At 39.5% G+C, this 72,089-nt stretch overlaps 2 protein-coding genes across 2 annotated transcripts; one reads left to right on the top strand and one right to left on the bottom strand.

Moving 5' to 3' along the window:
• Window positions 1-38,713: 38,713 nt before the first annotated feature.
• LOC111901928 (uncharacterized) lies at window positions 38,714-41,591 on the bottom strand. Its single transcript, XM_052764501.1, has 3 exons — window positions 40,110-41,591; window positions 39,570-40,039; window positions 38,714-39,491 (listed from the first exon to the last, which is right to left on the bottom strand). Exons 1-3 carry the CDS (start codon window positions 41,556-41,558, stop codon window positions 38,897-38,899), a joined length of 2,514 nt encoding a protein of 837 aa, XP_052620461.1. The 5' UTR covers window positions 41,559-41,591; the 3' UTR covers window positions 38,714-38,896.
• Window positions 41,592-43,517: 1,926 nt separating this feature from the next.
• On the top strand, window positions 43,518-44,528 carry LOC111901974 (uncharacterized). Its single transcript, XM_023897844.1, has one exon. The coding sequence runs from the start codon at window positions 43,518-43,520 to the stop codon at window positions 44,526-44,528; it is 1,011 nt and encodes a 336-aa protein (XP_023753612.1).
• The last annotated feature ends 27,561 nt before the right edge of the window (window positions 44,529-72,089 follow it).

The following is a 72,089-nucleotide window of genomic DNA, read 5'->3' as shown; positions in this document are numbered from 1 at the left end:
GTCATTCGATTCAGGAAGCGAGGCAAGTTAGGTCCGAGGTTCATCGGACCATTCAAGGTCGTAGCCCGGGTGGGCAAGGTGGCGTATAGACTGGATTTGCCAGCCGAGCTCAGCCAGATCCATAGCACTTTCCATGTTTCCCAGTTGCGGAAGTGCTTAGTGGACGATTCAGCAGTAGTGCCTTTGGAGGATATTCAGGTTGATGACAGCCTGAATTACATTGAGCGCCCAGTCGCAATCCTCGACAGGAAGTCGAAGGATTTGAGGAACAAGAGGGTGGAATTAGTGAAGGTGCAATGGCAGCACCGCAAGGGTTCGGAATGGACTTGGGAGCCGGTGGACGAGATGATGGAGCATTATCCCGAGCTATTTCGGGATCGAGCAGCAGACTTCGAGGATGAAGTCTAAAATAAGTGGGGGAGATTTGTAGCACCCGGTTCCTGGTACGTAAATCTTATTTGAGTATTTCCTTTCTTTTAGCCTTGGACTCGGCGAGTCATAGGTCCGACTCGCCGAGTGGATGCGGGACCCGGGACACGTTTAAGTTGGCGACTCGGTGAGTCACAGCTGTTGGATGAAACCCTAAGTTTCAGGGGTTTGCACCCTATTTAAACAAATTATCCGCCCCAACCTCGCCCCCATTCACCCTCAGAGCCCTGTATCTCTCTCTAGCCTTGCTTCCTTGTGAGTTTGAAGTGTTTTGTGGTGTTCTTGAAGTTTCCTTGAAGGAAAAGAAGAGGGAATCAAGAAGAGGAGAAGGAGGCCAAGCATCTCTGTGTCATTCCAACGTTTCCCCTAAGGTATAGCTTGTTTCCCCTCTGTTTTTAAGCTTATTGTCCCTTATAGCTCCATTAAAGTCCTTTTTGAGCTATTTCCAACATTGTGCATGCTTGAGGGTTTGCAATAAGTCGATTGGCCTCTAGATCTAGGCAAGATTGAGCTCCAGGAGCTCAGATCTGTTAGCTTTATGGCCCCATGTTGCTTGTCCACCCTAGATCTACCCTTTTGAGGCATTTTGAGCCCTAAAATCCATATTGGTGAATATCTACACGTAAAGTTGGAAACTTTACGTGTGATTCGTGTCCTAGAAGTCCAGATCTGTGAATGGCATGGACTGGAATCGAGCAAATCCGTGTATTTAGTGGGTGCATGGCAACGACTCGGCGAGTCTGTTCGCGAGTCTCCGAGTTTGTCCCCTTTTCGTAGTGTCGAGTGAGCAGTGAGTCATGGGGTGTGACTCAGTGAATCGGAAGCTGAACTCATCTTTGGAGGTACTCGGCGAGTCAATGCCCTGACTCGGCGAGTTCAAGGCAATCTCCTTAGACCAAGAACAGACTCGGCGAGTTGTTCATACAACTCGGCGAGTCTTAGCATAAGTGTTCATCGGATGAAGATGAACTCGACGAGTTGTTCATACAACTCGGCGAGTAGGATGAAGGACTTGAATATCAGTTTAGAAGGAGAACTCGTCGAGTCGTCGCCTAACTCGACGAGTAGAAACGGGATCCAGGACAATCGTTTGGGTAGGGACTCGGCGAGTTGGAAAGCCAACTCGGCGAGTCGGGTCAACTGAAAGTTGACTCTGTCTGTGACTTAGGGCATGACCGGGGGTAAAATGGTCATTTTACCCAAAGGACAGTTAGCAGTGTTTGATTGGGTACGTTGTGGGAATTGCAGCCGGAGGATTTCCGGAGCAGCAGCAACAGCAGTAGACAGTCAGTTCCCGATCAGATCAGCAGCTACTTCGAGGTAAGTTACCTTCCAGTAGCGGTGGGTCTACGGCCACAATGTCAGCCCACCGGTAGGAGTTGTGTGTTAGATGATTGTCTTTGTGATATCATCTAGGTTTGCTACTACCTGATATGTTATATGCTGGCATGATATGTATATGTGATAGTTGTAGAGTTTGGTTGTTAGGACCGAAGGGTAGGTCAGACACCCTGGATATGTCTGACAGTACGTGATGATATGTTTGCATGCTGGCTTGTTATGTTATATGTGATAAAGGTAGTAAGAGGGGACTAGTCCCCGAGGATCGGTTGTTAGGACCGATGGGTAGTCAGCACCCCAGAATGGCTTGACACAGGTAGGACGACACCCTAGAATGGCCGTACCGAGTAGTCAGGCACCCCAGAATGGCCTGGCAGTATGTATGTTATGTGTTTGTATGGTATGTGGTACGATGGGGGAACGCACTAAGCTTTGTGCTTATGGTTTTCAGTTTTGGTTTCAGGTACCTCCTCAGCTAGGGGAAAGGAGCCGATGTGGTAGCAGCATGTCACACACACACTCTTTGGTTTCCACATTTACGAGCTTCACTGGGATTTGTACTCTGATATTTTGATTGGTTGTATGATTTGGCTTTTAGACATGGTTCACGTTGTGTTATGGTTTGATCAACAATGTTTTTAGTTATTAATATTTTCTAAAGTAATGTTTTAAAACAAAATTTTTGGTCGTGAAAATTGGGTCGTTACACCCCGTCCCTACTCTGCTAATAATGAGATAAGGAACCCTGTCCACACTCAGCTAGTGATGCGATACAGGCCCCCGCATTGGACCGTAATCCGGAAGCATATAAACTGCATCGAGCTAACCTCAGCATCAGATCTAAATCCGGTATACACTAACATACATAAACGAGCCGGCATTGGTGCCTTAGACCCATTCCTACAGGAGAGAACTCACCTCATAAGCTGACTGGAGAATCTCGTGAATAAACCTCTCACTGCTAGCTGGCAGATCCCCGAACTGCTGATGTCTCGACTCCCCGAGCTATCAGTACCAACATAATACTTAGTCAAAAACTGATAATCCTTCTTAGGGTAAAATGACCATTTTATCCCCGGTGAAAGTCAACATTCTAGTTGAAGTCAACACTTGGTCAAAGTTAAAGTCAACCCTGAGTTGACCCAACTCGTCGAGTCACTCCCTTGACTCGCCGAGTTCCCACGTCACTCACTGACGAGACATGACGAGTCAACTTGTCGATTCCTTCTACAGACTCGCCGTGTCCTGTCCTTCACATAATCAGGACAAACCAAACCGACTCGTCGAGTTCCCCCATGAACTCAATGAGTTCCTTTGTCTGTGGCCTCATCTCAACGGATTAACCCCTAACCTTCAAATCTAAGCTCCATACTTCACTTGTACCCTGAAAACGTCCTTTTAAGGGTAAAGTTTCCAACTTTACCTGTTAGTACCCTCAAATAATGGTTGTGGCTCAAACCCTAACTCCTTAGGACCTAGATCTTGGTCCACAAGCTACCAATACTTCAAACTAAGGCACATTCATTGAGATCTATACTCTAAGCACTTCTATAACACATAAAGCTTCTGCCTTTTTCCTTCCATGCATGGCCTTTTAGGCTTAAAAGGCCAAGATAACATCTTAGAGCTTGCATGGGGGCTCCTATGGCATAAAGTTTGCACCTTTATGCCATAATAGCCCTTCAAAGTCCAAGATCTAGAGAATACCCACTTAGGTCGTCCATTCTCCACATGCTAACATACTTGGACCAAAAACCCTCAGAAAAACGAAAAGAAGAGATCTAAGAAACCATTGAGCAAGGTTGGGACTTGCTTACCCTAAAATGTAGCAAATGATGTATAGTTTCTAGATCTACTCTCTCCCTCTTGAGCCCTCTAGCTTCCTATTCTTCCACAAGCTTCAAAAGTACACAAGGATAACTCAAAATGGCTCACAGCCTCAAACAAAGCACTAGGATTTCCTGGATTAGGGTTTGGAACTTGGAGGCTGTAAATGAGGCTGAGGGGTGGGGATTAAGATGCTTAAATAGGGTGCAAAACACCGAATCTAGGATTTACCAAACCCAGGAACTCGTCATCCTAGAAGTATCACTATCATCCTGCGCAATCAATGGCCTTCTCAAGGCAGCTGAACCCAACCATCAGAACCCTCCAAACCAAATGAAATATCATCTTTACTGTCATACAGAGGACTACTTTTGTCTTTCCGAGATCTGAAATCTACATAGGTCTGTCTCCCCAACAGATGAATCATGCTGAAATATCACCATGTCGGAACCTCATCGAATAATTGTCCTACCGTAAAAATTCCTATGCTGATTATCTTGATGCTACAATCAAGAACAAAATCCTTGTCCATAACCAGTTGTAGAATACTTAAACTCGACATGTCACACCCCAAAACCGGTAATGGCGGAATACGTTTTGGGGTGGAGGACGTCATGTACAATACCATAACAATTGTATAATAGTAAAAACAAGCGACAAAAACCATTGCATATATATAGTAAATTTAATTACAAACGTGTTCTGTATAGTTTCATAGACACCAAAAGTTTAGCAAAATAAAAGATGGGTCTTGTATGTGCTCCATCTTCTCCAAAAGCTGCACCTGCACCTGTCTATCTTTGACCTGAGGATACAAGTTATTTTGAAAACGAGTATCAGCATAAAGCTGGTGAGTTCATAAGAATTTTAGTGACTTTGTTGTATAAAAGTGTTTTCAAACTTATAGAATGAAAACTGAAATTTATGTTTATAAGTAGTAGAAATCCCTAGAAAATCCTATATTTTCTAGAAAAGTACTTTGTAAGTTAAATCCTTTGAGTTGTATGTAAGCATTATCATTGAAAACCTTCGGTTGTAAAAGTATAGTAATAAATCTCATGTGAGTAATATAGGTGAAGAAAAGTTATGCCTGTTATCAGTAGTAGTGGTGCAAAATTCCATTAGTAATAGATATTTACTTACTTCGGGATGTTAGCTTAGGCTTAAGTCTTAGTGTATTATGTTGGATAAAGGTGTAACCCCTTAGGTGACCAAACTGAATTGATAATAGAGAACCGGATGACCTTCCCGGTCATGCGTAGTCTAGTGATGTAGTGCCACCCCTGAGCCTAGTCGGCTCGGACTGTAGCTAGCAGTCGGGATGTAATAATGTCTGTCCCGTATAGATCTATACATGTAGTGTTGCCTTCCAACCGGAAAGGCCTGGTCACATGGTGTAAGCGCAGTAGAGTGTCTTATAGAGGGTTAGTGTGTTATACTCTGGATTCGTGTATTCTTGGGTATTATAGTATAATAGTCTTTTGTATAGTTCTTAGAGTGTTCTTTTATACGTGTATTAACTTGTAGTAATAGCCGTTATAGTGAGTATAGAAGTAGTAGAGATAATGAGTAGTAGTATTAGTTATACCTATTATAGCTAACTAGAGTGTATGATTTCCTGCCTTTGAATAACAAAGGTACTGAGTGAGATGAAGACTTTCATATCTAACACAAATATATATGATATATAACTAAGAAATCAACGATAGTCGGACGGATAACCGATACCCTAAGACCACATCAAACAAGAACAGGAAATAAGGCGAGCTATCGGTCCTAAGTCCTTCAAGCCTTACTTATATAAATATATTAGTGTAGATATATTTTAAAAATAAAAGTAATTTAAACACAGTTTTGAAAGCAATTTAATAACAATTTAATCTTAATAATGCATTTGTTAATCAATTAAAACAGTTTTATTGGAAAACAGCTAAAAGTGTAGGAAAAATCCCTTTTTATTGATAATTTGCGAATCACATATGATTTAATGATAAAAAAACTTGTAGAATTTATACTTGTATCCCCCCCTAAAACATGTAAAAACATTTAAAAGGTTCATTAAGGGGTATGAACTCACCTGAAATGAGTAGATCGGGTGGAAGTGTCGGATGTGCGTTTGGTGTCAAGTAGAGACTTGTACACCCTTTATGACCCTAGAAACATATGAAGACATATGTTTACAAGTAATGAGTGATTTAGACTCTAATTATACACATATAGTCATCCTAATGTGATTAAAGGTCTTATGGTTGAGTGCTAGAAGGCTAAAGGGTTGCAAGGAAAGAGTATAAGACCTCACCATGGAGTTTACTCTTCTAAAACTCACCTTAAGTGAGTTTACGGTTAGGGGACCTCATCCCCCATGAGTTTACGGCCGTAAATGATGGGTTTCATACAAAAAATCCTATGTGTACATGCAACCCTAGCATTGGATCTAAGTTTTCACTATTAGATACACAACGTTATGAACACATAAAGAAACCCTAATGTGGCCAACAATATTCGAAATTCATGTAGAAGGTTAGATTACATACCTCTTGTTGTTATATTGTAATAACAACTTAAATCTTCAAACCCTAAGTCTTGAAAGCAAGCACCACAAGTGTAATGCCTCTAATGGCTCACAAACACCACAAGCAATTGGAGAAGATATAGAGAGAGAAGAGAGAGGTGGAATTCATCCTTAGATGCTCTAGGGATCAAGTGTCCGAAATTCTAAGGCCTTAGGGGTCTTTATATAGGGTTGGGATTAGGGTTTCAGTCCTTATCCTTATCCAGTTACTTGCCCACCAAGCAACCACAAGATAAGCCTTGAAAACCCTTATCTCTTGGACCTTGGACGATTTCAAGGATATCCTTATCCTTGAATTCGTTCATCATTTAACAAGGATAACCATTGCCCTATTTTGCAACTATCACATAATTACAATTCAGCCCCTCTAGTTTAATTAATTACATTTGATCACAAAATTAATTCTTAATTATTGACCAATATTAATTAAACAAATATGATTTCTCCTTTAATATATTATTCTTATAACATATTAATAAATCATAATAACCTCTTTCTCTATTATTTCTCCAGTCAAGTTGCTTTGGTCAAGGCAACCCAAAAGGACCATGCACCATCGGGTCAAGTACATACCAAAATAGTTATGGACTTAGACATTAATCCAACAGTCTCCCACTTGGATAAGTCTAGTAACTACATATTGTAAGTACACCTCGATTAGCAATCATAGCTCTCAAAGACGCTGTCAAACTCTGATCTTATCAGTAACCTGTCCTTCAGATAAGGGATCATATATTCCTCCATTCTAGATATCATATGAGATATGATTTCAAATCATTCTCTTTGTACTATATCTCGATTCCCGATTTATGACGACTGACTAATTGAACAAATCAAATTAGCCCTAGCCCGGCCGAGCATTTACGTTTGTCATCACTAAACCATCGAGGGGCCCAAAGATATCGCTTTTATCCTACTTTGGATAAAAGGAACGGATAAACTTTGATACAATGCTTGCTTGCACTCACTCACCGAATCACACACAATAATATGTTTTATAACACCAAGTTACTAGTGCGTTTACATATTATCAATGTGCAACCGATTCGCAAGATACAACTCACACATCTCGGTTTCAAGAATATAAGATGTTATCGTCTCACCAATCACTCGTGATACAATCCATGGAGTGATCCAAGTGAGCGTGGGTTTAATCCAATGCTCAAATCATATTCATAAGCACTCATGAACGTTGCAGCAAACATTTGCTTATGTCTAATACTCTTTCATACAATCCACACACCAATTCACAACAGTCTTCATTCATATCTACTTCCAACATATGAACGACTGTGGCCCGTTCGAATAATTCGATTATTCTTAATAAATTCAATTATTCTGGAAGTCAAAACATGCAAATGTGAAACACAAGAATATTACTAATCCCATATGGCCTCAAACCTTTGAGTATAAACAAAACACCTTTTATTTATCACCATATCGATTACTCATTACTTGTTGTTTCGGTTAATCAACTTCTTACTTGAATTATTACACTTGTCCCATGTTCTTAGCATGCACACAATGTTTACCTATGGTTCTTACCTTTTTGAAATAGATCAAATTGAACACATTTCCAATCATTCTCATTTCACAACTCCAAATCCTTTTTCATAAGTGAAAGAATATCAAATTCTTGCTACTTATAGAATATGCTAGATTCTAACATTCTATGCAACGATCCTTTCGTAATGTCACTACACCAAAGTCACAAAGACTATTGCCAATGATATTACAAAGTCCTCTATCGGACATTGTTACAAGACAATTCCTTAGATGTGATGTCTCTCACTCAAAGTACATTCCTTTGAACATCCTTTTGCATAAAAGTTTCTAATCTAGACATAAATTTTCAATATTCAATTCCCAATACAGACACGCTTCCATAATTTCCATATGACAACTCATTCTTAATAGAATCTTATCTATTCGTAATGATGTCGATATGGTCCATCCAATATGGAAACATTTCCATAATTTCCATATGACAATTCATTCTTAATAGAATCTTTTCTATGCATAATAATGTCGATATGGTCCATCCAATACCATGCTTCCAACTACTCACGAGCGACCAATCCTCGTCAAACTTTGGATTGTCCTTTGATAGTTGTTTAATTATTTTAGTCAAAACCAATTCTAGTCCCTTTTCCCTCTAAATGCGCTCAACATTTGGAAAATTTTAGAATGGTCAAACATTAAAGCATTTGCAATCGATCCTATACCCGAAGCGTATGGGACACGGCGCATAATGTTTTATTTGCTATGTTCTCAAAATTCGAATTGTGAAGAGGAATGTCGTAATCATAATCGAAATTTTAAGAACACGCTATGTACCCTTTACTAAATTTATTAACATTTCTCAACCTAAGCCTTTAGATTTGAAATGAAGCATAATATTCTCTCCCTTAATTATAGCAAAACAACTTTACAACCCTTACGACTTTGCAAGGTATAACTCTTGTTTTCTATAATTAATATTGCCAACTTGCAATACGTACCTTAATAATCATACAATCATAACATTTATGCTCCCACTATCATGATGATTATTATAAAACATAACACTTATGCTCCCACTAGCTTCGACATGTATTCATAAACATCTTAACTTCCAGAAAGACAATACCTATTGAATTTCTTAAGTCTATGTTTCTAATACTTAGTGCTTTGATAATCTTTTATCAAGGCTTCTTGAACTTATACACCTTTGCCTTAGATAGTTCATATGTGTGTCTAATCAATTAAGACTAATTGCCAAACCTCACAATTCAAATCATGGAAAGGGATACCGTAACCATAATCGAATTTGAGAATGCAATTTTACAATCACTATCTTCTTAAAATCTTTCTTAGTGAAAGCATTTCCTCACAATCATTTTCATGAAGGAGGAAATCTTATGACACTTAGATTTAAATGGTGTATTTGTTCCTATCCATGTGAATTTGTCAAAAACAAAGTTTACGACAATTTCAAACTCCTGTGGATCGAACTTTCTTAATCTCGATTTCTTGCCTCATGGTAGCACAGCTGCCCACCATGTCTTCCAAGTAGTTAAGCAGCTCACCTTTTCCTATCAATGTACTCTCCATTGATCAAGGTCCTTGCCTTTTATGCATTCAAATGAGAACTCATAGAACTCACATGCATAATTAACTCGATTGGAACAGCATAGAAACATAATAATGTCAACACGATAGGTTGTAAACCTCAACTCGTGCGCTAGTGGTGATTGATAAGGTTTATTTGATTTGTTCTAGAAACCTTTCAAGACCATTAAGACTCCCACTAACTCCTTGACATATAAGATTCTCTTGTCAACACATTTCTTGACAAACAAATATTCAAGAGTTAGTGTAGCTTTTATCAAAACTCTTCATAAATTGGTCCTAGTTGGTCTTTGTCTTATTCAATACATCATAACTTTCCACATTTGATGAATGTTACAAACCTTTCACTCAATGTCACAATCTTAACTTTAAGACTTGTTATTGGAACGAAGTATGATTGACTTCTTGATTTAACCATTTCTTCAATCCTTGATTCCTCTTCTTAAACATACAATTGTACTAAGACTCACTTAGAGGATCAATTGAGATATGGTTCTTAATCATTAAGACCTATCATAAAGCATAAAAGCTACTCTCCTTTCTTCTTAGAATGGAGAAACTTTTATCTTTCTGCCTACTTGATTCTTCTTATTCGTTTTGCTATTGATTTAAACCTTTTTAATCAATTCTGAATTATACTTAATCTTATAAGTATAATCATATTTACTAAACCTTTAGTAAATCATGACGAATATCTTGTTACTCTTATGGTGGACTTTGATCAACACACAACTTTGTGTACTCGATCTCCTAGTCCTTCACTTGACACTTTGTCAATGAATTAGTCTAATTTCCAAATACGAAATTTCTCATTCATCGTGCATCCACGTTGCATGATTCCAAGTTTCTGTCCAGTTGAAACTTGGGCGATGATAAACTCTCCCTATTTGGTAAATTCTCGACTTTTCCATAAACACCATAAATAAGAATCATATCCATTTGTTCTATAAATATGCAAACACCAATTTTCATAACGATTTCATTGCAAGGAAATAAACAAATAATTAAATAAGTCAAACAAAATTTATTTTATTTATAAAAGCAGCGGAAAACATTTGTCCTTACAATGCAAAATCCATTGAAAACTATGTATTTCAAAAGAAAAAATTCCTGACAACTCTATCATAACTATCTAAGCTCAAAATCTAATCTTCAAGTCCATGCAATCAAGCTCCATTCCTTGTGATTAGATTCATCTTGCTCTTTCACCAAGCTTCCTTTCTTTTCACCGATCCTGTAAAACATTCAAATGCAATCTTATCACATTATGTATTAAGAATTAATGAATAGGAACTTAATGGAGTTAGATAGTGGATTTTACTTGAAGCGCAGCCATACTCTTTGACTCTCCCATCTTCTGGACTCTTCAGGCTCTTTGGGCAGACTTGTATCCAACACACTTTCTGTTGGCAGCAAACGCAGTTCGGTTCTCCTAGAACGTCCTCGGAAGCATGGTCGGTTGACTTTCCCAACAAATATGCTCCATTGCTTCGCCAAATCATTTCTGATTCAGCAGCAATGAGCATGTAAGTTAGGTCAATGAGGTTGTCGTCATAATCCATCATATAATACTTTCTTTTGAACTCATTATATGATTCAGGAAGTGACTGCAAAACCCAATTCACAGCCAACTCATCTGGGAATGACACACCCAATATTATCAACCTATCAATGTGTGATTTCATTCCTAGAACGTGGGCACACACGGGTTTACCATCTTTATGTTTCATTTCCAATAGGGCTTTAGTGATATTGAACCTTTCAATTCTTCGATCTTGTGGGTTAGGGAGAACAATAGGAGGAGGAGGAGGAAGTGAAGCATGATTTCTCGTTCCTCGATTGAATCGTGGAATATCATCTTCATGTGGAATGCTTGTTCCACGGGATTTGGGAAGACCATAGTTTTCGAACTTTGACATCTACAAAACGGGAGAAAACGAATTCAAGTTAGTCGATTGAATGAGTCCTTAGCAAATCACCCAAATGAGATACTAAGGCTAGGACCCAACACAATATTCTACAGCTCGGGAGAGGGATGACGTAACCCTAATTGCAGAATATTTGAAGGTAAGTGAATGACGATTCACTAATTTCCACCACGAAAAACGAAAAATAAATTTAAGTTATAAATCTATGAAAACTCCTAGATCCTTTGAGATTCATTGAACTTTCAATGGCATGTTTAAATCTCGATATGCCCCTCTTGTTTGTGACTGGGATGCCGAGGATCACAAAGCGGGTGTGAATAACCATGCAAACTTACATGGTGCCCTCATATGTTACAGTCACCTATTCGATGTGCCGGTAAACCACACACGCTCCACCAAACTATGACAAATATTGAGTCACCCTTTGCTACCTTTGCTTAGAACCATTTAGTGTGCCGGTAAACCACACACGCTCCACTAACGTCTTCGCAAGGGCACAAAGTGTAATTTCATGGAATTGCATCAATTCACTTTTGCCTAAGTAACTAAGATTGGGAATTTGATGAAAACATTTAGTTACTTTTATACTTCATTATACTTATAATGGAAGGTTTTGTCCCATCCTACCCGTTCGGCTAACGACCCTCCACTAGTCAAGAGTGCGGTGGGTAAGAGTGGATACCCATTCAATCGCCATTTTATAGGCAATTTCCTTAAACACCCCTTATAGACCAGCTTCGTGAATGAGGCCTACTAACGGTAAGACTAGCATTTAGTTATACATATATAATATTAAACTTTCAATGTTATACATAGTATAAGGGTGTATTTTATACTTTTAATCTACTAGGTGGTCAAATATAACAATTATACTTTTAATTGTAAACCAAAACTTTTATGGATTTATTAAACTTCTTTTAATTATACACCTTAATTAATTAATAAAACCATAAGGGTGTGATTTGAACTTTTCAAAACAATACTAGTATTTTAGAATTTAACATTCCTAAATTAAACTTTTAATCAACTTTTAAATTCCAAAACTTGTGGGCAAGTTTTGAAACATTTCAAAACATTTGGTTTTAGAATTTAAATATGCATCAAAATTAAACTTTTAATCAAAATTTAAATTCCAAAACTTGAGGGCAAGTTTTGAAACTTTTCAAAACAATTTAGCTTTAATTTCTCTTAAAATTTTCGAACTTATGACATAAATTAAAATTTTAAATATTAAAAACCTTGATTTAATAATTATCTTGAATTAGACTATTAATTTAATTATTAAATCATAATGGATTATCTAAATCATGAGGATAATTACCATTTATACATTTAAGATATCCTAATCCCTTAATTATCTCCCTAGATCTCGAAAATAAGGATAGGATAATGCAAAATCTATAATTACCATATATAACAATTAGAGGATAATTACAAGACATGGGATAATCCAAATCCCTAAAATTTAGGATCTTATCTTGGGGAGGAGGCCAAATTTCGAAAATCAAGGGATTAAAACAAACCCTATATTTCGAAATTTAAGGGTTTAAGGAAAGGATTTGAAGATCTTATTCAAACTCTTGCAAATTAGGGTTTGCAAACCCTAATCTCGAAAAACCCTAGCCTCCTAGGGTTTATTGGCAATAAACCCTAACGTGTCAAGTTCATACAATTGAATAAACTAATTGAAAACAAGTTAACCAAAGGCTCTGATACCACTGATGGGTTTCATACAAACAATCCTATGTGTACATGCAACCCTAGCATTGGATCTAAGTTTTCACTATTAGATACACAACGTTATGAACACATAAAGAAACCCTAATGTGGCCTACAATATTCGAAATTCATGTAGAAGGTTAGATTACATACCTCTTGTTGTTATGTTGTAATAACAACTTAAATCTTCAAACCCTAAGTCTTGAAAGCAAGCACCACAAGTGTAATGCCTCTAATGGCTCACAAACACCACAAGCAATTGGAGAAGATATAGAGAGAGAAGAGAGAGGTGGAATTCATCCTTAGATGCTCTAGGGATCAAGTGTCTGAAATTCTAAGGCCTTAGGGGTCTTTATATAGGGTTGGGATTAGGGTTTCGGTCCTTATCCTTATCCAGTTACTTGCCCACCAAGCAACCACAAGATAAGCCTTGAAAACCCTTATCTCTTGGACCTTAGATGATTTCAAGGATATCCTTATCCTTGAATTCGTTCATCCTTTAACAAGGATAACCATTGCCCTATTTTGCAACTATCACATAATTACAATTCAGCCCCTCTAGTTTAATTAATTACATTTGATCACAAAATTAATTCTTAATTATTGACCAATATTAATTAAACAAATATGATTTCTCCTTTAATATATTATTCTTATAACATATTAATAAATCATAATAACCTCTTTCTTTATTATTTCTCCAGTCAAGTTGCTTTTGTGAAGGCAACCCAAAAGGACCATGCACCATCGGGTCAAGTACATACCAAAATAGTTATGGACTTAGACACTAATCCAACAGTAAACTCATGGGAGGAGTGTAAGTGAGTGGTTTCAAGCTTTTGGTGGTTCTAGAAGTGGTTCTAAGGTATTATACAAGGTTATAGGGGTGTTTAAGGTCAAAGGAGGGTACTTCCTTGGAGTTTACGGTCCAAGGACCACTCCTTGGGAGTTTACGGCCATAAACCCCATGGTTTATGGTAGTAAACTCTTGTACACCTCCAATCTTTGATTCCAAGGCTCTTGGCTCAATCCTAACGTGTTTTAGTGAGGGTATAAGGCTCTTTAGGGGACTTAAACTCTTATTTGGCATGTTTTAGGGGAGTTTATGGTCTAAGCATATGCTTGGGCCGTAAACTCTAGTTTACCCCTCAAATGTTGATGTTTAGATGTTCCTAGTCCGAAATAGCAAGTCCCTAAGCCATATCTTAAGCCTAAATGTGATTTGGAAGTGTTTTGGGCTTGGTTTGCAAGACTAGAGGGTGTTTATGGTCTAAGGATGTGCTTGGACCATAAACCCTCTTTCAAGCCCTAAAAATTGATGATTCAAGGTCCAAACACTTCTAGGTTAAGTCCAAGGCTAGTTTCTAGGCTTAAGGGGAAGAAATTTGGCACTTTTGGCAACATTTTAGGTGTTTACGGCCTAAGAATGTTCTTAGGCTGTAAACTCCTCCTTTACAGCCTTCTAACATGATTTTCAAGCTAAAACACAAATCAAAGGTGCCTAGAACAAGTTAGGGTAAGAGAACTTACGTTTTGGAGGCGAAAACTTGCGGTTTTTGGATGAAATCGGGCTTGAGGAGAGAGTAGAGGGAGAAGGTGAGTCTAGTGTGGTAAAAGGTTTCTATGGAGTGTTCACTCTCCTTTATATAAGGCTTGGGTGTTGTACCCGGTATGCGACTACCCGATACTTATGTTTAACGAGGTTTAAGCTTTTTACCCGGTTAAATAGTCATAATAAAAATAACCTTTTCCGATTAAATGGAAATGATATTTTACGAGTTTTATTTATTTTGTTACGACAATATTAACATAAAATACAAATAAATAAAATATTTATTTATTTGTCGACCCTAAATTAACGGAACTTTTAATAAATAGAATATTCTATTTAACGGAAACGGGTTATAATGACGGAAATAATTTTGGATTGTCACACGACAGAAGGCTCATATAATCCTTCGAGTAGAGGATTCATCCCTGAAACGGTTAGACTCATACGAAAGTTGTGGAACATGGTCAAATCAATTACTCTGAGATTATTCAATCCAACTGTAAATGTCTTCGCTCTTCTGATCTGCAAGCTGCCCTATGCACTAGAACCCACATAAACATTACTCCTGTCCGAACATCACATTGCCTATTATCTACCTTCCAAAGGAACCAGGACCTTCCAGGTCCAACTTATCAGTCTACTATCTGGAATAGCAGATTCCACCCTGTTACTAAACCAATGATCACCCTCTCATTCGCTATCAGCGACTTCCAAAGAAAACTTCGGCTATCGAAACTGTTCTATCCACATTGCCACCCTTAGCTCCACAAATCCTGGAATCTTCGATCATATATCTCGACCCCACGGTCTCTGCCAGGTCCCACTTGCCTTGCTATGGTCGTACGGGCCTAGCCCACGGGTCCCACCCAAACCGTACTACCAAGTGACCTTGCTCCCAAGTCTCACCTATCTAGGGCTACGCAGGTACAACTTCACCTTGTTTCCTATCTACCTATCCTTTCCTGATTCTGATCACGCTGAGTAAGAAATACGGGCCTCGCCCACACTCCGCTGTCTAGGAGATACGGGCCCCCGCCCATACTCCGCTAACTAGGAGATACGGGGCCCCTCCCACACTCCGATAACTAGGAGATATGGGGCCCCTCCCACACTCCGATAACTAGGAGATACGAGCCCCCACCCACACTTTGCTATCTGGCTGCTAATGAACGTTGTGCCTAACCCACAGTCTTACAACATTTTCCATGTTGATCATGCAAACGACCTAACATTCTGGCTGAACTTGAGTCCCGACGGGTATTTCCTCAACCTGGTCCCCAAGGCCAACTATCAACACCAAAAGATGCGAACCCCATGTTGGGATGTTTCTCAAACTCCCAACTTACCTACTCCTCAATCCAACCAGCCACGTGGGCTGCCTTCCTTCCTGTTGAGAATACAAACTCATCCTAAATTCACGCTTCCTTCTGTTCCTGCACCCCTGGAGAATTCTCCCCCACTTTGACTCAACCAACATCTTACAACACCTCAGGCTGGAAGGATTAAAGGGTAACTTTTGGATTTATGTTGAAAATAATTTAGTGGGGAGGGACCAAAAGTGTATGTTTGGCAATATAGTTTGAATTGGATACAAGATTAAACCCTTGCCTTCCCCTCGTCGCATCACGAAGCCCTAAACCTAGGAGACTTTTCAACCGCCGCCATGCATGACTCCTCAGCCGACATCTCCCTCTTTCGTTTGTTTTCCGATCAGATAAGTCTGAGTTGAATGCCACTTTCTTACCTGTTACGTCATTCAGCCCCACCACAGCTTTGTTGTTGGATATCATGGGCAACCGGAGAACCACCAAGGACCATGGAACTTGCTGTGGGCGTCGATGTGTGGGTCACGAGCAACCGGAAACTCTCAGTAAGGTATCTGCGACCATTCTCTCTTTCCTTTTTCTTTTTCATTTCGACGAGTGTGACGTGGGTACGCCCTAGCTGCCGCTGCTGGCCTCAACCGTTGTTTCCATTAGCTTCATCGTTTCCATTCGTTAAGTTAGCGGCTGAGGGCCGTAGATTCTTGTCGTATTTTACGTTTAATGTTGTTGGTACTCATGAAGATTATTGGTCGGAGGTTAGGCGCACCACCATGGTGGCTGCCGTTTCTGTTATATCTCGCCGCCACGGTGCCACCAGCCACTGTGGGAGGTGGTTGTGGGTGTGTGTTCGAGTGTATTTGTTGCTTTCGGTATTATAATGTAGAACCTGGTTTCTGGTACGTAAAATTTATCTTAGTGTTCTTCATTTTTAGCCTTGGACTCGGCGAGTTGCAGGTCTGACTCGCCGAGTAGGGACGGGATCCGGAACACGTTTAAGTTGGCGACTCGGCGAATCACAACTGTCTGATGAAACCCTAAATTTCAAGGGTTTGCACCCTATTTAAACCCTCATTTCCGCCCCAAGCTCGCCCCTATTCACCCTCAGAGCTCCCAACATCGTTTTTCCCTCATTCCTTGTGAGATTAAAGTGTTTTTGTGTGTTCTTGAAGTTTTTGGAGGAGGAAGAATCAAGAGGAGGAGAAGGAGGCCAAGCATCTTTGTGACATCTCAACGTTTTCCTTGAAGTATAGCTCGTTTCCCCTCTGTTTTCAAGCTTGTAGTCTCTATTAGCTACATGAAAGTCCCTCTTGAGCCATTCCCCAAGCTTGTTTGTGCATTGTGGGTTGTATTAAGTCGTTAGCCTTTAGATCTAGGCACTATTTAGTCCCTGGAGCTTGGATCTACTGCCTTTATGGAATCATATTGCATGAAAGTCCTAGATCTACCCTTTTTGGTGCACTTTGAGCCCTAAAACCTTTGTTGGTGATGATTTACACGTAAAGTTGGAAACTTTACGTGTTATTCATGCCCTAGAAACCCAGATCTATGAATGACATGAGCTGGATTCAAGCAGAATCACGTGTATAGTTTTTGCATGTGGCCGACTCGGCGAGTCGTTCATCTGACTCGGCCAGTCGAGTCACGAGTCCCCGAGTTTCCCCCTTGTTGCATTTGCGGGTTGGGAGTGATAAGTCATTGGGTGTGACTCAGTGGGTCGGAGGCTAGACTCACTCATGAAGTCACTCGGCGAGTCAATGCCAAGACTCGGCGAGTTCAAGACAATCTTCTTGTCTCAAGAACAACTCGGCGAGTCACAGTTTAGAGTGGTCTTCGGATGAAGATGAACTCGGCGAGTTGTTCATACGACTCAGCGAGTAGGATGAAGGACCATTGGCCTTGGGTATAGAAGGAAAACTCGTCGATATAACGCTTAACTCGACGAGTAGAGACGGGTCTATGGTCAGACTAAGGGAAAGGGACTCGGCGAGTTGGAAAGCCAACTCGGCGAGTCTGGTCAACTGGCAGTTGACTGTGACTTGACTTGTTAAGGGTAAATGGTCAATTCACCTTGAAGGAGGTTAGCAGTATTGGACTGAGTATTTTGTGGGAATTATAGCCGGAGGAGTTCCGGAGCGGCAGCAGCAACAAGCAGTCAATTCCCACACCGATCAGCAGCTACTTTGAGGTGAGTTTCCTTCCAGTAGGAACTTGTCTAAGGCACCAAGGCTGACCCGTATAGACGAGATGTTAGTACTAGAGTGTGGGCCGAGCCCGTATCTCTTGGTTGAGTTGATTATGATATGTACCACTATGATAGAGTTGTCTATACTTGTTGTCTGTGTGATACTTGTATATTATGGGTTAGCGGCTAAGTGTGGGCAAGGCCCGTATCTCTCCGAGAGTGGAGTGTGGGCGAGGCTCGTACCTCCCAGATAGTGGAGTGTGGGTGAGGCCCGTATCTCTCGGCTAGCGCAGTGTGGGCAAGGCCCGTATCTTCATGAGTGTGGGCAAGGCCCGTATCTCCTAGCTGTATGTTGTATGCTTGCATGGTATGAGGTATTATGGGGGAACTCACTAAGCTTCGTGCTTATAGTTTTCAGTTTTGGTTTCAGGTACCTCTTCGTCGAAGGGGAAGGAGCTGGCGCGGTAGCAGTACATCACACACACACCTGCTTATATTCTGCATTATGACATCTACCTGGGAGATTGTACTCTGACATTTTGTGATTATGACAATGTTTTCTGAGATGCAACACCTTTTGTGGAATGAAATGGTTGTTGAATTTCTAAATTTTTTGCTAAGTACATGTTCAAAAACGAAATTTTTGGCTCGTGTTTTTTGGGACGTTACAAGTTGGTATCAGAGCCCTGGTTTGAGGGATTTGAACACACCTTCGGGGGTGTTTGAACTCAAATCAAGGGATCAAAATATTTTGGAAAAAGAAAATGTTTTCTAAAAGATAGTAAAGGGTTCTAAGAAAGAACGAAGTGTGTGATGTGCGTGACCGGCCAAGCTCAAGTAAGTAATCCCCAAAGTACCCATACAAGTTTATGTTATGCTTATCAGTTTCAGTAGAACAGCATGCTAGAATAGGACTAAGGATCTAGGAGTGATGTCTTATGTGCCTGCTTCATGTGCTTCAGTGTGTGAAAAGTTGCATGCTAGAATTGAGTAGACAGCAGTAGGATGGCTTGTATACGTTATGCCTGACAGTGCGAGTTTAGCATTGCATGCTAGTACAGTTTTTCCCTACGAGGATAGAGTTGCTTGAGATTGTTTTCTTTATGTCCAAATGTTGTTTGCTTTGTGCTATGTGGGCTTTGAAGTGGTGGGGGTTAGCTGTTAGGTGAATACGTTAAAGTCACATGTGATCAGGGTTGAATAAACTCAGAGTGTTGGATTTGACCCTATTGCGTAGCTCTTGTTTGAGTCCTAACCGTGGTAGGGATGAGTCCCTTACTCGAAGGATTATCCGAGCCTTGTCACATGTGATTGTATTAAGGTAATAGCTAACTGGAACCACCAAGAGGCCTTCAGCAACTGAGGACTGGGTTGGGTGGAGTCAGAGGTTTCCTAGGGTAAGCCTAGGATAGGAATAAAAGAGATCAGTGGTAGTGAAAGGGACCTGGTGGAGTCAAGGCAGTCCTTGGAGAAGTTGTCATTCCTTTTGTATTTCAGAATGGTGGTACTACGTTCGAGGCCAGCAGTTGGCAGTGCAGGTTCGAGATCAGGTTTCGAGCCAGTGGATGAGGGGATACGCGAGTTCATCGTGTCTGAGATCACCAGAGGCATCCTTGAGTCGACCCTCATCATCTTCGGGTCGAACAAGGAAGGGATATTGGAGTTGATGGAGGATCACCTCCGGGCATTCAGGAGCGACATGGCATCTGGCCAGTCAGGATCTTGCATGCTGTCCTTCAAGGACTTTCGGGGCAGTGGTGCGCCGGATTTTCACGGGGCGAAGGACCCCATAGCTGCCAGATGATGGATTGCCGACATTGAGTCTACACAGATGATTAGCTTCTGCCCTGAGAGGTCGCAGGTGAGGTTCGCAGCAGGGTGTTTACGAGATCGAGCTAGGGATTGGTGGGAGTCTGTGGGGGACTCACTGGGAGCCTCGGCTGTCGAGGCTATGACTTGGTCGGACTTTGTGACCAGGTCCAGGGCGGAGTTCGCGCCAGCTGTCGAGCTTCAGCAGCTGGCCAGGGAGTTCTTGGACATGAGGCAGACGACGGAGACTGTGGTGGAGATCACCGCCAAGTTCCAGGAGTGGGCACTGTTGGTGCCCCAATATGCGGGTGATGAGGATATGAGGAGGACCCGTTATCATGACATACTACGGGCTGACATCCGGGAGCTGTTGGATAAGGTGTCTAAGTCCATAACTATTTCGGGCTTGTACTTGACCCGACCCGGCATGGTCCATTTGGGTTGCATGGCACCATGCAATTGGATAGACTAAATGAGAGAAATAACACTTGGAGATTATTAATATATTATAAGTTCTAATATATTAATAATATTATTTGATTAGTTGATCAAAGAATTAATTTGGAATTAATTAGGTGATCAAAGGATAACTAATTAAATATATGGGTTAATTATGTAAATCATCCATATCTTGTATAGTGGGCTAAGAGGCTCTATGGATTATCAAGTTGGGCTCTACCCATAGGATACTCCATGGATGCTCCATGGGAGTTACAAACCCATGGGTCATGGAAATGAAGAGTCATGACACATTAGGGTTTACATGGTGTAACCCTAGATGTGTCAACACTATATAAGAAGCATATTCTCCACCAAAATCGGCACTACTAAGAAACTAGAGGGCTTGGCCGATTTTGAGAAGTGTGTGTTATCTCAAGAGTCTTTCCAAGAGCATTTGGTGTTGTGTGAAGCATTTGAGGCATCACACTTGGGGTGCTAGGCTCACAAGGTTTCAAGGAACACAAGCAACAACAAGGTAAGTTATTCTATCTATGATTCAAGTTAAAATTGTTCCCCATGTATGCTAGATAGGAATATAACCTTGGAATTCAACTTTGCATGATAATTAGACAAACATAGATCCAAGGTTATTAGGGTTGCATGTACACTTAGGAAGTGTTAGAATGCTCAAAACCCATCAGTGGTATCAGAGCCTAGGTTTGTTTGTTTGATACTTGATGCAAAATAGTTGGAAAAGTCGAAAATAATTATAAAAAAAAAAAAAAAAAAAAAAAAAAAAAAACGGAATTTCGACTTTCGTTGCTGGAAATGGATTGGAAACATTATTCTAAACTGTTTTGGTACTTGAAAACTTGTTTTAGATGGAGTAATGTTTTTGCTAATTCATTTACAACAACTAGTTATCAAAATTACAAAGTTTTATGTGATTTTGATTCTTGAAAGTGTTCATATTCATATTCTTGTTCTTATGATGTTTAGATGATCATAGGAATTATTTGTAACCTATGTGGTAATTTAATTCTTGATCATAATGTGTTTTAATGGAGTCCATAACTTGTCCTCAAGTTATGGAAAACCAAAAGTCTCTTGGATTAAAAACCATTAAAAGAACATAAGAGTTAGAAAAATGAAGAGTCTTCATTTTATTACTCTATTAAACTCATAAGTTACAAGAAATGAAAAGTTTTGAAAGTTTACAAAACTTGCCCTCAAGTTTTGGAACAAGTAAAGTCAAGTTAAAACTTTAGTTCCAACCCTTAGAATTTTAAAAGTTAAAATTCAACCCTTATACTTATATTATTATGATTTAATAATTATATATATATATATATATATATATATATATATATATATATGTATGTATAAGAACAAAGTCGTCTTACCGCTAGTACGCCTCATTCACGAAGCCGGTCTATAAGGTGGGTATAAGGTTGTTGCCTATAAAATGGTGACTTAATGGGTGTCCACTCTCACCCACCGCTTGCTTGATCGGTGGAGGGTCGTTAGCCGAACGGGTAAGACAAGGACTTATTAATTCTCATTCAAAGTATGATGAATATTATAAAGTAACTAAATGTTTTATTAAATTCCCAATCTTAGTTACTTTAGGAAAAATGTGAATAAGGTGCTATTCCATGAAATTACACTTTACACTTTGACTAAGTCGTTGGTGGAGCGTGTGTGGTTAACCGGCACACTAACTTGGACTTAACAAGGTAGGTAAAGGGCGACTTAGGGTTTATTATAGTATCGATGGAGCGTGTGTGGTTAACCGGCACATCGATTGAGTGATAAACCTTAAGGGTACCAAGTGATTTGCATGGTTACTTCACACCTCGTTTTGTGATCCTCGGCATCCCAGTCACAAAACTTGGAGGGCACACTCGAGATTGAAACATGCCTTTGAAAAGTTCATTGAATCTCAAAAGAATCTAGGAATTTCTAAGAACCAATTAAAAACCTAATTTTTTAATCATTTCGGTTTTCGTGGTGGAAATTGGTGAATCGTCATTCACCTACCTTTCAAATATGGTATAGCTTAGATTACGGCATACCTCTTCTAAGTTATATTATATTGTGATTGGATCCTAGCCTTAATATTACATTTGGGTGTTTTATTAAGGACTCTCTTATATCTAAACTAATCTTGTTCTCTTCTCTTCAGATGTCTTCCAACAATGCTTCTGGCTCTAATCCTAATGGCTCCTTTACCCTTATGAACTTGTGTGGGAAAGTCACCTTTGATGGATCCAACTTCAATGAGTGGATCAGAAACATCAGGATGATTACCCGCTACGAGGACAAAGAATATGTCCTTGACAAGGAGCTTAAGGAGATTGATGAGTCCACTGCAACCCCTCAGGAGATCGCTGAATTTCGGGCACATGAAAGGGATGCTACGAAAGTGGCTTGCATCATGATGGCCACGATGACAGCGGAACTCCAAAAGTCTTATGAGGATTTCTACCCTTATGAAATGCACCAAGATTTGATGGAAAGATACCATCAAAGTGCAAGACAAGAGAGGTATGAAATCATCTGCTCCATGATAACAACCATGATGAAGGACGGGGAATCCGTCACGAGCCACATGCAGAAAATGCAAAGGTATGTGGATCGTTTGCTGAAGCTTAATGTGAACTTCCCGGAGGATCTTGCAATAGATATTATTTTGCATTCCTTACCATCGTGCTATGATCAATTCCGCATGACATATCACATGAACAAGGAAGAAGTCACCCTCAGCAAACTTCAGGGACTTCTCAAGACCGCAGAAACAGGTCTTAAGGGGAAGTCGGTTGCTATCACTCCTACTCAAAACTCTACTCCGGTTTTGGCAATCGGGAAAAGTCGAGGGAGGAAGAGAAAGAGCCCTTCTAAGGGTACCAAGGTTCGGACCCTTGATGGCTCTTCTTCAAGTGGAACCAAGAAAGGTTTCATTACTCCTTCTTCTGACCCAAAAGAGGCTGAATGCTTCTATTGCCATGAAAAAGCTCATTGGAAGCGGAACTGCCCAAAATACCAGCAAGATGTGAAGGATGGGAAAGTTAAACCCAACCATGCAGGTATTTACACTATCATTTCTAATAACTCACCCCATTCTAATTCTTGGGTCCTTGATACCGGGTGTGGTATTCACATTTGTTGTGACTTGCAGGGACTAAGAAGAAGTGAGGATGTGGAGCAAGGAAGAATAAACTTGATCATGGGGAATAGGAAAGCTATACCTGTTACCAAGATTGGAGTTTATACTTTATCGCTAAGTAGTGGGTTTAGTTTAGATTTGAATAAGTGTTGTTATTCGCCAGGAATGGCAAGAAATATTATTTCCTTTCATGCTTTGTACAAACAAGGGTTTACCTTTTCATTTAATAATGAAGTTGGTTCTATAGATGTTTTCTATAATAATGTCTTTTATTTTAAAGCATTACCTTGTGATGGTGTGTATGAAGCTGTATCTGTTGTAGATAACTTGGGAAATAATGTTTTGTGTATTGATTCTACTAATAATAACTTGGATAAAGCATCTTTATGGCATTGTCGTCTTGGACATATAAGCAAGAAACGCATAGGCCAACTCCAAAAGGATGGAGTCTTGGAGTCGTTTGACCTAAAGTCAGATGATAGTTGCGAATCATGCTTACTTGGAAAAATGACAAAGTCACCCTTCACAGGTTCATGTGAGAGGGGTGAAGGTTTGTTGGACCTTATACACACGGATGTGTGTGGACCATTCAAACATGCCACAAGGGATGCTAGTCGTTATTATTTGACTTTTACTGATGATTATAGTAGATATGGATATGTCTACTTGATCAAGCATAAGTCAGAGACTTTCGAGAGGTTTAAGGAATTTAAACAGGAAGTCGAGAATCAATTGGGCAGGAATATTAAGATGCTTCGATCCGATCGTGGTGGTGAGTATCTTAGTACAGAGTTCCTCGACTATCTAAGGGAATATGGGATAGTCTCACAATTGACATCTCCCAGGACACCACAGTTGAATGGTGTGGTTGAGAGGCGTAATCGAACCTTGTTGGATATGGTTCGTTCCATGATGAGTCGAGCTTCGCTACCAATCTCATTCTGGGGGTATGCCTTAGAGACTGCCGCCCATATTCTTAATCTAGTCCCTACAAAGAAAGTTGCCAAAACTCCTCACGAGATGTGGACTGGTAAAGTACCTAAACTAGACCACATCAAGATTTGGGGTTGCGAGGCTTTCGTGAGACGCGAGACTCATGATAAGCTCGAACCTCGAAGCGAGAGGTGTATTTTCATCGGTTACCCACAACGATCCTTTGGTTACCTCTTCTACAGACCTAGTGACAATGTGGTCTTTATAGCAAGAAGAGGAGTCTTTCGAGAAAGAGAGTTTATAAGCCAAGGAGACAGTGGGAGACAAATTGATCTTGAAGAAATTCAAGAATCAAGCGGTGAAGGAACTTCAAACTCTAGCCCTCAACTTGAGGAGGAAACTCCTGTTGAGCCAATTGACAAATCTGTACCTCTGAGACGTTCCACGAGAGTTAGGAGTGCACCTGAGCATTACTATGGATTCCATATTACTGCAGAAGGTGAGACACTTATTAGTGATGAAACACTAGTAAGTCAAGATGACCCTAACAGCTACGAGGAAGCCATGGCAGGCCCCGAGTCTGCTAAATGGAAAGAGGCTATGGATAGCGAGATACAATCCATGTATGACAATCAAGTTTGGAACTTGGTTGAAAATGTACCAGGTCGTAAGACAGTAGGGTGCAAATGGGTCTTCAAGAAGAAGACTGACATGGATGGTAAAGTACACACTTATAAGGCTAGACTGGTTGCAAAGGGCTTCTCTCAAATTCCTGGAGTGGATTATGATGAGACCTTTTCTCCGGTAGCCAAGATTAAGTCTATTCGGGTTCTGTTAGCCATAGCTGCATTTCATGACTATGAAATATGGCAGATGGATGTCAAAACCGCTTTCCTTAATGGAAAGTTGGCTGAAGATGTTTACATGAGTCAGCCAGAGGGTTTTGTCAGCAACGAGTACCCTAATAGAGTGTGTAAGCTTGAGAAATCCATTTATGGATTGAAGCAAGCACCTCGCAGATGGAATCTTTGCTTTGATGAAAAGGTCAAGGAATTTGGCTTTTCTAGGAGTGAAGATGAATCTTGTGTGTATGTCAAGGCTAGTGGGAGTATAGTTAGCTTTTTGGTATTGTATGTGGATGACATACTACTCATAGGAAACGACATCCCAACTCTGCAGGAAGTAAAGTCCTGGCTTGGGAAGTGTTTCGCTATGAAGGACCTTGGTGAAGTTGCCTATATTTTAGGGATAAGGATCTTGAGAGATCGGAGTAAAAGACTAATTGGACTTAGTCAGAGTACCTACTTGGATAAAGTGCTGAAGCGATTCAGCATGCAGGATTCCAAGAAAGGAGAGTTACCCATCCAGAGTAACACCAGACTGAGTAAGACACAAAGCCCTAGCACTGAGGCTGAGATAGCAGAAATGAGTCGAACACCTTACGCTTCGGCTGTAGGATCGATCATGTATGCTATGACGTGTACTCGACCCGATGTAGCTTTTGCCTTGAGCATGGTTAGCAGGTATCAGGCGAACCCTGGCAAGGCACACTGGACTGCGGTAAAGAATATCCTCAAGTACCTACGGAGGACTAAGGACTGGGTTCTTACCCTCGGTGGGAGTGATAACTTGAGAGCTGTAGGGTATAGTGATGCTAGCTTCCAGACTGATAGGGATAATTTCCGCTCTCAGTCGGGCTGGGTCTTTACCCTAAACGGAGTAGCAATTTCTTGGAAGAGTTCCAAGCAAGAGACAGTGGCAGATTCTACTTGTGAATCAGAGTATATTGCAGCTAGCGAAGCAGCAAAGGAAGCGATATGGCTGAAGAACTTCATTGGAGACCTTGGAGTTGTACCAGCTATTAAAGAGCCAATGGAAATTTTCTGTGATAGTGAAAGTGCTGTTGCCTTAGCTAAGGAACCAAGGGATCACGGGAGATCCAGACACATCGACAGAAAATACCATTTCATCAGACATCAGATCGAAGAAGGACTCCTCGTGGCAAAGAGGGTATCATCGGATGAGAACCCAGCAGATCCCCTCACGAAGGGACTGAGTAGGGTTAAGCATCTTCAGCATGCTCGGAGCATAGGGCTGAAGGATGATATAAGTTTTAGTAGTTAGATAACCCAGAAATTTGTAAAGTGTAATTGACATTTGATGATGAATAAAAGGAGTTTTATTTATGAGTAAAGTGTTGCTATCTCTTGTCGATCGTTTACTATATTTCTTTTGCATGTTTTGACTTCCAGAATAATTTTGTTTGGTATAACATATTATTCAAACCTCCACAGTCGGTCATATGTTGGAAGTAGATATGAATCAAGACTGTCATGTTTGGTTGTAGAGGTCTTGGACAAGGCTACAACAATCATGAGTGCTCATAAGTTCTGAGCATTGGACTCAACCCACGCTCACTGGAATCACTTCATGGAATTCTATCTCGAGTGATCGTGAGACGGTAATATCATATAAGTCTTCAAACCTAGAGATATGATTTGTTACTTACGAGTTGGTTATGCATTGACTGTACGAAACCGCATTGGTAACTCGATGTTATAAAACGTACTTTTGTGTGTAATTCAATGAGTGGTAGAACAAACATATGAGTCGAAGTTTATCTGTTCCTTCTTGGATTAGAAGCTGATATCTGGGCCCCTCGATGATTTTGTTTTGACCCATGTACCGGGCCCGGTCAGAACTAAGTTGATGTGTTCAATTAAGTTCTATGTCAAACAAATCGGAAATCGGGAAACAAATGCTGGACAATAAGCAAGACTATGTTCCATGTATTTGTTCGGCTGATATCAAGAACGGAGGATTATATGATCACTTATCTTAAATGGCGTACTATCATCTTCTCAGTTCCGAGAAACCTTGAAAGAGCTACGATTGCCGGTCGGTTCCTGAAGTACTAGAGATATAGTTATTAGACTTATCCAAGTGGGAGACTGTTGGATAAGGTGTCTAAGTCCATAACTATTTCGGGCTTGTACTTGACCCGACCCGGCATGGTCCATTTGGGTTGCATGGCACCATGCAATTGGATAGACTAAATGAGAGAAATAACACTTGGAGATTATTAATATATTATAAGTTCTAATATATTAATAATATTATTTGATTAGTTGATCAAAGAATTAATTTGGAATTAATTAAGTGATCAAAGGATAACTAATTAAATATATGGGTTGATTATGTAAATCATCCATATCTTGTATAGTGGGCTAAGAGGCTCCATGGATTATCAAGTTGGGCTCTACCCATAGGATACTCCATGGATGCTCCATGGGAGTTACAAACCCATGGGTCATGGAAATGAAGAGTCATGACACATTAGGGTTTACATGGTGTAACCCTAGATGTGTCAACACTATATAAGAAGCATATTCTCCACCAAAATCGGCACTACTAAGAAACTAGAGGGCTTGGCCGATTTTGAGAAGTGTGTGTTATCTCAAGAGTCTTTCCAAGAGCATTTGGTGTTGTGTGAAGCATTTGAGGCATCACACTTGGGGTGCTAGGCTCACAAGGTTTCAAGGAACACAAGCAACAACAAGGTAAGTTATTCTATCTATGATTCAAGTTAAAATTGTTCCCCATGTATGCTAGATAGGAATATAACCTTGGAATTCAACTTTGCATGATAATTAGACAAACATAGATCCAAGGTTATTAGGGTTGCATGTACACTTAGGAAGTGTTAGAATGCTCAAAACCCATCAGGAGCATGTTAGCTTTTTAGCTTGCCCTACCCTGGATTCCATGATTGCCAGGGCGAGGGAAAGGGAGATTGATTTGGAGCACATTCGGAAGAGGAAAGCAAAGGCGGGGTAGGTGGTTGGGGCTTCGAGGAAGAAGCCCAGGGGAACAGATGGGAGGCCGAAAGGCCAAGGAGGGCCGGGCCGCTGCGGGAAATGCGACAGGACGCATGAGGGATCATGTAGGATGGGATCAGAAGGCTGCTACAAGTACGGCAAGGCAGGGCACTTTAGCAGGGACTGTACTACTCCTGCTTCGGCTATTCAGACATCGGAGTTGCTGTGTTTTCACTGCAACCAGAGGGGCCACAAGAAGGCCAATTGCCCCCAGTTGACAGCATCAGTGCCGGCTCCAGCTACCCTGCGGATTACAGATGGCCGGCAGGGCAAGGCAGAGGCTCCAGTGGTGAGGAGCCAGACATTCCAGCTGACAGCAGAGGAGGCACGCGCAGCACCCGATGTGGTGACGGGTATGATTCTTTCCCTCTAACTTTTTCTTATGATGATATGTTATTGATATGTGCTCTGTGTATACGTATTAGGATCGTTCCATGTGAACAGTATTCCTATCCAGGTGTTGTTTGACTCGGGTGCCACTTGATCATTTGTTTCCCTTGCGCTTAGCAAGAGGTTTACTGAGCCTTCAGGCATAATGGATTGCCCTTTAGAGGTAGAGATCGCCAACGATCGATCGGTGCGAGCGTCATCAGTATTCAGGGATTGTGTCCTGAGGCTTTTCGAGGAGCGCTATTTGGTGGATTTAGTTCCCATCCCGTTGCGGGGGAACAAGGTAATTATAGGCATGGACTGGCTGAGCCCTAATGGGGTGATGATAGATTGCGCGCAGCAGCTGGTGCGGATCAGGACCCCGAGTGGGGGAGAGTTGGTGATCCATGGCGAGAGGCCACAGCGTGGACCTATAATGTGTTCAACAGCGAGAGCTAGGCGCTACCTTCAGCAGGGATGCGTGGGGTATGTCGCGTATGTTATGGATACCCGGGAGACGGGTAAGGCGACGATGAGCAAGGATCCAGTCGTGCGAGACTACGCTGATGTGTTCCCGGAGGAGCTTCCTGGAATACCTACGGAGCGTCAGGTAGAGTTCAGGATTGACCTAGTTCCTGGTGCGGCTCCGATAGCCAAGGCACCCTATCGGTTGGTTCCTCCCGAGATGCAGGAGTTGTCTACGCAGCTGCAGGAGCTGCTAGACAAAGGATTTATTCGTCCGAGCAGTTCACCCTGGGGAGCCCCGATCCTGTTTGTGAGGAAGAAGGATGGGTCGCACCAGATGTGTATAGATTACCGGGAGCTGAATAAGGTAACGGTGAAGAACCGTTACCCACTCCCGAGGATTGATGATCTCTTTGATCAGTTGCAGGGAGCATCTTGGTTCTCCAAGATCGATTTGCATTCAGGCTATCATCAGATGAGGGTTAGGGAGGTGGATATACAGAAGACCGCGTTTCGGACGCGTTATGGCCATTATGAGTTTGTGGTGATGCCGTTTGGGCTCAGTAATGCCCCTGCCGCGTTCATGGACCTCATGAACCGCGTGTGTAGACCGATGTTGGATCGGTCTGTGATAGTTTTCATTGATGACATCTTGGTTTATTCCAAGACGCAGGAGGAGCATGAGGAGCACCTGAGAGAGGTATTGGAGACCCCGAGGAGGGAGATCTTGTACGCCAAGTTCTCCAAATGTGAGTTTTGGTTGCACGAGGTGCAGTTTCTTGGGCACCTCGTCAACCAGAATGGTATTTCAGTAGACCCGGCCAAGGTGGAGGCCGTGATGACGTGGGAGGTTCCGAAGTCTCCATCCGAGATTTGGAGTTTCCTAGGATTGGCAGGCTACTATCGTAGAATCATTCGGGATTTCTCCAAGATAGTCGTACCCCTGACACGGTTGACTAGGAAAGCCGTGGTCTTTCGATGGGGGCCTGAGCAGCAGGCAGCGTTCGAGATTATGAGGCAGAGATTGTGCGAGGCGCCGATCTTAGCCCTGCCCGAGGGCGTAGAGGATTTTGTAGTGTATTGCGATGCGTTGATCTCAAGATTAGGTGTGGTAGTGATGCAGAGGGGGCATGTCATTGCTTATGCCTCGAGGCAGCTGAAGCCTCACGAGGCGAACTACTCGATGCATGACTTGGAGTTGGGGACTATGGTTTTCGCACTCAAGATTTGGCGACATTACCTCTACGGGGTCCGATGTACCATTTACACGGACCACAAGAGTTTGAGGTACCTCATGGATCAGCCGAATCTGAACATGAGGCTGCGTCGGTGGTTGGACGTGGTGAAGGATTATGATTGCGAGATCCTTTACCACCCAGGGAAGGCCAATGTAGTAACCGATGCGCTTAGCCGCAAGGCGGCGCCGATTAGGGATATTTGTATGAGGATGACTGTGGTGACTCCCCTGTTGGAGCAGATCCGGGAGGCTCAACAGGAGGCTATGAAGGAAGAGCTTCGGAAGAGTGAGCGAATAATGGGTCAAGTCACCTCTTTCGATTATGATAGCCGGGGGTTATTGACACTACATCGTAGGGTGTGGGTGCCGTATCATGGAGGCGTGTGCCAGATCTTGATGGAGGAGGCGCACAAATCCCGATTCTCTATTCATCCAGGGGCGACGAAGATGTATCGGGATATTCGCCTACAATATTGGTGGCCCTGCATGAAGTGGGATGTGGCGTGGTACGTCGAGCGGTGTTTGACCTGCAGGAAGGTCAAGGCCGAGCATCAGAGACCGCACGGCAAGATGCAGCCGTTGGACATCCCGTTATGGAAATGGGAGGATATTACGATGGATTTTATCACCAAGCTTCCCCGGACGGCGCAAGGAGTAGATTCGATTTGGGTCATCGTGGATCTGTTGACCAAGAGCGCCCACTTTATTCCGATTCAGGAGAGTATCTCGGCGTAAAAGTTGGCCAATATCTACATCAGGGAGATAGTGGCGCGGCACGGGGTGCCAGTGTCAATGATATCAGATCGAGATGTGCGGTTCACTTCCAGGTTTTGGAAGAGGTTTCATGATGAGTTGGGCACTCGTCTGCATTTTAGCACCGCCTTTCACCCACAGACGGATGGTCAGAGTGAGCGGACCATCCAGACTTTGGAGGATATGTTGCGGGCATACGTGTTAGATTTCAGCGGTAGCTGGGATACCTATCTTCCCTTGGCTGAGTTCTCGTACAACAACAGCTACCACGTGAGTATTGACCGTCCCCCATTCGAGATGTTGTACGGTCGGAGGTGCAGGACCCCGATATCTTGGGGTGAAGTTGGCCAGAGGATCATGGGGAGCACCGAGGTCATGCTCAAGACGACCGAGAGAATCCAGCAGGTTCGGAGCAGGCTTCAGACTGCGCAGAGTCGGCAGAAAAGTTACGCCAACAAGTGTCGATCCGACCTGGAGTTCTAGGTCGGGGATATGGTTCTCCTGAAGGTGTCGCCTTGGAAAGGCGTCATTCGATTTAGGAAGCGGGGCAAGTTGGGACCGAGATTCATCGGACCGTTCAGGGTTGTAGCCCGGGTGGGCAAGGTGGCATATCGGTTGGATCTGCCAGCCGAGCTCAGCCAGATCCACAACACCTTCCATGTCTCCCAGTTGCGGAAGTGTCTCGTGGATGATTCAGCGGTGGTGCCATTAGAGGATATCCAAGTTGATGACAGCCTGAATTACATTGAGCGCCCAGTCGCAATCCTCGACCGAAAGTCGAAGGATCTAAGGAACAAGAGGGTGGAGTTAGTGAAAGTGCAGTGGCAGCACCGAAAGGGGTCCGAGTGGACTTGGGAGTCGGTGGAAGAAATGATGGAGCATTACCCCGAGCTGTTTCAGGATCGAGCAGCAGACTTCGAGGACGAAGTCTAAAATAAGTGGGGGAGATTTGTAGCACCTGGTTTCTGGTACGTAAAATTTATCTTAGTGTTCTTCATTTTTAGCCTTGGACTCGGCGAGTTGCAGGTCTGACTCGCCGAGTAGGGACGGGATCCGAACACGTTTAAGTTGGCGACTCGGCGAGTCCATATTCTGGACTCGGCGAGTCACAGGTGTCTGATGAAACCTTAAATTTCAAGGGTTTGCACCCTATTTAAACCCTCATTTCCGCCCCAAGCTCGCCCCCATTCACCCTCAGAGCTCCCAACATCGTTTTGCCCTCATTCCTTGTGAGATTAAAGTGTTTTTGTGTGTTCTTGAAGTTTTTGGAGGAGGAAGAAGTGTAGATCAAGAAGAGGAGAAGGAGGCCAAGCATCTTTGTGACATCTCAACGTTTTCCTTGAGGTATAGCTCGTTTCCCCTCTATTTTCAAGCATGTAGTCTCTATTAGCTTCATGAAAGTCCCTCTTGAGCCATTCCCCAAGCTTGTTTGTGCATTATGGGTTGTATTAAGTCGTTAGCCTTTAGATCTAGGCACTATTTAGTCCCTGGAGCTTGGATCTACTGCCTTTATGGAGTCATATTGCATGAGAGTCCTAGATCTACCCCTTTTGGTGCACTTTGAGCCCTAAAACCTTTGTTGGTGATGATTTACACGTAAAGTTGGAAACTTTACGTGTTATTCATGCCCTAGAAACCCAGATCTATGAATGACATGAGTTGGATTCAAGCAGAATCGCGTGTATAGTTTTTGCATGTGGCCGACTCAGCGAGTCGTTCATCTGACTCGGCGAGTCGAGTTGCGAGTCCCCGAGTTTCCCCCTTGTTGCATTTGCGGGTTGGGAGTGATGAGTCATTGGGTGTGACTCACTGGGTCGGAGGCTAGACTCACTCATGAAGTCACTCGGCGAGTTCAAGGCAATCTTCTTGTCTCAAGAACAACTCGGCGAGTCACGGTTTAGAGTGTTCTTCGGATGAAGATGAACTCGGCGAGTTGTTCATACGACTCGGCGAGTAGGATGAAGGACCATTAGCCTTGGGTATAGAAGGAAAACTCGTCGAGTCAACGCTTAACTCGACGAGTAGAGACGGATCTATGGTCAGACTAAGGGAAAGGGACTCGGCGAGTTGGCAAGCCAACTCGGCGAGTCTGGTCAACTGGCAGTTGACTGTGACTTGACTTGTTAAGGGTAAATGGTCAATTTACCCTGAAGGCAGTTAGCAGTATTTGATTGAGTATTTTGTGGGAATTATAGCCGGAGGAGTTCCGGAGCGGCAGCAGCAGCAGGCAGTCAATTCCCACACCAATCAGCAGCTACTTTGAGGTGAGCTTCCTTCCAGTAGGAATGGGTCTAAGGCACCAAAGCCGGCCCGTATAGATGAGATGTTAGTACTAGATTGTGGGCCAAGCCCGTATCTCTTGGTTGAGTTGATTATGATATGTGCCAGTATGATAGAGTTGTCTATACTTGTTGTCTGTGTGATACTTGTATATTATGGGTTAGCGGCTGAGTGTGGGCAAGGCCCGTATCTCTCCGAGAGTGGAGTGTGGGTGAGGCCCGTACCTCCCAGATAGTGGAGTGTGGGCGAGGCCCGTATCTCTCGGCTAGCGGAGTGTAGGCAAGGCCCGTATCTTCATGAGTGTGGGCAAGGCCCGTATCTCCTAGCTGTATGTTGTATGCTTGCATGGTATGAGGTATTATGGGGGAACTCACTAAGCTTCGTGCTTACAGTTTTCAGTTTTGGTTTCAGGTACCTCTTCGTTGAAGGGGAAGGAGCTGGCGCGGTAGCGGTACATCACACACACACCTGCTTATATTCTGCATTATGACATCTACCTGAGAGATTGTACTCTGACATTTTGTGATTATGACAATGTTTTTTTGACATGCAACACCTTTTATGAAATGAAATGGTTGTTGAATTTCTAAATGTTTTGCTAAGTACATGTTTAAAAACGAAATTTTTGGCTCGTGTTTTTGGGACGTTACATATGAAGTTGTATGCGTGTTTGTATGGTCGAAAAACCTACCATCACCACCGTGAGGTGGTGGCTGCCACCGTTTTGCAGCCACTAGCCACCATCTCTGGTGGCTGTGTGTTTATGGATGTGTGTGGACTGGTGCTTGGGGTACTTTTGTCTTTATTTTGGCCTATAATCATAACCACCACCCCGTGAGTTGGTGGTCGCCGCCATGAGCCGCCACTGACCACCACTACCAGTGGTGGTAGTGGGTGGTACCCAGCCTAGTGGAACCCTAATCGGCCCAATAGCTGAGTCTTGGACTTAATTGAATTGTGATTGGGTTGGAAACCCTAATTAGGGTTTAGAGAACCCTAATTCTGGGAATGTTAGTTTGGGAATTGTCGGGACCCTCATTTGGACTGTTGGACTATAAATTTTAAATTATGTCCGACTACATTGTATGAATGGCCTAGTGAAGTGATGGACTTAGTGGATTAATTCCTTAATGGGTTAAGTAAGAACACTTAACCCTAATCGTCATTTTATGTGAAAACCCTAATTGTGTTGGGTTTAGAGTTGGGCCTTTATGTTGGTCCTGGATGGTTGGACTCTTGATAGGCTAATTATTAGCAAGTAAATGGACTAGAACAATTGGATTGGGCTTAAGGATAAGGCCCATTGGAAAGGTTTGGGCCCAATTTGGAAAACTGGGCCATAGATGGGCCATAACTAAGCCTTGAGGATTATGAGATATTAGACCATCTGAATGCCAAGTGTTGGACCAAGAATAAATGGTTGTGCCTTAAGGCAAGACCATCGTAGATTTTTGGGCCCAATTTGGAAAATTGGGCCATAGTTGGGCCTTGGTTGACTATTTGACTTTTTGGGCTTTCGGGGTATGAGTTTGGGCGTTAATCTTGGACCAAACTAGGTTAGGGGTAAAATGGTCCTTTTACCCTAAGTGGGAATTTTCAGAGTTATGCATTGGAAGCCCAAATGGTTAATTGGGTTTCGTTTTGATGATTGAAAGTTCGAGGATCTGTCAGCAAACACCCATAGAATTATCCACGAGACTTCATAGTGCGAGATGAGTTTCCTTAAGTAGGAACAGGTTGAAGGCACCAATGCCAGCTCGTGTAGAGTATGTATGATGATTAGTAGCTAAGTGTGGGTTGGGCCCGTATCTTAGAATTATTTATGATTAGTAGCTAAGTGTGGATTAGGCCCGTATCTTAGAATTGTTTATGATTAGTAGCTAAGTGTGGGTAGCGCCCATATCTTAGCATTATCTGAGTATATGTTTGCTTATGTATGTGAGTGTGTGTGGGGCCCGTATCTCATAGAGTGTAGGCGAGGCCCGTATCTCATTATCAGCTGAGAGTGGGCGGGGCCTGTATCTCATAGCATTATTTGAGTATGTATATAGGGCTGATTGATAGAATTGATTATACTTGTTGTCTGTGTGATACTTGTATGTATGCTTAGTAGTTGAGTGTGGGCGGGGCCCGTATCTCCTAGTTAGCCGAGTATGCGCGAGGCCCGTATCTCGTAGTCAACGGAGTGTGGGCGGGGCCTATATCTCCTAGTTAGCCGAGTGTGGGCGAGGCTTGTATCTCATAGTCAACGAAGTGTGGGCAGGGCCTGTATCTCCTAGTTAGCCGAGTGTGGGTGAGGCCCGTATCTCGTAGTCAGGAGAGTGTGGGTGGGGCCCGTATCTCCTAGCTAGCAGAGTGTGGGCGGGGCCCGTATCTCCTTGACTGTGGGCGGGGCCCGTATCTCCTAGTAGCATGATTATTTGTATGGTATATGGTAGTTTGGAGAGACTCACTAAGCTTCGTGCTTATAGTTTTCAATTTTGGTTTCAGGTACTTCCTTTAAACAAAGGAAAGAGCTCAGGACGATTGCAGTGCACACACCATTTGTTTAGCCTGAGATGTTTATACTCTGATATATTTTGACAGATGTTATGATATTTTGAGATACACTATTTATGATTGTTATACGATGTTTGATGACTATGTTTTTCTTAATAATTAAAAAAAGAAATTTTTGGACTGTATCTATGGGATGTTACAGCGTACTCCAAGAGGTGTATTGGGCCAATTTTGGGGCTTTGGGCCAAGTTGGGTGGGTTTAGCCTTAGAAGGGATAAAATGATCTTTTACCCTTAATGGAAGAGAATAAGAAACAAACTTTTGATGATGGGCTATCACCCTAATTATTGATTAGGATTGGTTTTGATATGTTCAGGTGTGTGAGGAGCCTTTGTAGCAGCAGCGCGTGTGTGATTCGATTACCGTCAGATTGAGGCGAGTCTCCTCATTATACTCGTGAGTCAAAGACACCAATGTCGACCCACTAGAATGTGTTATCTAGGATGTTAGTTGTCTTTGTGACTCTCGCATTGTATGTTGGGTTGGGCCCATTGACCTGCATGTAAGGCTAGGCTCATTTGCATGAGTAGGATGAGCCCATCGTATGTTAGGCTAGACCCATTGTATGTCGGGCTAGACTCATTTGTATGTTGGGTTGTGCCCATTGATTTGGAAGGGTTAGGCCTATTATTATGGGTTGGGCCTAATGTACGGACTAGGCCCAATGATACGTATGGCGGCCCAATGATACGTATGTCATGTGGTATTTTGGAGAGAACTCACTAAGCTTTGTGGTTACGGTTATGTATTTATGGTTTCAGGTACTTCCGATTGCAAAGGGAAGGATTCGGCCTGACTGCACAACATCCTCTAGCGTTTTCACATTGGCTATTAATGACTTTTACTCTGATGTTAAAATAATTTAATTACTATAACTGGGTTTGGAACAACTCAATTGTATCGTTAAGTATTTTTAAAATGAAAATTTTATTCTAAATTTTTGGAACGTTATAAGATCCATATAATATAAAATGATTCTGAAATGGTTCATTCCGAAAAAAAATAATTATTTTCCAAAAAAATGTAAAAGCATATTATTTTTCAAAAAAACACCAAAAATGGTTAAATTAGGGCAAATGACCTTTGAGGGTAATAAAGTATTCGTCTTGTATTCATTAGGTCCCTTATCTTTTTTTTGTCTTTATTATACCATTGAACTTATAATCCCTGTTCACCAAAACCCTTGATACCGGTTGTTGTAGGTTACTACTTATGTGGATATTACGTGGCATTATGTGCCATAAACTGGGCTTATTAATTGCAAAGTTACAGTACTGCATCGTTCTTGCCCGTTCTTGCCCTAGATCGACATGTCTTCTTCTTCTTCTTCTATTTCTTCCAAACGAAATTTTGAATTTCAACCTGAAAACCCTTGTTACTGTGGGTTGCCATCTCGTGTACGAACTTCACGAACTAAAGACAATCCAGGAAAAAAATTCAGATTGTGCCCAAACTCCATGGTAAAGCAATTGTTTTTTACTTTTCGTTTAATCTTCTTTCTTTAACCAATTTGTTACTTTTTTCAAGAATGAAGGACCAAAATGCAAGTTCTGGGAATGGTTGGAGCCTGAAACCCCTGAAAATGAAGTCAATTCTGGGAAGGACAAAAAAGAACCGTGTAATTTAACCCTCAAAGTTTCTATATTGGAAAACGAGATCAGCATATGTAAGATGAAGATGGAACAAGAAAATTTGGTTGTTAGACAAGAGTTTGAAAAACTCAAATGGAAGCTATTTACTCATAAAGTTGTGATGATTGTGTTGTTTCTGTTGTTTGTGTTTAAGAAGTAGTTTAGCCCTTAATTTAACCCTTAGTTTAGCTGTATTCAAAGACTAAATGTAATCCTTAATGTTGTAATTTGTTTGATGTATTATGACTAAATCTTTTTGATTAATGATAGTTTGATGTTTTGAGTGCTTTCCAAGAAGTATTAATTTGTTTAAAAGGTTAATGAATTGGACATGATGCATGGGTAAAATGGTCCAGATTAAATTTGGCAGTGAATTGTTATTGTGTTGATGTGATGCATGGGTAAAATGGTCCAGATTAAATTTGGCAGTGAATTGTTATTGTGTTGATGTGATCCAAGGGTAAAATGGTCCAGATTAAATTTGGTAGTCAATTGTTATTGTGTTGATGTGATCCAAGGGTAAAATGGTCCAGATTAACCACATTGGATACATCAAACATTTCTTAATGTATTAAGACCAAATCTTGGCATTAATCAATTGTTAATGTCTTGATGTGATCCAAGGGTAAAATGGTCCATATTAAATTTGGCAGTAATCAATTGTCAATGTGTTGATGTGATCCAAGGGTAATATGGTCCAGATTAACAACAACAACAACACCAAACTTTGCTTAATGTAGTAATACTAAATTTACTTGATTTATGATAGATAATATAAGATTAAACAATCTATATGCAAATAACCGTACACCAAAGCATATAGATAAAAGACAAAGTTGTAATATTCCATCAGCATGTGCACTATTACAAAAGCTGTGCCCACAGTTGTCCTAATATGTCAAAAGATGTGCCATGTGCCATGATTCTTAAATTTTTCCCAATTACATATTTATAAGACTAAAAGTTTGTCTTTCCAAATAAAATCATTCCAACACCATTGGGTTGTGTCCAGTGCTTCCTTCTTTCTTCAAAACCTTCCTTCTCAACCCTATCTTGGTAATTCTTTCTGAGTATTTTCGTATCCTCTGTCTAGTTGCAACTGGTTGAGCAGGGACATCAACATCTGGATGTGGATCATCTACTTGAACTGGATCCACTGGAGGAGTTGGTACATCAACTGGATCCATTGGATCTGCTTGAACTGGTTCAACATGTGGAGCTGGTACTTGAAGTGGATCCACTGGATCTTCTTGAACTGGTTCAACATGTGGAGCTGGTACTTGAATTGGATCTACCGGATCTGCTTGAACTGGATCAACCTGTGGAGCTGGTACTTGAACTGGATCCACTGGATTTGCTTGAACTGGATCCACTTGAACTGGTTCCACTTTACCTGCTATACAAATATGTAGCTAATGAGTTGGATGTTCCATTTAAATTATATTGTTTTAATAGCATACCTTTCTCTTTTTTACATTTTTTAGGTTTCTTGTTTTTTGGCCTTGAAGTGGATGCTACATCTGCTGGTCTAGTAGGACATGTTGATCTATTGTGGCCCCTTTCTCTACAAATAGTGCATCTATTAACTGAACCTGCTTTTGAGATAGTATGCCTTGTTTTCCCCTTGCTTTCCATCTCAGATTGATCTTTTTTCCTTTTAAGGGTTGGCCTTCCTGGTAACCTTCTTTTTTGAGGAGGCAATGGCTTCATGTAGGGAGCTTCAGGCCACATGGAACTACCATTAAGTGGGTTAATGGTATGGTTGTAACAAGTCAAGAACATGGATGTATGGAACCATGGTGCAACATAATCCTCTGCATTCCTGTTAAGGTATGAAATGGCTGCCACTGCATGCACACATGGGATACCTGATACTTGCCAAGATCTACATCCACATGTGTTGTTGTTAAGGTCCACAGCATATCCATCATTTCCAATCCTAACTTCATATTGTTGTATCCCAGATGGTATAACACCCCAAAATCTGCCCAAAAAAATAAGAAGTTCTATTAATCTTATATATGAGACATATAATATTAATATAATAGAAGTTATATCATACCTTTGCTGTTTCTTTAGCTTTGATATCTTCAACCTTATAGATGGACATATTTTTAAATTCCCCCAACTTTGTCCCTCTTGCAACATTTTATACATCCTCTCCATTGCATAAATCCTTATCTCTTCCAACATGGTGATGAGTGGTCTTTTCCTAGCAAGATCAATAATGGAGTTGAAACTTTCTGATATGCCATTCTCATAAGCATCACAAGCCCTGTCCACTTCAAAGAATGCCCTGCACCAACTTTTAGGGTCCCTTTCCATGAGGTGTTCATAAGCCAAAGGGTCAATTTTTTTTATGGAATTCATTTCTGCCTCAAATTTTGGTTGAGTAGTACTAGCAGCTGCTGCCCAAAACAACTTCCTATATTGTTCACCTTTGAATCTTTTCTTGAAGTTAGCATATATGTGCCTAGCACATTGTCTATGCTCTGCTGCTGGAACCCTTTCTTTGACAGCCTCTATTAATCCCTGAAAGAAAGCATGAAATAGATGACATAACAAAAACATTCAACTTAAACAAAACAAAACAGAAATATACCTTGTGTTGGTCTGATATGAGGGTCAATCCATGACCAATTCCCATTTCAATGTCATCCAGAAGGAGGTCAAGAAACCACTTCCATGTTTCCTTATTTTCAACTTCCACCACAGCCCATGCAATAGGGAAGATGTGGTTGTTTGCATCCCTACCCATAGCTGCTAACAGTTGGCCTCTACATATACCCTTTAAAAAACAACCATCTACCCCTATTACCCTCCTACATGCTGCAATCCAACCATCCTTCACACCCTTAAAACAAACATACATTTTAGAAAAGTAGGTTGTGGAATCAGGCATGACATTCACATCTATCTTTACTGTTGAACCAGGATTTGTCCTCATTATTTCTTCTCCATAACTCCATACTTTACCATAATGTTCCATCAAACTACCCTCTATCTCATCCAAAGCATATCTCTTAGCATTTCTACATTGAGTGACACTAACAATCAAGTTAAACTTTGTACTCACTTTGGCCTTCATTTTCCTTATGCTCATTTTAGGGTTCTTCACAAGTTGATTCTTAAAATGCATTCCAATCCATTTATATGTTACAATGGAACCAAGTTTGAAGACTCTTGAACAGTTATGTTCATCAACTAATGACTTAATTTGGAAAGACCTTTCACTGCTCATCCAGGAAGCCCACAGTCTAAAAGGACAAGAGGGGTTCTTGTTCTCTTTACAACATCTCACTAATAACCTCTGACTATCATTTTTCTCAAAATAAAGGTTGTACCCATTCTTCACTGCATAGTTAGTCAAACAATTTTTCAATTCCATGGGGTTAGAGAATCTCATACCTAGAATTGGCACCATTTTGTCCCATTTCTGGTTCTCATTATGGATAGGGTACACTGGTTTGTCATCTCCATTCTTGGTTTCAACCTCATCAGTTTCAGCCTCATCATCTATATCCTTACACATACCTGACACCCGATGTAAGAATTCATCACCAATAGTCTTGTCAAGAGAAGGAATGTAATCATCTGCTTCATGCTCATATGGAACATCATCAGAAAGTTGTGAATCTATATCATCATCCAGGTCTTCCTCAGAATAATGCCCTTCATCATCTTCCATTACTTCCATATCAGCCCAATCAAGTACAGGTTCATTTTCGTGGTCTATATACACATTCATTCTTAGACCGGCTTCATCACTATAACCCGTTTCAATAAACTCAAAGTAGTCAGCATCACTCCTAATGCTCCTAATACCCTCTGCCAATGGTTCATTTCTAGTGCAATAATATACATTATCACAACTGCCTTCAATCAACTTTGCAATGAACAAGTTAAAGTCTTTGAAATCCATTGCACCAAAATCGACATCACGGATTGAAACAACAACAGCGTTCAAGTACACTAATGGTTTTCGTGCGAATAAACCATTATAATGTATATAAACTGTTAAATACTTACTTTGTTTGGAATCGGAGGCCATCTTCTTCACTATAACACTCGCATTCACCAGTTCTCTTCAATTTCCTAACCGTATGCTTCGATTGAACTTTTTCTTCCCTCAATTAAAACGAACCCTAACTGTAGGGTGAAAAAGAAACGGTAATTAAATGTGTTCTAATTCCACGTAATAAGACATGTCATCTCTAATTAAATGTGGTAACCGGTAAAACAGGTGATAACCGGTATCAAGGGTTTTGGTGAACAGGGATTATAAGTTCAATGGTATAATAAAGACAAAAAAAAGATAAGGGACCTAATGAATACATGACGAATACTTTATTATCCTCAAAGGTCATTTTCCCGTTAAATTACTTAATTTCACTAAGAAAATGTTTTATTAGCGGACAACTACTAAAAACAAAAGCTTTTAAATTAAATCCTACCTTGAAATATGCAACATAAAGAATTTCATAAAAAAAAATAATAAATAAAAATAAAAATACCAGACGTTTTTTTGTTTTAAACAGGCTTATGTCCCCTCCATTTTACTATTTTAGAGACTGGTTTTGATATCACGGGGTATACAGATCTTTTTATAGTGGTGGAATGTGCCTACTTTCCACTCAAACTGTCACAATTCTGCAATTGGTTTGATCGATTTGTTTTTATATTTAAGTTTGCCCACTTCACATGTTTCTTTCTAAATTCAATCCCAAAATGTTAAATTCATAAATTAAACGGTTTGAATAAATTAGGTTATAGTTTATTAGTTATTTGCAGTTGAAATAAGCAATAAACAAAGAGGAAATTATTATTAAAATTAGTTTATTTAGTTTATCCCTATCATAATAAGCTGATTTTTAAGGATTTTATCGAAACACTTAAGGATTGTTTAGCTTAGTTTTTTAGAAGCCAAAAGTTTTTTTTTGAAAAAGTTGCAAAAAATCATATTTTCTTGAGTTTTCCAAAAATTTGATTTTCTTCTATCCAAAATTCAAAAGTCGTTTTTAAAAGTTTATCAAACATCTTTTACCTTTGATCTTTTCCTAAAATGACTTTTGATCTCTCAAAAACTAAGTCAAACACCCCCATAAACTTATTGTATTGTGATAGAAATAACCAATAAATAATAAACATCTTTTTTTTTCTCTATACAAAAGCCCTCTAAGTATTCAAATTCATCTCAATCATTTACATAATGTAATAATATTTCAAAAATAAATAAATTTAAAATATGGTTATTACTTAATGATATATTTTTAGTTATTTATTAGTAAGACCATCTACAACTTATAGTTTTTTTGAATATTAAATTAATAGATGTGTAGAAAATTTAAGTAAATGCTCCATCTTAAATGGTCTCATTTCGGAACTCGATATTTGAAAAACTATTTGATAATCTAATTTAAATTGTATTTCTTTTTTTTTTTTTAAATGTCTAATCTAAATTGTACTTATGTCCAATAAATATTGTCAAAAATAAAATTTATACATGGCATAAGATTAAAATGAAACAGCTAAAAAAATCCGAAATTCAATTTGGTGGTGATCGTCATTAATCGCAAACCTAATAGCATATCTCATATTACATCTCATCACCTCATAAACATTACATTAACTTGGTAAAACATTATATGACATAAATAAAATAAATAGAAACAAACATAGAAAGTAAAGATAAAAGCAAAAAATTGTTACCTGTTTGTCTTTCGTCTGTTGAATTTTTTAAAACAGAATTACATATTACATATGCTAAATAAAAAACACTCATTTCATACTACAACAAATCAAACAATGAATCACATTCAGACAACAGATGCCAACTTTGGGTTTCTGAAATAATGAGAAAGGTAAATGGGATTATGGGACCATATAAAGATAGGCATCACTCTGGTCGTGTAGCATAAACAGGAAATTTCAAGGAAACAAAAACCCAATCAATCCACTACCCACCACCTACACCATCTTCTTCACCTGGAACAATCCAACAGAAACCACCATGGATCGAAGCGAAGAAGATATGAAATTCGTTGGCTTCTTCGGCATCTTCAAACAATCATTCAAAACCATCTTCTCATCGAACAAAATCTTTGCACAAATCACTCTCACCTTAATCCTACCTCTCACAATCGTGTTTTTAGCTCACATGGAAATCTCCCGTCATTTATTCTGGAAAATCGAGAGCAATTCGTTGGTGTCCGAGAGTGATTCCTACTATCGAGCCCGAGCAACCGCCGCCGATTGGCTGTACTACTGGCTATTCAAAGTCGCATACATAACCTTATTCGCCGTCTTCTCCCTCCTCTCCACCGCCGCCGTCGTCTTCACCATCGCCTCCATCTACACCGACCGAGAAGTCGTTTTCCGAAAAGTTATGACAGTCGTTCCGAAGGTCTGGAAACGACTCTTTGTCACATTCGTGTTCATATACATCGCGTTCTTCATCTATAACGTAATTGGAGGTGTTGTTTTGGTTATAATCAGATCTATTTTTGGGTATTCAGGCATCGGTATAATCCTTTGGTTTATCATCGTCATCTTATACATCATTGGTTTCTTATATCTGAGCGTTGTTTGGCAATTGGCTAGCGTCGTTACTGTTCTGGAAAACACCTACGGATTCAAAGCTATGAGGAAAGGTAAGGATCTGGCGTATGGGAAGAAGAAAGTGGGAATGGGAATTGCATTCGTGTTGTACGCATTTTTGTTAGGATTACTTATTGTGTATGAGTTGTTCGTGGAATACGGTGGAGAAATTTTCGATTTGGCGATGATTTGGAGGGTGATGATCGGAATATTATGCGGGGTTCTGATTTTGAAATTGTTCTTGCTGTTCTTCGTCACCCAAACGATGCTTTATCTAGTCTGCAAATCGCATCACCGGGAAGTGATTGATAAGCTTAGTTTGTCGACGTTTTTAGGAGCTTATATGGGGGAGACGGTGGTGTATCCCGCCGCCGGCGAGGAAATCCAGCTTGGGAGACCTCAATCGCAATCTCAACAGGTTTGATAGTAGCAATCGAGTTGTAAAAATCTACGCTATGTGCTCAAAGCTAAAAGTTAACCTTAAAAGGTGTTTAATGAATCTTATATTTGGCTTTGAACTTGGAAGTTGTGCATTGAATGTTGGATTTTAATTAAAGCTGCAAACATCTGAATGTATGTTTAAATATTGAAACATATTTATTTTAGGTCGATGTTTAAAATGGCAAGAATAGTTTATATTTGGATAATTTGTCTTTCAGTTCCATACAAAGGTCATTTGATTTATTTATTTTTTTAGTTTTCATTACATTGTTATATGATAGACTTCAACTAGTTAAATTAATATTGAATCCTATATAGTGTCAGCTGTTCCATTTAATGACAACTTTTTTCATTTAAGTATGTATTTAATGATGCAATAAAAACATAAAAAAAAAAAAAAATTAATTACATTGAATATACTTCAAATGTAAGTGACCTAAAAACAAATTGTATATTATTCGTTATTCTTTTTGACATTAAACCTCACTTGGGCATATTATTGGTTATTATTTGTAACATTAAACCTCACTGAGGCACCCCAATGATGTTTTTTTTTTCCTTTTTGCTTCTGGTCTTAAAGTCATTTACATAAAAGTAAGTTGATAGACATTGGTGTGGACTTTAGTGAAGCGAAAAATTTAATGTGTCTAAGGAATTCTCAATCTCAAAGGGGGTCAGGCAGGGGGACCTGCTTTTACCGTTCCTCTTCATCGTAGCTATAGAGGGTTTAAGTGCAACCATGAAGGCTGCATGCGAGATTGGCGTCTTCCAAGGTCTAGCACTACCAAACGGTGCACCAACGATTTCTCACTTGCTATACGCTGATGATACGCTGTTTGTAAGTGAATGGTCAAAAAGAAACATAAAAAACCTTGCCAAGGTCATCCATTGTTTCTACGCTTCTTCCGGTCTCAAAGTAAATTTCGATAAATTCAAGGTTTTCAGTATTCACGCTGATATGCAGGAAGTCTCAAGATGGACCACAACTCCTAGTTGCAAACTATCCTCTCTCCCATTCACTTATCTCGGGGTTCCAGTCTTGGCGAACATGAACTTAACTAAAAATTGGAAACCAGTGATTGAGAGATTTCATAAAAAACTGTCCATATGGAAATCCAAAACCTTGTCGTTTGGTGGCAGGTTAACACTTGTACAATCGGTCCTGGGTTATCTACCAACTTATTATCTCTCAATATTTGTGGCTCTGGAAGGGATAATTGAGACGTTGGAACGAATTCGTATGAAGTTTCTATGGGGAGGAACAGTTGGAAAAAGAACTATACATTGGGTCTCTTGGGACAAAGTCATCGCCTCTAAAGACGTTGGTAGGCTTAGTGTTGGTACGATTAAATCCCTAAACAGTTCCCTTATTATGAAGTGGTGGTGGAGACTACCATCCGAATCAATATCTCTTTGGGCCAAAGCCATATAAGGCATGCATAATCCAAACAACAAACCTAACAACCGTTATGCAAGCAAATATATATCAGGTGTGTGGAAAAAAAAATTGTATACTTAAAATGATTTTTTAATATATAAATACCTTTCAAATTGTATTTCTTTTTTAAAAATACAGAAAATACATATTTGTATTAATAATACAAAAAAAGCCTATATTTATATTGAAAATAGAAAAAAAAAATCCACATTAACATCAAATATATAACTTTACGTTTTTGGAAGTTTAAAAGATATGTATCTATATATTATATACTTTCAAAATTGTAAACATATATTTATATATTGAAAAATATGAATACGTTTTAAAAAATGTATGTTTTTAAGTCTATAAATACGATTGCAATGTAAAAATATGTTTTTAAAGGTCTACATACTCTTTCCAAAATATATTAACCTTTAAATATGTTTTTTAATCTTTAAAAACATATTTTATATCTTTATAAATATAATTATACCTTTGAAAATGTAACTAAAAATAATATACACTTATAAAAAAAGAAAATAGTGATAATAATAATAATAATAATAATAATAATAATAATAATAATAATAATAATAATAATAATAATAATAATAATAATAATAATAATAATAATTTCTATTATTATTATTATTATTATTATTATTGCATTTAAATTATTTCATTAATATCCTCCATAATAAATGAAAATATTTTTGTCACATGTCACACTTTCATTGATTTGGCCACATGTTACTTTTTGGTTATTTTCAATTAATTTTTTTCCATATGACATTTTGTGGTTTTTTTCATTTTATTAATTTCCACATAATATTTAAATGTAATAATTAATTAAATGCATATCAATTTTATTAATTGACTTCCTTCTAATTTCAAAATTTTTAAATTAATGTTTTATTAATTTCCTTTATTTGATTTTAATAATTCAATATTTTTCTATTTTTTCTTATAAATTCAAAAATTTCAAATATTTAGAATTTAATCTGTTTTTTTAAATGAACTCATGTATTACATGGGTGTTAAACCTAGTACTATATATATATATATATATATATATATATATATATATATATATATATATATATATATATATATATATATATATATATATATATATATTAATTTTTCGAAATATGGAACATAAAAGATATGCAACTTAGTTGTATGATCCTTGCTTTATGAGTTGGAGGTGGTGGGTTCGAAAACCCCTTACCTTATTGTGCTTGTAAGTTTTATAAAGGAGTAAAGCAATAGCCAGCCACGTCATCGAGTCTGCCCACGTGGCATGCACGTCAGCAATACCGTCCACCTAGCACATGAGTGGCGTGCCACATGTGCGGGTGACTGACTAAAAGGGTAAAACCGAAAAAAAAAATTGCAAGTTTGCGGCATTAACGAACCAAAATTCTTTCAAAGGATAAAACCGTAAATTTTTGAAAAGCTTAAATGTTTTTATGACATTATCCTTGGTTTAAATTATCTAAATTTGCAAATACCAAATTTCATTGATTTAGGTTTTCCACTTTTGAAAATTTTGTATGTATATTTTTGTTTTTTAGTTCCGTAATTGTTTTGTAGCTTTTAATTATTTCGATGTTTGTAGAATCAAATGAAACAGTGTGTATATATTATACACAATTAATATTGGTTCTTTGTACATGACGTTGAAGTATAAAATAAATACGTTGATTTAAAATAGTTGGTTATGTAAATTCAAATAAAGAGATATGTATTGGGAGTAATTAGATTATTGGTTCTTAATAGCAATGTTTTAAAAACCGGTTTTTGAGATGAATCGGTATGGTGACCGGTTTACGGTTTAACCGGTTCGACCGTCGGATGAACCAGTTTCTATAGTTTTCATGTTTTTTTTTCTATTTTCCTACATATATATACATATATAAATTATGAATTTGATACTTACTATTTCAAACATTAAAAATACACATATAAATATGTTGATAAATTCAAATACATTAAAATAACACATAACCATAAGTTTTAGTGTTTATATCAATTCATATACTTCAAAAAGAAAAAAAAAATAAAGTATAATACCGAAACGAAATATAGTTTTAAATGAAACAAACACATCAAAAAACTTTATAACATTTACCATATATTTTTATTTAGAGAAAACTAAATAGAATTGAAAAAAATCACCAAAGTTTATTATATAAATTATTTTTTTTTTCATATGTTTTTATTCGGTTTAACCGGTTTATTTTGACCGGGTCAACCGGGTTTTTCTTAAAACCGGCCGATTCAATCCGGTTCAGAAATCAATATAAAACCGGTGATAGTTGAACCGCTTCTTCTCCCGGTTCCCCATCCAACCGGTTCGACCGACCGGTTCATACCGGTTTTTAAAACATTGCTTAATAGTCATCGATGGCTCGACTTTGATTAATGGTTCTCCCACATGAATTTCAAATGAAAATGGATTTTTGTCAAGTCAATCCACTATCTCCTTTTCTTACTTTATTTTGGTCAGTGAGGGATTGTATATTTGTATATTTTCGTCAAATAGCCTATAAAGAAAAATATTTTTCATGGTGCTTAGCTAGTCAGTTTGAGTTTGATGCCGGAGGTAAGTAGATCTCACATTCTTTATCCATGTTGATGATATAATTGTTCTTAGGGTTTAATCAATGGAAAATGTTAGGAAAATTGTGAGAACCTTGCATAGTTTTTCTTGTCTCAGGTCTTAAAGTTATTTTTACATAAAAATAAGTTGTTAGGCATTGATGTGGACTTTAATAAAATTTGCTCGACTATAAGGTTGTCATTCATGCATCTTGGTCTTCCGAACGACTTTAATATGGACACAATTGAAAGTTGAAAAGAAGTGGTCAACAAATGCCCAGATAAATAGTCAAATTGGAAAGTAACTATGCTTTATATCGGAGGTCGTCTTATGTTAATTAATTAAATTCTTGATAGTGTTGCTACTTATTTCATGAATATGTTTCATGCACCCCAAAAACTCATCGCCCGTTAGGAATTGATTTGTAATCAACTTTTTGTTAGCGTATATTTAGGATAAATTAAGCCTACTTGGGTCAAGTGGAAGAAGGTTACGCCAAGTACAATAGAAGGAGTGTTAGGAGTGGAACCTTGTATGCTTATAATACAACTCTTTTTGTAACACCCGTTTTCCCAGGAGTATTATCTAAGGACGTATTAAGATCAAAGTTAGGGTTTTTGAAACAAAAAAACCTTATGCCACGACGTGGTGCAAGGATGCCCACGACGTGGCATGGTTGTTATAGTACGTGTATCTCTGACGGGCTCTACAACGTGGCACAACGAGGGCCACGACGTGGCGGTCACTTGAGACCAAGCCCATGATTTTAGGGTTTACTCCCTATTTAAGCACCTTAACTTTAATTTAGGGCATCCTCTTTAGCCTCCAACCTCACCATTTCGAAAATCTTAGCCCCCTTTGAGTGTTCTTGGTGTTCTTAGCCCTTTGAAGGCTCATTTCTCATATTTTTGTGTTGAGCTTGAAGACCATGTTTCTTGAAAAGTGTTTTGGTAAAGATCTCAAGTGTATATCTAGCAAATGGACTTCATTTTTGGACCATTGTGAGTAAAAAGCTTCACTCTTGATCTTTAGTTTGCTAGATCTTGTAGTTTGATAATATTTGTCTCTTTTGGCCCTTGTACTTTGGAGTTGGGTAGACTCCAGAACCTCTTGAACTTGTTTTATCATCTCATAATCCTATTGGGCTGGGAAAGTTTGTATCTTGATTTCATTCTTGAAGCCATACATGTTTTGGGAAGGTTTTGTACTATTTCGGACTTAGGGTTTAGGATCTTGTCTTGTGGTGAGGTCCCAATGGATAAAGTTAGAAACTTTACCCATTAAGTTATTATGAAAGATTAGATCTCAACTTTTGAGCCTTGATTTGTACGGATTAAGATCTTAATGAAAATTTGAAGGAAACACCCAGTTAACATGACGTGGCCAAGGGATGACCACAACGTGGTGAAATCCAGATCCATGGCCATTTTGTCTTTGGCGTTTCCACGACGTGGCCAAGGAGGGCCCATGACGTGGCGTTGAATTTGAATTTTGTTGACCATTGAGTTTTTGACCAAGTTTGACTTTAGGTTTTGGGGGTGTAGTTTGAGATTTGGTCCCTAATTGTTGTATAGGTTACATGTAGTATTAGTTATTGGATCCGTGAGTAGTGTTGTTGTTCGCTAGACTACAAAGTGAGTTTTCTCACTATACTTTGTATTTTAGCATGTATCCTTATGTGTAGAATATTGGTATGCAGTAGTAATTTGTTAGATTGGTAGATATGTAATGATTACATGTGTTTGTTGGTTAATGTTTATCTGTTTGCATATATCAACATATTGCGTATGGTTGGGTAAAGGCAGTCTTGCTTTGTGTTGTAGGCTAAGATACCCAGGCGGTCTAGTTTAATGTAGGCCTTACAAGGTGGTCCATCCATACTATAGGCCCAAGGGAGCGGTCCAACTACCATAGGCCTTACGAAGCGGGCCAGTAGACTGTAGGCTCAGTAGAGCGGTCCAGGTATCCTGTAAACTTTGCGAGGTAGTCCAACATCCTGTAGGCCTTGCAAGGCGGTCCAAGCATAATGTAGGTTGATGTGTGCATATATTTTATATCTATTGTTGTGTAGGGTGTTTTGAGGGAACTCGCTAAGCTTTGGCTTATAGTTGTGGATTAAATATTTTGCAGGTACTTATCAGATGGCGAAGGTGGGACTGTACAAATGCGAATCAGCAGTTTTATAATCGAGATTCCGCGTTGTTTTCCCTTATAACTCTAATTTGGAAATATTTACTTTAAATAAATGGTTTTAACTTGGATATATTTACAAAAATGCTTGTTTATTTTATTTGAAAATCCAAATTTGGAAATATAGGATGTTACAAGTTGGTATCAGAGCCCTGGTTTGAGGGATTTGTATGAACACTCGTGAGATTCCAAACTCAAACTAAGGATCTGAGAAATTTTTATAAACTTTTTTAAAAATAATGGACCTAAAAGAAGAAATGAAGATGCATTGTGTACATGTAACACCATGGTTTCCAGGTATTTACTCTTTTAACCTTGTTATAAAGATTTTTGGCAATTTGGTCCAAACGTTAGACATTTGGCATAGATTGCCAAGCGTTCTATGAGAGACACCAGGCGTTTACATGCAGAGACCAAACCTTTATTTTTAGGGTTTACACCCTATTTAAGCATCCTTATGGTCCACAAACCCTTTTTCTCATCAACCTCCATCCTCATTTCGAAAACCCTAAGTGTGTATGAGAGTTTGAAGCCTTGGCTCATCTTTTTTGTATCATTCAGTGTTCTTAATATGAAAAGGAAGATCATTGCAGTGTTAGTGTTGCTCTCAAGCTTGTGGATCTGGACTCTTGTCCTCTTGGAGCATCATTTTGTGGTATAAAGTTCTGAACTTGATCATCATATCTCTAGATCTTGTTTATGTTAGAAGGTTATGCTTATTAGCCCCATTTTATTGGTCTTTTTGGGTAGGAGCTACCTTAGACCAAAGGAGTTGTCCTTTTGGACATTTTAGGGCAAATTAAGTGATAAAAGTGTGATCGTGGACCTTCTTTTCACTCCATGCAAGTTTTGAGGTGTCTTAATGGGTTAAGGAGCTGGAGTTTTAGCTTTTGGGCTCATTGTAACCATGCATGGCCATAAATTTTGCAACTTTATGGCTTTAGATGTTCTATTAGTTGTGGATCTGAAGTTTGGACTTGATATCTTAAGCCATTAAGTCATTGGTTTGGAAGTTGGTGAACAACGAGCAAATGCCTGGTGTTTGCATGTGAACACTCAGCGTTCAGATGCCAGGCATCGTAGGGAGGAATACCAGGTGTTCTATGCAGAAGCTCAATGGGTCGATTTTGGGCGTTGGGCCATTACGGGTTTTGGGCTTAGTTTAGTTGGGCTTGTATATAAAGGGCAAAATGATCTTTTGCCCGTATCATGATGAGTATTTGACTAGACCATAGGTTTGGGTTAAACCCTAATTATTAATAGGGTTTGTTTCCGGTTTTGGTTTGACGTGAGGACCAGCTGTTGGAGTTTGGACTGTTGACTTTGGGCCTTGTTGGGCCATTAGACTTCTGATGTGGGTTTTTTTCTAGTATGATGGACTTTCTTGGATTAGACTCATGATGGGTTTTGGGCCCAATTAGGATATTCGGCCATATTGGGCTTTTTTTGCTATTGGTTTGGGCTTCGGATTTTGGGCCAAGTGAGGAAAGGGTAAAATTGACTTTTACCTTGAGTATTGGGTAGTCGGACTAGGTTTCCAGATATGGGTTGAGGGCCAAATATTTATTAGGTGTTATTTGATGTTGTTAGCACGAAGATTTTCCTGATCGACAGATTGAGCTTTTGTTTGTGATATTCAGCAGCTTGAGGCGAGTCTTCCTTCGCAGTATCCGTGGGTCGAAGGCACCAATGTCGGCCCACTAGTTTATGTTATAGTATGATGATTGTCTTTGTGATAATTTTCAGTTATGCCTGTATTTTCTTGGTGACTTTGTGATTACAGTTATGATATTATTGATGGGTTTTAGCCATATGAACATTCCTATGTGCACATACAAACCCTAATGCTTGGATCTAGGTTTCTCTAATTAAACATGCATTGGATCCAAGACTTCTAATAGCTAATATAGTATAAGAACAATACAAAATCAGAGTTAGAAGCTTATCTTGAAACACTTGTTTGATCTTCTTGTTCTTGGAGCTTTAGAGTCACAAATGTCACTCCTCTAATGGATTAGAAACACCAACTAGCAATAGGATGACTTGAGAGAGAGGAGAGGGAAGAAATCGGCCAGGGTTTCTTTTCTTTTTCAGAGGTGCCGATTTCCCTTACCCCAAGGGTCTATTTATACTTGTAAGGCTCCTAGGGTTTCACCCTTAAACCCTAATTGGATAACTTTTACTCAAAGCAATCCAAATCCTTTCCAAGATAAGCCCTTGGACGATTTGTGGCTTATCCTAAGCCCTAGAAATCGTCCAACCCTATCCATAAAGGATTTACAGCCCAAAGTGTAACTATCAAACAATTGACAGTTTATACTTTCTTATTTAATTAATCTCTTTAAGTCACCAAATCAATTCTAATTAATTTATGACTTATATTAATCAAATAACAATATTATTATTCCTTATATTATTCTCATAATATATTAATAATATTTATTCTCTCATAATAAATCATCCTATCAAGTTGCTATGGTGAAGGCAACCCAAAAGGACCATGCACAATCGAGTCAAATATTTGCCTAATATAGTTGCAGCCTTAGACACTATTCCAACAATCTCCCACTTGGATAAGTCTAGTAACTATATGCACAAGTACAATTCGATTTGCAATCATAGCTCTCAAAGACGCTGTCAAACTCTGATCTAATCAATCTTGTCCTTTAGATAAGGGATCGTACAGTCCTCTGTTAGATATCATGCTGACAATTCTATGGAATAATTTGTCTAGCATTTGGTTTCTCGATCTCCGATTCATTTGACATAGAACTTAATTGAACACATCAATTCAGTTCTGACCGGGCTCGGCACATAAGTCAAATCAAATCATCGAGCGGCCGAGATATCGCTTTTACCCTCTTCGGATAAAAGTAACAGATAAACTTCGACTTATATGCATTTACTTATTCATTAATCAACTATACACAACAATGCGTTTTATAACACCAAGTTACTGATGCGTTTTCGCATTATCAATGTACAACCAATTAACAAATAACAAACCATATATCTAGGTTTTAAGACTATATGATATTATCGTCTTGCGATCACCCTTTTATATCATATTCCATAAGGTGATTCCAGCAAGCGCGGGTTTGTTCCAATGCTCAAAACTAGTTCATAAGCACTCATGAACGTTGCAGCAACCCTTTGCTATGTCTAATACCATTTAGACAATCTACACACCAATTCATGACAATCTTCATTCATATCTACTTCCAACATATGAACGATTGTGGACAATTTGAATAATTTGATTATTCTTAATAAACTCAATTATTCTGGAAGTCAAAACATGCAAAATGAAACAATAGTTAAATAATTAACATAAGACAGTAACATTACTCATAAATAATACTCTTTTATTTAATCATCAAATGTTAATCACATTTATCTATTACACGTTTCTACTATTATCTAATCTACGCTAATATCATCCTTCAGCCCAATACTCCTAGCATGCTGCAAGTGCTTAACCCTACTCAGTCCCTTCGTAAGCGGATCTGCTGGGTTATCGTCCGATGATATCCTCTTCACTACGAGTTGTCCTTCTTCTACACGATGTCTAATGAAGTGATATTTTCTGTCGATATGTCAAGATCTACCATGATCCCTTGGTTCCTTGGTCAAGAAAACTACTCCTTCATTATCACAGAAAATTTCCATGGGCTCCTTTATGGCAGGTACAACTCCAAGGTCACCAATGAAGTTCTTCAACCATATTGCCTCCTTCGACGCTTCGCTTGCTGCAATGTACTCTGATTCGCACATTGAATCAGCTACGGTTTCCTGCTTGGAAATTTTCCAAGTTACTGCTCCTCCATTCAGGGTAAAGACCCAGCCCGACTGCGAATGGTAGTTGTCCCTGTTGGTCTGAAAGCTGGCGTCACTATACCCTCGCACCTTCAAGTCATCACTCCCTCAGAGGACTAAGAACCATTCCTTCGTCCTCCAAAGGTACTTAAGGATATTCTTCACCGCAATCCAATGGGCTCTGCCAGGGTTCCCTTGATATCTGCTAACCATGCTCAAAGCAAAGGCTACATTAGGGCGAGTACAAGTCATAACATACATGATTGAGCCAACTGCGGAAGCGTATGCTACTCGGCTCATCTCTGCTATTTCAACTTCGGTACTCGGACTTTGAGTCTTACTCAACTTGGCATTACTTTGTATCGGTAATTCTCCATTCTTCGAGTTTTCCATACTAAAACGTTTTAGTACCTTATCTAAGTAAGTGTTCTGACTAAGTCCTATTAGTCTCTTACTTCTTTCTCTCACTATCCTTATTCCCAAAATATAAGAAGCCTCTCCGAGGTCCTTCATAGCGAAGCACTTCCTGAGCCAGGACTTAACCTCCTGCAGAGTCGGGACGTCGTTTCCTATGAGTAATATGTCATCGACATATAGAACGAGGAAGCTTACTATACTCCCACTGGCTTTGACATATACACACGATTCATCTTCGCTTCGTACAAATCCAAACTCTTTGACTTTCTCATCGAAGCAAAGATTCCATCTGCGAGACGCTTGCTTAAGTCCATAAATGGACTTCTCAAGCTTACAAACTCTATTTGGATGCTTTGGATCCATAAACTCCTCTGGCTGAGCCATGTAAACATCCTCAGCCAACTTCCCATTAAGGAAAGCGGTCTTGACATCCATTTTCCAAATCTCATAATCATGAAATGCGGCAACAGCTAGCATCACTCTAATAGACTTTATCTTCGCAACTGGTGAGAAGGTCTCATCATAGTCAACTCCGGGAATTTGAGTAAAGCCCTTCGCGACCAATCACGTTTTATATGTGTGTACGTTTCCATCCACGTCAGTCTTCTTCTTGAAGATCCATTTGCACCCAACGGTCTTACGTCCGGGCACATTATCAACCAAATTCCAAACTTGGCTGTCATACATGGACTGGATCTCGCTATCCATCGCCTCTTTCCATTTTACAGACTCCGGGCCTGCCATGGCTTCCTTATAGGTATTAGGTTCATCTAGATTTATTAGTGTACCATCACTAATATACGTGTCCCCTTCGGTAGTAATATGAAAACCATAAAACTGGGGTTGAACTCTAACTCTTTCGGAATGTCTAAGAGGTAAGGACTCGTCAATCGGTTCAACCGGAGTTTCCTCCTCGGGTTGAGTGCCAGCGGTAGAGGTTCCTTCATCTATCGACTCTTGAATCTCTTCAAGCTCGATTTGCCTCCCACTGTCTCCTTGGCTTATGAGTTCTCGCTCTCGGAAAACTCCTCTCCTCGCAACAAAGACAACATTGTCCTTCGGTCTATAGAAGAGATATCCAAAGGATTTTTGCGGGTAGCCGATGAAAATACATCGCTCACTACGAGGTTCAAGCTTGTCGTGAGTATCTCGTCTTACGAAAGCCTCGCAACCCCAAACCTTGATATGTGCCAACGAGGGAGCTTTCCCTGTCCACATCTTGTGAGGTGTTTTGGCAACCTCCTTAGTAGGGACTCGGTTAAGGATATGGGCGGCAATCTCTAAGGCATACCCCCAAAAAGAGATAGGTAGTGAAGCACGACTCATCATAGAGCGAACCATGTCCAACAAGGTTCGATTACGCCTTTCTGCCACACCATTCAATTGTGGTGTCCTAGGTGGCGTCAATTGTGAAACTATTCCACACTCCTTGAGATAATCGTGGAATTCAAGAATTAGGTACTCTCCTCCTCGATCGGATCGAAGCATCTTGATTTTCCTGCTCAATTGATTCTCCACTTCATTCTTGAACTCTTTGAACTTTTCAAAAGTTTCTGACTTTTGCTTGATTAAGTAGATATACCCATATCTACTATAGTCATCGGTAAAAGTCACATAGAAGCGGTTCCCATCCTTCGTGGTTGATCTAAACGGTCCACATACATCGGTATGTATTAGGTCCAATAGACCATCACCCTTTTCACACGTACTTGTGAAGGGTGACTTCTTCCCTAAGGTCCAATGACTCCAACACTCCATCCTTTTGGAGTTGGGCTATGCGCTTCTTGTTGACATGTCCAAGACGACAATGCCACAAGGATGCTCTATCTATACTATTGGAAGAATCTATGTTCAAAACATCATTTCCCAAGTTATCAACAATCATAACAGTTTCATAAATTCCATTACACGGTATTGCTTCAAAATAAAAGACACCATTTAGATAAGCCAAAATAGAACCATTTTGATTATTAAAAGAAAATCTAAAACCTTGTCTAAACAAACCATGAAATGAAATGATGTTTCTAGCCATTTCTGGCGAATAGCAACAATTGTTCAAATCTAAAGATAAACCATTCCTAAGCACTAAAGAATACACTCCAATCTTGGTCATAGGCGACGATCCACATGATTAGATTTATCCTTCCATGCTCCACATCCCTATTTCTTCTTAGTCCCTGCACATTAGAACAAATGTGGTAACCACAATCGGTATCAAGAACCCAAGAAATAGCATGGGATGAATCATTAGATTTAATTGTGTATATACCTGCGAAAGACGGCTTGATCTTTCCTTCCTTGATGGCTTGCAGGTACTCTGGGCAACTTCTCTTCCAATGTCCTATCTTGTGGCAGTGGTGGCACTCTGCCTCCTTTCGGTTAGGGCAGGGTTTCATAGGATCAACTTTGGTCCCACTAGAAGAGGCACCATCTCGGGGCTTAACCTTGCGATGGTTCTTAGACGAAGCCTTCCTCTTCTTTCCCCTTCCTTGTCCAATAGCCAAAACAGGAGCAGCGGGTGGATTGGGAGTTGGTGCAACAGACTTGTCCTTGAAGTTGCTCTCAGCGACCCTCAAGAGACCTTGGAGCTTGCTTAGGGTGACTTCTTCTTTGTTCATGTGGTAGGTCATCCTAAATTGATTGTAACTTGGAGGCAAAGAGTGAAGCACCATGTCAATCGCCAAGTCTTCCCCAAAGTCAACATTCAACTTGCGAAGACGGTCGACATACCTTTGCATCTTTTGCAGGTGCACGGTAAGAGACTCTCCATGACCCATTTTAGCGGAAATCATGTTAGTGAAAATCTCATAATGCTCTTGTCTCGCGTTTTGGTGGTATCTCTCCAACAAGTCTTGGTGCATCTCGTACGGGTACATGTCCTCATAGGACTTTTGGAATTCGGAGTTCATAGTGGCTATCATGATGCAATGTACCTTCGTTGCATCATGCTCGTGAGTTTCAAAAGCGGTCATTTCAGCCGGAGTAGCGATTTCAGGGTTGATTTTCTCGAGCTTCTCATCGAGGACATACTCCTTGTCCTCATAGCGAGCAATAGTGCGAATGTATCTTATCCATTCGCTAAAGTTCGTCCCATCGAAAGTGACCTTTTGACAAAGGCTCATCAATGTGAATGAACTAGCAGCAACGTTGTTTGCGTTCGACATCTACAAATAGAAAGGACAAAGATAGATTAGAATATGAATCCCTAATTATCACCCAATAAGATTAGGGCTAGGATCCAACAACAATATTTACATGTTAGAAAAGGGATGCCGTAATCTAACATGCAAAAAATTTGAAGGTAAGTGAATGACGATTCACTAAATCTCCACCACAAAACATAACTTTAAGTTCTAAATGTATTGAGAATTCCTAGGTTTAGATGAGATTCATTGAAACTTTTCAATGGAATGTTTAAATCTCGATATGCCCCTCTCGTTTGTGACTGGGATACCGAGGATCACAAAGTGGGTGTGAATTACCATGCAAATTCACGTGGTGCCTTCATTGTAACGATCACCTATTCAATGTGTCGGTAAACCACACACGCTCCACTAACTTCTTAGCAAGGGTGCAAAGTGTAATTTCATGGGATTGCATCAATTCACTTTTCCTAAAGTAACTAAGATTGGGAAATTTTTGAAAAACATGTAGTTACTTTGTACTTCATATTATACTTTTAATGAGAGGATGAGGTTGCCCTATCCTACCCGTTCAGCTAACGACCCTCCACCGATCAAGCAAGCGGTGGGTGTGAGTGTACACCCATTAAGCGTCATTTTATAGGCAGCAACCTTATACCCATCTTATAGACCGGATTCGTGAATGAGGCCTACTAACGGTAAGACTAACATTTTAATTATACATACATACACATATATATATATATATATATATATATATATATATATATATATATATATATATATATATATTAATCTTGTAATATTATATTAGTATAGGGTTGGATTTTAAACTTGTAAAATTCTAGGGTTTGAAATTTAAATTGTTTAAATTAAACTTTTAATCACAAAACATAAATTTCAAAACTTGAGGGCAAGTTTTAAACATTTAAAACATAGTGGATCAAATAACAAATAATCTTAATTAACAATTAATTCCATAATTATCCATATTTGATTTATTTATGATTTCTTGCTAAATAATATACCAATTTAATCAAAGTATTTAATTAATTATCACATAAGGAAATTAATTATTTTATTAATTGATAAATATCTTCAATTAGATCAAGATTATAGTCATATATATCAAAAAAACGGATTAGGGTTGATCTAATATGATAAAGGCAAGTTTCCATAAGATAAATATCAAAAGATCCCGATTTTAGCTCTTCCTGACGCTCGGACTCGCCGAGTCCCAGCCGAGTCCACCATGGGACTCGCCGAGTCCATGACTCAGAACCACAAAATTCGAATTTTGCAAGCAAGAAACAAACAATCATGCATCAATTTAATAGAAACCAATCTAGGCTCTGATACCACTGATGGGTTTTAGCCATATGAACATTCCTATGTGCACATACAAACCCTAATGCTTGGATCTAGGTTTCTCTAATTAAACATGCATTGGATCCAAGACTTCTAATAGCTAATAGAGTATAAGAACAATACAAAATCAGAGTTAGAGCTTACCTTGAAACACTTGTTTGATCTTCTTGTTCTTGGAGCTTTAGAGTCACAAATGTCACTCCTCTAATGGCTTACAAACACCAACTAGCAAGAGGATGATTTGAGAGAGAGGAGAGGGAAGAAATCGGCCAGGGTTTCTTTTCTTTTTCAGAGGTGCCGATTTCCCTTGCCCCAAGGGTCTATTTATACTTGTAAGGCTCCTAGGGTTTCACCCTTAAACCCTAATTAGATAAATTTTACTCAAAGCAATCCAAATCCTTTCCAAGATAAGCCCTTGGACGATTTGTGGCTTATCCTAAGCCCTAGAAATTGTCCAACCCTATCCATAAAGGATTTACAGCCCAAAGTGTAACTATCAAACAATTGACAGTTTATACCCTCTTATTTAATTAATCTCTTTAAGTCACCAAATTAATTCTAATTAATTTATGACTTATATTAATCAAATAACAATATTATTATTCCTTATATTATTCTCATAATGTATTAATAATATTTATTCTCTCATAATAAATCATCCTGTCAAGTTGCTATGGTGATGGCAACCCAAAAGGACCATGCACAATCGGGTCAAATATTTGCCTAATATAGTTGCAGCCTTAGACACTATTCCAACAATTATGTGGTAGTAGTAGGCGAGAAATAGATCCGATATCCAGTTGAAATGGACCAAAAGGGATTGCAATCACCTATATATGCTTAATAGTATCCGGTTGAGATAGACCGAAGGGATAGGTAAGCACACAAATATGCTTGGCAGTATCCGGTTGAAATAAACCGAAGGGGGTAGGCAAGCACCCAAATATGCTTGGCAGTATCAGGTTGAAATAGACCGAAGGGGTAGGCCGGCACCGAAATATGCTTGGCAGTATGTTAGTTTAGTATGTGGTATTTTGGGGAACTCATTAAGCTTCGTGCTTACAATTTTTAGTTTATGTTTCAGGTATTTCCAGTTTGAAAGGAAAGGGCACGACATGATCGCAACACATCCACCCATGTTTCCGCAATGTGGAGATTTTGGGATTGTACTTTGATGATTGTTTAATTATGAAATACTTTAAATGTTTGGAAAAAAGATAATTTTTTTATTGTATTAAAAATGAAATTATTACCTCATAATTTTTGGGTTGTTATAGTACAGTTAACAAGAACTCAAGGGAAGTGGTCTCCCAAAATACCCATTGTAACGCCCCAAAAATCATGACATAAAAATTTTTGTTTTTAGATTAATAAATCGTTAATACATTTCTTTCTCATAAAACCAAGGCAACAAAGAGTTAACAAAACATCATCAAATCAGAGTAATTCACAGAATGCAGAAACATGTGGCGTGTGTTCTGCAATCGCCCCGAGCTCTTTCGTTTGAAAACCGCAGTACCTGAAACATAAACTGAAAACCGTAAGCACAAAGCTTAGTGAGTTTTCCAAAAATACCATACCACACATGAAACCACATAAGTCATGCATTCAAACATATAAGGATGCCATGGAAACCCTCCATGGTCTTACTCCGGTGCCATTGGAACCCCTACATGGTCTTAACAAAGTGTCATTCGCTCCCCCATGGTCCTTTCCAGGAATGCCATGGGCACACCCCATGGTCTGATATCCAACTACCTCGAGCACCCCCCGAGGTTTTCCATGAAAGTATCACAAAGATAACTAGCATACCACATATCACAGAATGACTATCATACCACATCTCACAAAACAACTATCATACAACATAACACATAATGGGCCGGAGTTGGTGCCTTCGACCCATAGATATAGTGAGGAGACTCACCTCACACTGATAAAGTCCCACAGATAAAACTCCAGGTGCTGGCTAACAGATTCCCGAATTGTCAACACCAAAACAACACCCAATTAATAATTGGGTCCCTATGTGTGACAACCCGAAAATCTTTGCCTTGTAAGTTAAGCTATTCAATCCATCATTGTGTCATACTTGTTTCGGCTACCTTTTAGCCATGTTTAGAGTATGTTTAAAGGTTCAAAGCTCAATACATTCAAGCATTGAGTGTAGAATTGAGTCGCGTAAGTTCTTAGCCTTGAAATCAAGCCATACACTTCATGTGAGGGAGTGTACGGCCGTACACATAAGTGTACTGCCGTACATACATGTGTGTGCGGCTGTACACCCATTTTAACCGTACACCCCCTCCATAAGGTTAATATGCTTCCATTTCTAAGCCATTCTCCTCAATTTCCAAGTGAAGAACATCGATTTCTCTCTCAACTATCATCGAGCCTTTCACCCGATCTTCAAGAATGTAATCCTTATTCCATTTTAATTTGTTTTTATTCTTCTTATCCTTGTAATCACCCTTTGATTCATCCATGAAAACAACTCTTAATGTTAGATCTTCAAATCTCACCAAGAACACCAAGAACACCCACTTGTTCTGGGTGATTGTGAACCTTCTTGAGCCTCCAGATCGTAAGTACTCCTTCCCTATGCTTAGTTCTTGTTAGGAACACTAGTTTAAAACCCTAAAAACAACCAAAACTCAAGATCCAAAGGAGTGTACGGCCATACACCCATGTGTGGCCGTATACCCCTCAAAACACTCCTAAAGGGCCTCCAAAGTGAAATTCTAGTTTCAACACTTGATGAGCAAATGTCCCACAAGCTTCCCTATCATTAAAAGGCACTTTTGTGCACTTTTTACCATGAGTGTACGACCGTACAATCCATGGACGTACACTCCTCATTGTGGTCGTACACTCCCTTTAGATGAATCACATGTGATTCTAACACTTGGTCCAGGTGTTTCCTAGTCCCTAAAGGTGTTTCCTTGCATGTGGTTGCTTCTAAACACTATATTCATGCCATTATATGCTATTATATGTCATTTAGGACTTGTTTGTGTCTCAGGACTTCATTCGTGGAACTTCTCATCCTTACGCGCATATTCATTTGAATCACCCACATAAGGTGAGTTCATACCCCTGTAATCAATCTTTTAAATTGTTTTGAATGCTTTTAAAGGGAGGGGGGGAATACAAGTTAAACATAATGATAATTGTGTAAATGCTTTTTATAAACATCTTTCAAAAGATTACTTATGTCTTTTATAAGTAATCAAAACATTTCAAAAACTCTTTTTAAGTTATGTTACTTTATAGTTTATAAAACTCCATTTTTAAAGTACAATCATAACTTAGTAAATAAATGAGTCTTTTCAGTAACAGTTCAAGTAAAGATACTAGTAAAATATAATAGGTATAGTTTAGGGGTTCAGTTCATACTAGATACTAGAACATACTATAAAGAGAATTTGGGAGGTAGATACAATACACGATAACATACGGATCATACTATAAAGAGAAACAGGGAGGAATATACAATAGGTGATAACAGAAAGAACATACTAAATGCTATAGCAGGAGAACAATACATGATCTAACTATACCAATAATCACTAACTCATTTTTCTAAACAAAAGGTGATAGTAAATTGGGTATACATGATCATAATACTTTAATGTGAATTTACACGGCCTAGCAATTTGTTTGCGGAAGTCGCGTTTGGTCCCCATAATCTCTTGCAGGGAGAGCGTATAGTACGGGTACTATCCATCACATTATGACCTTAATAAAACAAACATGTTTTAAGGTAATCAGTACGTCAGGATGTCAATTCTAAATACAACTGTGTACTTACATTTTCCCATTACTTTCATTTTGTGATAGTTCCACTTGAAAGTTAATGAAAACTATTTTTGAGTTAAGATAGTTATAAACTTGGGAAAACTTACATTTTACAAACGACAAACAGAACAGTCGAGTCTAGTACATTCAGTAGAAAGGGGGCCTATAATGCTAACTTTATGATTCCTTAGTGTATACATCAGGGATATATATATTAATCGGATCCGACAGGTAGTAGGACGTATGCTTTCCGCTTCATTTCCTGTTCCTTGTTTGGTTGTGGGCTTAGAGAAGATTCACCCTTCCTACTATTTATTCGATCTTAGCTTTATATATATTCTGTATACACCAAGTAGTCATAAGGAGTACCAGGTATGGGCCAGGTCATAGGACACTAATTCAATGCATTATTTTCTAGTACAAAACATACTTTTCAATTAGAACATTTGAGATACAAAACTAGAAACTTACCAGTAAAGGGTTTAATCCATTTTATTAAACCAATATAAACTTAAAGGACCTTAGGTAGTTAAATCTATAATACCTTAGTTTATCCATCAGGGTTATATATAATTAATACCCGATAGGTAGTTGGATGTGTGGTTTCCGCCTCATTTCCTGTTCCTTGTTTGGTTGTGGGCTTAGGGCGGATTCACACAGTTAACTATCAATTCAATATTAGGTTATATATAGCTAGTATAAAATAAGTGATTATAGAAGGAACCATTGTGGTTACCATTTTTACTAAAAGAAATAAGGGTTTTCTTCAAGAATCTTTTCATCAATTATAAAGGAACTATTACAGTTAACTCTATGAGTACCAAGTGAATACACCAGAGTTATATATATCAAAGATTTAACAACCAATAGGATGTGTTCCTTCCGCCTCATTTCCTGTTCCTTGCTTGGTTGTGGGCTTAGGGCGGATACACACAACCGGTTGTTTGTTTACTCTGAGTTTTATATAACCTGTATCCATTTAGTACTCATAGAAAGGATTGTAGAGTCATTTTTACTTATCTTTCATCAAAGCATGAAATATAGGATTTTCTGGAGGAACATGCAAACTTTTCTAAATAGAACTTATAACTTAGTACAACTTTCTTACATCTTACTTACATCACTAAAATCTTATGAGCTCACCAGCTTAAATGCTGATATATGCTTTCAAACTAACTTGTATTCTCAGGAGACCAGTAGACAGGTACGCGTACTGGGATTCAGAAGATGGAGCAGTATAGCTTCATGTCTTTTTTGTTATTTCCTTTTGCCTATGTTATGTAAACCACATACTTTGTAAACACTTTCTTTCTAATGAAATGGTTGTTTATTACTTTGATTACTATGATGCATATCTTGTGATACTAAACATGACGTCCTCCACCCCTGAACGTTTCTGCCGTTCCGGTTTTGGGCTCTGACAGATTGGTATTAGAGCATTGTTTATAGTGAACTAAGTATATCAACCGATAAAATATATACAACTATAAATACAATGGGGGATTAAGTGCTCTGGATAATAATATATTTTGAGGATATAACATCACTTTATAAAAGTATACATACATGCTTATACTTATATACGTACTAGAACAAGTATCACAAGAAGAACATAACAAAAGTATTTAAAGGTTGAACACTGCGGTCAAACCTGGACAGTTATGTAATAATAGTTGGGATCAATATAGCCTGATCAACTATATTCATTTGAGATGTGACCGACATGTGTTTGGGACTGATGTGGTGTTGCAACAATCTTAAAACTTACCTAACACTATTCAAGGGATTTCTAGATTAGAACAAAAAGTTAAAATACTATATGAGTATTTTAGGCACTATATAAATAAACTTATGTGATAACTTAAAAGACCCTTACAGATAGATCTATAATTTTGGAGTGTATACATCCAAGGTTTTATATAATTGAGATTTTATAGACTTAGAATTTGTGATCTATGCTTCACTACTTGTTCCTTGTTTGGTTGTGGTTTTGGAGTAGGATCACTTATTCAAAGGTCTATTTAATCTTAAATTATATACAACTTGTATACATTGTGAAATTATAGGAGGACTCTGTAAGGATCACCCCATAATGTTTCACTTAAATCTCATAGATTCTTTAGACACTTCCATTCTCGCACGACAAACCCAGATAGATGTAACCACTTCCTCATAGCGGTCAATAGAAGAGTCAAGGAGGAACAAGAACAAGTTCATGAGAAGCTTTCAAAGAAGGATCAACTGAAGTAACCAAAATGTCTTATGCGTCACACTAATAAATAATAATCATGGTTAACTTAAAGAGTTAGTGGAAACACTGCTCATGCTATGTGTTAGGATTATTTTCTTTACATGCAACTGGTAACAGTTATTCAAGTCACAGATATTCATTCGAGGATAGCCATTCCTAATTCATAAATTTTACTTGGTATAGACTCTTTTATGAATTGTTTCCAGAACCCTATGGAAGTCAGGACCATATACACTCAGAACTAGCATAACCTTGTCTTTCAGCTTTCGTCTTATATCCACTTCTATAGACTTATTCCATCTCATCTTTGTATTCTTTTAGCAAAGATGCCTCCTTGTCGATCAGAAAGACGCACTACCCCGATAACTCTAACTCAACCGCCACCACCTCCGCCGCAATTCGATTCTGCTTCCCTCCAAGCAGCGATATCCTCCGTAGTAGGAACTACTCTAGCTCACTTCGGTGAAAGTGGTACCTTCGGATCTGGTAGCGGTACCCACTTAGCCAACCCCGGAGATTCTCACGAACACCCAAGGGAGTGTTCGTACAAGGACTTCATGAGCTGCAAACCAAATTCCTTTAATGGAAATGGTGGAGTCATCGCTCTAATGCGATGGTTCGAGAAAACAGATTCGGTCTTTGAAATATGTTCATGCTCATAAGGGAGCAAAGTAAAGTTTGCTGCCTGCACCTTCTCCGACAGAGCCCTGACATGGTAGAACAACCAAGTTAAGTCACTGACGTTATCAGTGGCTAACTCAATAGGTTGGGAAAACCTAAAAGAGTTAATGCTGGAAGAATACTGCCCGTTGGGTGAAGTTCAAAAGTTGGAACAAGAACTATAGGAGCTCATGATGGTCGGCTCAAACACAGTGGCCTACACTAACAGGTTCAGTGACCTAGCAACACTATGCCCCGGGATGGTTAACCCGGAGAGCAAGAAGATAAAAATATACATCTGGGGTCTAACTACCCGGATCCAAGGAGATGTGACGTCTTCTAATCCAACCACATTCGCTAGTGCCAAACGCCTGGCTCAGCGGCTCGTCGACCATGGGGTCCTCCATGGTGTAGAAGTCCCCGTTCCCGAACCATCAAAGGGAGAGGACTATAAATGGAAGTTGGGAAACAAGAAGAAAAAGAAGCGAACAACACAGGACCCCCGCAGGAGCAACAAACGAGTACTATGTAAGCCGCCACAACACCTGTTACTCTAGCACCTGCCAGTCGATATGCTAGAATCCTCCCGAAGTGTGGAAAGTGAAACTATCACCACACCAGAGTATGCTGGGAAATGCAGTGTCAGAACTGCCACAGAAAGGGACACACAGTCTGTTTCTGCAGGGCATCGGCTCAACCGATCTACCAAGTCCTCGGAGTTGAAGAAAACCAAGCCTGCTATGGCTGTGGTGAGACTGGACACAACCAGAGGGACTGCCCGATAACAAAGAACTCAGGAGCAGATGGACAAATTCTGATCACCGCAGGAGAATCATCCCTAGAGTCGTCAACGAGCAACGGTACATTTTCGAAATAGTAATTACTTTGAAAATTAATTTATATTTATATAAGATTAAAACTTGGGGGGGACACACTTAAAAGTAATTGTAATAACTCACTTATAGACACAAGTCACAATATTCAAGAGAACTAAAAGACCCGTTCAGAGAAGCTATGATGGCTTAGTATGTACATTAGGGTTGTGCATAGCTAAGATTTTGCAGACTTAGAGTGAGTGATTCCACCTTAATTATTGTTCCTTGTTTGGTTTTGGATTTGAGGCAGAGTTACTCAGTCGACCGTCCAATTCATCTTGATTATTCATAACTTGTATATTCCGGGTGATCGTAGTGGTACCAAGGAGGATCGTAGTATAAAGTATCGACACTGGTTATCAAAGCACTTTCGCAGTATGTACGCGCACATCGCAGTACGATATGAAGAAGTGTTAACAATAGGGGAAAAACAGAAAACACTAGAACGTTTACAAAGAGTACATTTTCGAGCACACTAGGAAAGTACATCATCGTATAACAGACGTTTCTTTCAAATCACCCGAACTTTATTCAAGTAAAGAGTTCGTTACTATCATTCGTCATGAGCTGGTGTGGTCCTCACCATACTAAGTTCATATGTTTCCAACGCCTCGACCATCGAATTCACGAAACCTTCGTCATTCGTAACGACAGTCTGACCAAAACCTCAGTTTTTGTCCTTCATATTCTAAACCCCGAAGTACTCGTGCAAACAGTACTTTGCCTTCCGAAGCCTTGCCACCGTAAGTTCAACAGACTTTTCTGAAATACCACTCGTTCACCAGACTAAGTTCGAGCACAGAGGCTTAGGACAAATACAGCCCACCTATTACTATTCAGTGTATATGCAAGGGTGGTATATGATTATGATTACGCAGCTTTAGTATGTGTGCTTCCGCCCTATCTACTATTCCTTGTTTGGTTATGGACTTGGGGCAGAGTCGCACATCTGACCGTCTAACTAATCTTAATTATATGCGACTTGTATACAAGAGGTAATGATAGATGGACAAAGTATGAATCCTATCATGGACATTAGGGCAAAGTTGCCAGGTCTACGAGTGGGTATTCTGCCAATCAGATGAGCGCAACCCCAGTAGTACTGCTAAGAAAGCTAATTTCGGGACAAAATTCCATCTAACAGGGGGACGATGTGACAACATGAAAATCTTTGCCTTGTAAGTTCATCCATTCAATCCATGAGTGTGTCAGACTCGTTTCTGCTACCTTTTAGCCATGTTTAAAGTCTGTTTAAGGGTTCAAAGCTCAGTACATTCAAACATTGAGTGTAGAATTGAGTCGCGTAAGTTCTTAGCCTTGAAATCAAGCCATACACTTCATGTGAGGGAGTGTACGGCCGTATACATGAGTGTACAGCCGTACACACATGTGTGTGCGGCCGTACACCCCCTCCATTAGGTTGATATCCTTCCATTTCTAAGCAATTTTCCTCAGTTTCCAAGTCAAGAACATCGATTTCTCTCTCAACTATCATCAAGCCGTTCACCCGATCTTCAAGAATGTAAGCCTTCTTCCGTTTTGATTTGTTGTTATTCTTCTTATCCATGTAATCACCCTTTGATTCATCCATGAAAACAACTCTTAATGTTAGATATTCAAATCTCACCAAGAACACCTACTTGTTCTTGGTGATTGTGAACCTTCTTGAGCCTCCAGATCGTAATTACTCCTTCCCTATGCGTAGTTCTTGTTAGGAACACTAGGTTAAAACCCTAAAAACAACCAAAACTCATGATCCAAAGGAGTGTACGGCCATACACCCATGTGTGGCCGTACACCCCTCAAAACACCCCTAAAGGGCCTCCGATGTGCAATTCTAACTTCAACACTTGATGAGCAAATTTCCCACAAGCTTCCCTATCATTAAAAGACACTTTTGTGCACTTTTTACCATGAGTGTACGGCCGTACACTCCATGGCCGCACGCCTATGGCCGCACAGTCCTCATCGTGGTTGTACACTCCCTTTAGATGAATCACATGTGATTCTAACACTTGGTCCAGGTGTTTCCTAGTCCCTAAAGGTGTTTCCTTGCATGTGATTGCTTCTAAACACTATATTCATGTTATTATATGTCATCTAGGACTCGTTTGTGTCTCAGGACTTCATTCGTGGAACTTCTCATCCTTACGCGCATATTCATTTGAATCACCCACATAAGGTGAGTTCATACCCCTGTAATCAATCTTTTAAATTGTTTTGAATGCTTTTAAAGGGCGGGGGGAATACAAGTTAAACATAATGATAATTGTGTAAATGCTTTTTATAAACATCTTTCAAAAGATTACTTATGTCTTTTATAAGTAATCAAAACATTTCAAAAACTCTTTATAAGTTATGTTACTTTATAGTTTATAAAACTCCATTTTTAAAGTATAATCATAACTTAGTAAATAAATGAGTCTTTTCAGTAACAGTTTAAGTAAAGATACTAGTAAACTATAATAGGTATAGTTTAGGGGTTCAGTTCATACTAGATACTAGAACATACTATAAAGAGAATCTGGGAGGTAGATACAATACACGATAACATAGGGATCATACTATAAAGAGAAACAGGGAGGAAGATACAATAGGTGATAACAGAAAGAACATACTAAATGCTATAGCAGGAGAACAATACATGATATAACTATACCAACAATCACTAACTCATTGTTCTAAACAAAAGGTGATAGTAAATTGGGTATACATGATCATATAACTTTAATGTGAATTTACATGGCCTAGCAATTTGTTTGCGGAAGTCGCGTTTGGTCCCCATAATCTATTGCAGGGAGTGATGGGTTTTGTACAAACAATCCTATGTGTGCATGCAACCCTAGAATTGGATCTATGTTTTCACTATTAGATACATAACATTATGAACACCTAAAGAAACCCTAATATGCCCTAGTATTTTCGAAATACACATAGAAGATTAGATCACATACCTCTCGTTGTTATATTGCAATAACAACTCAAATCTTCAAACCCTAAGTCTTGAAAGGGAGAGAGAGAGAGAGAGAGAGAGAGAGAGAGAGAAGAGGTACTACCACAAGTGTAGTACCTCTAATGGCTCACAAACACCAAAAGCAAATGGAGAGACAAGAGAGAGAGAGAGAGAGAGAGAGAAAAGGTATGAAATTCGTCCCTAAGAACCCTTTAGGAAGGCGTGGACAAGTTCTTATGGCCTTAAGGGTCTTTATATAGGTGTAGAGATTAGGGTTTCAGTCCTTATCCTTATCTAGTTGCTTGCCCACCAAGTAACCATACGATAAGCCTTGAACACCCTTATCCTTATCCTTTGGACGATTTCAAGGTTATCTTATCCCTTGAATCGTCCAACCTATATCTAGGATAACCATTACCATATTTTGTAACTATCACATAATTACAATTCAACCCCTCTAGTTTAATTAATTACACTTGATCACTAAATTAATTGTTAATTAATTATTGACCAATATTATTTAAACAAATATGATTTCTTCTTTAATATATTATTCTTATAACATATTAATAAATCATAATAACCTATTTCTCTATTATTTCTCCAGTCAAGTTGCTCTGGTGAAGGCAACCCAAAAGGACCTATGTTATGTAAACCACATACTTTGTAAACACTTTCTTTCTATTGAAATGGTTGTTTATTACTTTGATTACTATGATGCAATACTTGTGATACTAAACATGACGTCCTCCACCCCCGAACGTTTCCGTCATTCCGGTTTTGGGGTGTGACACTATGCATAACCATAAATCCATACTTGGGGTAAAAATACTACTTTACCCCCAACCTGGCTTGATCCAAGCCCAAGGCCCAAACTCACACTCTGAAGGCCCAAAAGCCAAACAATGAGCCAACGCCTAACATATAGCCTAATTTTCCAAATTGGGCCCAAACACCTTACATGGGCCTTAGCCAAAATCCCATCCAAAAATCCTAGTCGATAAACTTGTTTTTATATGGTCCATTAAGAACCCAAATTCCTAAGCCCAAAAGGAAAGGCCCAACTTGAGCCCAACACACTTAGGGTTTTCATATAAAATGACGATTAGGGTTAAGTAAAACACTTAACCCATTAAGGACTTAATCCATTAAGTCCATCATTCTACTAGGTCAATCATTCAATGTGATCGAGTAAAATTCATAATTTCCAATCTAATCAGACCAAAACGTGAGTCCCGGCAAGTCCCAAACAAAAGTTTCCAAGACTAGGGTTTTCTAAACCCTAATTAGGGTTTCCAACCCAAACACATGCCAACTAGATCCAAAGTCAATTTTTTAGGTTAATTAGGGTTTCACTAGGCCGGGCACCACCTACTGACACCTTGGGCGGTGGTGGTCGACGATGGATCATGGCGGTAGCCACCACCTCACGGTGGTGGTGGTGGGTTTTTGAGTTAGAAACCGACTAAACAAGCTTCTAATACATCAACCACTTAAAATATATGCACCCATACAATGATATACTCACACAGCCACCACCTCACGACGGCTGGTGGTGGCTGAAAACGGTATCAAGGCAACAACCACCATGGTCGGCTGCCATGGTGGGTTTTTCCATCGTTTTCTGGTCAAGCAATTACACACACCCGACATACACAACTAGCAACAACAACACACGTCTACACATGCTAAAACCGAATGCAACCACCCACCTGGCAGCGTGCAGCGGTCGGAGGATGACAACGGGTGGATCAGCCGTTGGTGCGGAGACAGTGATTGCGAAAGGGCGATGACAGAACGAAGAAGGTGGAAGGAAGCTATTTGTGCGGCTACCGGATGGGATGACAGTGTCACATACACGCTCTTCACTTTCATTGACATTAGCGGCGACAACCTCAACTTAATTCTCGATCTCCCGACTGAAACGACGTCCAAACGTCGGTCTTCGTCCTCAGCCACAACGGAAACGGAGACACCGGCGTTAACCTGGTGGTTCCCGGCTTCGACAGCAATGGCGGCGGCTGGAAAGTCACGAGGGGTGGCTG

This window comes from Lactuca sativa, chromosome 6 (assembly GCF_002870075.4).
Source record: "Lactuca sativa cultivar Salinas chromosome 6, Lsat_Salinas_v11, whole genome shotgun sequence".
NCBI classification, from domain to species: domain Eukaryota; kingdom Viridiplantae; phylum Streptophyta; class Magnoliopsida; order Asterales; family Asteraceae; genus Lactuca; species Lactuca sativa.
This window is presented reverse-complemented; position numbering and strand designations above follow the sequence as displayed.

Coding starts and splice junctions, on each gene's coding strand:
- LOC111901928 (XM_052764501.1), bottom strand. CDS start 41,558: ATGGCCTCCGATTCCAAACAAAGTAAGTATTTAACAGTTTATATACAT. Junction 40,040..40,109: donor TCATATCAGACCAACACAAG/GTATATTTCTGT, acceptor GCTTTCTTTCAG/GGATTAATAGAGGCTGTCAA. Junction 39,492..39,569: donor AAGCTAAAGAAACAGCAAAG/GTATGATATAAC, acceptor TTTTTTGGGCAG/ATTTTGGGGTGTTATACCAT.
- LOC111901974 (XM_023897844.1), top strand. CDS start 43,518: ATGGATCGAAGCGAAGAAGATATGAAATTCGTTGGCTTCTTCGGCATC.